We start from the raw sequence: 57,208 nt of genomic DNA, 5'->3' as shown, positions 1-57,208 counted from the left end.
CTTAAAGGTGAATATTATGATATGTGAATTGTATTTCAGTGAAGAGGAATGTGACAGGAATGCATGTGAAGCATTTAGGGCAGTGCCGGGCTATGACACACACTCACTTAACAAGACAATTGCTATCATCGTCACCACAAAGAATGACCTCTAGTCGGGGAGCGGCCTGTGGTCACCCAGCACTGCCCTCCCTCCCTACTCCCGTCGTGTCCCCAAATCTGCAGTCTGATTCCACCACCTTGATCGTGGAGATGAAAACGCAAAGGTGGCAGCAACAAAGATGCCCTCTGAATTTTAGGGGAAATACTGGGCCAAGTTGTTCTGACTCACAGACGGAGAAAAAAGTCCAGGGGACAGGGCCCTCGCTCCATGGCTTCTGAGGTGGCAATAGTTACATATGCATGTTATTTTCCTCTCCCATTTTGTAAAACTTTTTAATTGATGAACCAACATTAACACATCATTATCACCTAAAGTCTATAGTTTACATTAGGATTCACTCTTGGTGGTGTACATGCGATGATTTTGGACAAATGTATAATGACATGTATCCATCATCATAGTATCATGCAGAAGAGTTTCACTGCCCTAAAAATCTTCTGTTTCACCTTCTCATCCCTCCCTCTCCCCCAGCCTCTGGCAAACACTGATCTTGTTACTGTCTCCATAGTTTTGTCTTTTCCAGAACGTCATATAGTTAGAATCATACAGTATGTGGCCTTTTCACATTGGCTTCTTTCACTAGTAATATGCATTTAAGATTCTCTTGTGTCTTTTCATGGTTTGATAGCTCATTTTGTTTTCGTACTAATAATATTCCGTTGTCTGGATGTACCATACTTTATCTATTCACCTACCGAAGGACATCTTGGTAGCTTCCAAGTTTTGGCAGTTTTGAATAAAGCTGCTGTAAACATCCATGGGCAGGTTTTTGTGTGGACGTAAATTTTCACCTCCTTTGAATAAATATATCGTGGAGTATGATTGCTGGATCGAATGGTGAGAGTATTTTTAGTTTTTTAAAAAGACCGCCAACTGTCGTCTTCCAGAGTGGCTGTACCATTTTGCATTCCCATCAACAATGAATGAGCATCCTTTTTGCTCCGCATCGTCACCAGCATTTGGTATTGTCAGTGTTCTGGATTTTGATTGTTCTAGTAGGTGTTTAGTGGTATCTCTTTGGTGTTTTAATTTGCATTTCCCTGATGACATATGATGTGGAACATCTTTTCATATGCTTATTTGTTATCTATAATATCTTCTTTGGTGTAACGTCAGTTAAGATCTTTGGCCCATTTTTTAATTGTCTTGTTTTTTTTCTTATTGTTGAGTTTTTGTATATTTTGGATAACAGTCCTTTATCAGACGTGTCTTTCGCAAATATTTTCTCCCAGTCCGTGGCTTGTCTTTTCATTCTCATGGTAGTGTCTTTTGCAGAACAGAAGTTTTAACTTTAATGAAGTCCAGTCCATTGATTCTTTCTTTCATGGACTGTGCCTCTAATGTTGTATCTCAAAAGTCATCACCACATGCAAGGTCATCTAGATTTTATACTGTCTTCTAGGAGTTTTATAGTTTTGTGTTTTATATTTAAATCTGTGCTCCATTTTGAATTAATTTTTGTGAAAGGTATCATGTCTGTGTCTATGTTCATTTTCTGCTTGTAGATGTCCAGTCGTTCCGGCATCATTTGTTGAAAAGACTGCCTTTGCTCCATTGCATTGCCTTTGCTTCTTTGTCACCTATCAGTTGACTATATTTATGCGGGTCTATTTTTGGACTTTCTATCATGTTCTTTTATTTGTTTATTTTTTTGGCAATAACAGGCTTTTCTTTTTATTACTGTACCTTTATAATAAGTCTTGAAGTCAGGTAACATCAGTCTTCCAACTTTGCTCTTCTTCAAGTACTTAATTTTAATGTAGCCCAATTTTTAAATATTTTTCTTTATTATCAGAACATTTTGTGTTTTATTTAAGAAATATTTCCCTATGCTAGGTCATGAAAATATTCTTCTATTATAAGGGGTCAGCAAAGATTTTCTGAATGCGGCCGATAGTAAGTATTTTAGATTTTGAAGGCCAGTAGGTATGTGGCAACTACTCAACTCTGTCATTTTAGTAAAAAAGAAGCTGCAGGCAATAGTAAATTAATGGATATGACCGTGTGCCAGTAAAGTTTTATTAACAAAAATAAAGGTAGATCACATTGGGCCCACAAGCTATAGTTACCTACTAAATGATTTATAATTACTTTGAGCCTTAAATATATACTCTACCCAGAGTTGACTTTCTGTGTTATATGAGGTAGTGGTCAACTTTACTGTTCTTTTTTTAATGCAGTGGTTTTCAACAGGGGTGATTTTTTTCACCCAGAGGACATCTGACAATGTCTGGAGATATTTTTGATTGTCTGAAGAGCAGGTGTGTGTTGGGAGGGTGGGAGCTACTACTGGCATCTAGTGAGATGGCAGGGATGTCAGGTTACAACATGACCTAAATGCACAGAATAGTCCTCCATATAAAAAAGAATTCTCAATCAGTAGTCTTAAAAACAAACACAAAGAACAATGAACAAAATTATTACACCCCTTCCATTAAAAAACAAAACAAAACTCTGAAATCAACTCAGACCATGTGTCAACAGCATAATCCACTCCCAGCTCCATCTTCATAGTTCACACTTGGAATCCCCCCCAACTCCTCCTCCGTCGCTCACACTTGGAAGATATGGAACTCTCCATCTGTCACAGCCTCCTCTGCAGCCCAGCCCCACCTGGATAATGGTGAGGATGCCAACCTGGCTGGCACAGCTGGGGAATGTATTGCAGCATTTGGCTCTGTACTTGCTATAAGCTTTTTCTTGGCAGTAGTTAGAAAAACGTCTGGCACCCAAGTGAAAGTCTAAGGAAACCACACCAGGAAACAGATGTGTGCCGAGCTCTCTCTGAACAGAGGATGAACCTTAGGTGGTCAGAAAGCCCCTAAGATGCTGGCCTCTGTTGTGTGTCTATGAGGGTTCCAGAGTGTCCAGTCCCCGAGCTCAGTGTGTGTCCTCCCTGCTCTTGGCTGTCCTGGCCTTCTTGAGAGAATTTGGGATGCCTGGAGGAGACATTCAGACGGCCAGGGGAGCATTCCACAAGAACATTCCAGAGCCTCCTCCACAGTGAACGGAAATCAGAGAGCACCGTAGGGAATGCTGCAGTGACAGGGTTGAAAAACAGACCAGGCCCCCACAGTGGCTTTGGGCTCCCGAAGCTGTGTGAGGCCGGGAGGTGGACAGCATGACAGCACTGTGCTTCCCACGCTTCTCAGAGCTGTGCTTAGCCGGCTCTGCGGAGCCTTCGGGGTTGAGGTGAGACCTCCTGTTTATTGAGAAGAAGGCGTCCCTGCCTGTATCCCCCTGGTCAACACCAGCGTCCCCAGGAACTGGACTTTCATGCCCCAGATGGATGGCCTGAAGCTATGTTCTATAGCTCCCAGCCCTGGCCTGACAAGCTCAGCCTAACTGGGCTGCCCGCCTGTCCTGGAGCCAGCACAAGGGACCTTGGTTTGGGGTCCGCTTACAGTGTGAGCCAGTGCACATGTCCACCTCAGTCACCGACCGAGAGTGGGGAAACCCACAGAGCTGTAGGAAGAGTTTGGGTGAGGACCGTCCTTCCACATGTGACCTTGGCTGGAGAAGGATATTTCACAAGGACACAGCTGGTTGGAGTGGCTCAGGGACTGCCTGACATGCACCCTCTGAGCGTCCCTTATTTCTCATGCACCAATGTGGAAAATTACCTGAAGAACCTCTTGGACTAGTTTTCTGAAGTCCTGAGTCAACAGAACTTCCATCCAGATGTTGCCAAAGGTTCAGGAAAAATGGCAGAAAGGACGCAGCCGGGACGGCCTGATCGAGCTGCGCCGTGCCCCCCCATGGAGTTCTGGGTGGAGGGGGTACCCTGACACACATGGGGGTGTGGGGCAGGCTGGGGAGCAAAAAGGGGGTTCAGGATTTTAGTGGGAGCCCCCAGAACACTGGTAAGTGCACCAAGGACCCCTGGTGACGCTCAGTAGAACTGACCCCGGCCGCTCTGGCCAGCCCTGCCTGGACCTGGGGGGCCCGAGCACTCCCACCTTCTTGTGTCCTCACCAAGGCACTTTTGTACCTTCACGCCTCAGGCTGGTCTTCCTTGAGGTGAAGTTGGCCTGAGGTGGGGGTGGGAGGGTCCCCTCTTGATGGGTGTCCGTGATTGCCAACTCTTCCAAGAGTTGTGGGGACCCCCACCCCTTTAGGGTGGGCCAGCCATTGGGTAAAGAGGAATGAGTGTCTCCTCGAACCTGGGTGCATTCAGAGTCCTTCCACCTTGGCACTGCAACCAGGCAGGGGCCTCCGGTGCAGACCTCGGGGTCATTCCCTCTTTTGCAGAGATCTAGAGGGGAGTTTCTCCTCCCTCAGTGGTGACACGGCCCACTTTGCTTTCTGTGTGCTCATTATTTAGCTGTGGGTGGATTCTTCAGGCTCTGATCCTCCTTTCCAAACCCTGCTTATCTCTGGTTCAAGTTGTGACTTATAAACTCATGTTCAGCAGCCAGGAGGACGTGAAGATACTAAAATCCAGACTGCCTGATTTCTGTACTTGGCTGATACAGCTTTTAGGGATTAACGCCATAAGGGTAAAATGACAGGGTTATAGAAAACTTTGCAGCCGTCTGAGGAACAAGATCTGAAAGTAAACACAACCCAAACTTGCCTGACTGCTTCAGAACATACACTGGGGTTTTGTATTTAAAAATTTAAAAAATTCAGTCATGAGTACAATTCTCACCAGATGCTGGAAACTTCTCTGGGACCCTCTGCTTGAATGCCTGCCATGATGACACCACTGGCTGTGGGACACGCGCCCCCTCCATGGCGGTCACGTCAGGCACAGAATGAACGTGCCCCACCGTAGCTTCCAACCACAGGCCTCTGTGACCTCCGCTGTGTCAGTAGCTCCTGGCATTCCACATGCATTTTCATACAGCTGGTGTTGTCGCTGACCCTCACCCTCCTGCGGTCAGCACGTGATGAGTGTCTACTCCACCTCCCACTTATAGACCAGGAGCTGAGGCCCAGTGGGAGGTGTAAGTGGAACCAGGATTCCTGATTCCAGCACACTTGACACCAGACCAAGTGCCATTTCAGCGCTGTTCACGGCTTCTCAGAGGAAGCACGAGGCTGAGAGGTGAAGGGCCTTGTTCAGAGAGGAACGAGCAGGTGCTGACCTTGTGCTGTTTCATTTACCCTCCGCTGTCCTGCTCAGGCGGGCGCCCAGGGGCCGGCCTGTCTCTTCCTCAGCGAAGTGGGCTCGTCTCTCTCCGAGGGTGGCCAGCTCTGCCCAGGGTCGGCATTAGAGTCTCCCTCGGCCTCAGACCCACAGCATCAGTTCTTTTTTCTATCCTTTTACCCCGAGCTGCTGAGCACTAAAGGTGCAAGGAACAGAAACCGCCAACACAGAGTTAAAAAGTTTTCTGTAAATATTTTATTTTTCCATATTTTTAGGTCAGAAAGAAGCATTTGGTAATAAAAATAACAGAGAATTATTTTCCTGGGTCTGCTCTGGCATATGCCGGCCTCCCACCTCCACCCTCAGGTCAACTCCTTGGAGCCCAGCTTCACGCTTTGCGGGGTCGGGGGTGTGCTTCCGGGTCATTAACATTAGTCCTCTCAACTATTTACACATATATTACAAGGCAAAGAAAGGTCTCAAAGGAAACTCAGCTCACGAGGATTCAGTGTTTTGGGGAACTGCTCACGCAGGGCAGGCTGGGGTGACTGACGCCTTCTTTTCCTTGTTTTGAAAAGAAAGCGTGAGGAGTGCTTTGTGGCTTCTCGTCCGGCAGCAGTGGTCAGTCTAGGGGCTAGCCTGCTCGACCGGAGGACAGGAGTGCGATGTGATATCACTGTGCTTGTAGGAGGCTTCGTCCAGGTCCAAGGCCTTCTGGTTGACCTCAAGCGTCATGCAGCCACGGTAGAAGGCCGTGACTGGTGCTGAGGTCACCGGCACATCTGGGAGATGTGAAGAAAGAACAAACACCGTCTTAGGAGGCTTGACTCCCCACACTCTGTGTCTCCCGCCTCAGCACTCACTGGCACCGTGGGGCCTTCTCCATCCCTGGGCTTTCTTCTCAGGGGCACCATTTCCTTTCCTTCCAGAACATCGCCATCCTGGCTCGACTACATGCCCGCAGGCAGGCACAGAACATCTGCCAGTCAGGCTTTGGCAAGACACTCCCCCCTCTACTCCCCCAGGAAGTACATACAGATAGTCGAATCAGTTAAATAAAGATTGTCTTCTTCTTGGCCTAAATGAATCATTCATGCTGCAGGGCTTTGCCAGTCCTCTCTTACCCTCTTCAAAGCTTTATTTATTAAAACAAAATGGAGTTTGTGTCTGGTAGCCAAGACAGAAATCCTGCTATCTGCAGCAAGTGAAAACCTGCACTGAGCAATGGGAGCAAATGGGGACTGGCTTACATAAGCACCTGGCTCTTGTCTGCCTTTTTACCACATTGCCCTGATCACTCGGCTCATGGCCACAGGCAACATGGCAAGCGTACTTCCCCACTGATCAGACAAGAGTCCCCCCTACAGTGTGTAGGAGGCAGCGTATGCTGGTCCTTCCTGGACACAGGAGAGGCTGGTGATTACTCTGTCTGCTGCCATAGCAGCTGGCCATCCAGACTCGGGGAAGGTAGGCCTGGGGCACTGGGGCACCTGGCTCCAGCATAGCTCTTGGTTGGCTGGGCGGTCCCCACAGGCCTTGGCCGGAGCCACTGTCTGATGCGTGCTCAGGTAGGTGCTCCTGGAGGACGCAGTGGAGGTGGGGCAGGTTCAGGCCAATGCTTGTCCCAGTAATCGTGCTCTCAGCCTCAACAGATAAGTCACTAAGCTGGTGTTGATGAACGTGAAGGCATCACAATGCCAGACAATAAACCTACCTGTATTTTCTCTTCCTTTAAAATAAAGAGTCCATCTCAATACAGAAACACCCAGGTTCAGTTTGAATTAAGCAAGTTGGGGATGGTCAGAACTGCCGGTGCCCCCACCCTCGAGCGTGCAGCCCACAGGGAACCCTACCTGGCAGCCCCCCGACGAAAGTGAGCACAGAGCCCTGCAGGTGTCTCCCGAGCGCAGCCAGCCTCTCCTGCAGCTCCGCAAAGCTCACTTCGCTCTGGCCCTTGGTGCCGTCGACTGCCAGGGTGGCTCCACTCTTCTTCACGGAGATGGTCACCACGTGCTCCTGGCCGTCACAGACCTTGATCTCCATCAGGGCCAGGGCGGTGTTCTCCATGGCCAAGATGACCAGCTGCAGGAGAAAAGCACACCTAAGCATGCAGGGGTGGGGGTGGCGCAGCCCCGAAACTTAGACCTTTGCGTGTCCTGTCCTGGGCTAGGGGGCTGCCAGTCTCCCCAGGCCCCGAGACCTCCTTGGGGGTGAGGGTGTCCTGTAGGTTGGGAGGTGTCATGGGGCTCAGGAGGCCTGGGTTCTGTGTTCCTCAGCTTGCTAATGTGAGACTCAGTTTCTACATGTGCAAATCGAAGGCGCTATCAAGAGGCCTCTGGGGCCCCTTGCAACGTGACAGAGGATGAACAGATAAAGCAACAACACCATCCCAGGCCAGGAGCCAGGAGGGGAAACCACACATTCCAGTAATCCAGACAAATGTGCACTGGCTTAAGCAGAAATTGACTAGAAGCCATTAGTGTGTCTGTGACCAGGAACAAAGGACATGTTCCACTTCTCCCATGTGAAACTGCCACATGAAGCCACTGACACAGAACAGCAAGGACGGGCAGCAAACACAAACATCCCAGCAGGTCGCAGGCCTTGCAGCCTGGGGTGCTCTCACTGGGCAGAACACGCCTCTGACAACACAAGCCAGAAACACACTCTGATGCCAGAACAGAAAAACTTTAAAGCACAGGCAGCCTTGCCCTCTCCTTCTTGCCTGGGTGGTCACCATAGCTTTTTTATAGCAAAAGCTGGGGACTTGTGTAAAAGCAGTCCTAGACAGTGTGTGGACCCGTGCCTTGGTGGCAGTGAGTGACTCTGAGTGGAAACAAAATCTGTTATTGCCTAGTCTTGGTTGGCAAAAGAGCTTGATCGCTTTTGAGGGCAGGCTTACCTGGTGAGTGTGTACCCCTCTGGGTCAGCCATGTTTTCCCACTTTGGACAGAGGAGAGAGAATACAACCTATTTCCAGGGCCTCTTAGCTGTTCTCTGAGAAAACAGTAAGCCCAAGACCAGAGATAGCTGACTGAGTGTCAGCAAACAGTAGGGTGTGGTGGAGACTGTGTTAAAGTGACGGTTGTCTAGGGGGCAGTTGTACTCAGAGCTCTGCCGCTGTTACCCAGGGAATCATGCTATCAGAGGGTCCAGGCTGTGTTTGCACATGACTTTTCAAGAGAAAATGGAAATCTGAATTTGTTAGTGAAATCATATGACTTAAATATGAGCAACTGATTCAAATTGTTCTAAACCGTTTAGCTGGCCAAGAGTATAGGTGAGAAAGTCACCCCATCACATAATTGGCTCACGTATCCCTGGCCTCCCCAGCCCATGACAACTTTGATGTATAATTGTGTCAAGTGACTCTCAGGTCGACAATGTCCCCAAGCCAAGTGTGAGAAGGTGGGATAGAACTTCCAGAGGTTGGGAATGGGTGACCCCAGAAGAGTGGTTGGGGCCCTGAGGGTACACAGCCCCAGGTGTCGCTGAATGCCGGAGCAGTCCCTCCACCCTTGCGGCAGGATAGCAAGTAGTACCTGCTTTTTGAGCTTCTTGGTGGAGTGATAGTCAACCAGGGCCACGGAGAGGGCGACGGTGTGGTTGTTACCCACCAGTGCGAACAACACTCCTGTGTCGGTGGCAGGGCGTATCTGAGCTACGACCTCTATTTCCCAGGTTGTTTCAGTCCCGATGTCTGGAGATGTTCGTGCTGCAATGAAGGCGGCGCATCAGGAGGCGATGCAAGCGAGAGAAGGGTAGGACTGAGCGGAGCGCGCTCGCAACAGTTCCCAGCCCCGCCCTGCGTGGCGGAGATGCGGCTCAGCTGCAGGAGCAGGTAGGAAGCTGCACGGCAACCCAACGCTGGCCTTTTAAGAAGGCAACACTGTCTGAGCCCATAGCTGGGAAGTGACAGAACAACTCGGGCACGTGATTCAGGCTCTGCCCACAGTCAAAAGGTGCTAGGGCCACCCAAGGGTGGCTGCTTCCTTCCTGGCCATGCCAGCACCCTGATCTGAACGCCTCGTCGAGTGACCACCAGACCAGCCATTCAGACCTGTTGGGACTGCAGGTGCAGGTGTGCCGTGTAGGCTGAGGGTGTCCACCTGCCCCTCACTTCCTTTCTTGCAGGACTTGGCTCTTCCTGCAGGATGTGTTGGAGTGTCACAGCCCTGTCTCACTGTATTACACTTGCGGCTTTCAAGGCAGTTCTACAAGGTTGGAAATACTTTTTGGAGCATTTAAAATGCAATATAAAGAGAAGCTGCCACAAGCGTCATTCCAAAAGACCATGCCCAATTTTATATTGAGTTGTAATTTTTTTACTATTCTAGTGCCTTAGTGGAGTGACTTTTTATTTAGATGCATTTGATATGCCACATCATATATAGTGCACCTAAATGAAATATGTATATAATATCTATATATATCCTACACAAACAGTTCCAATGAACACATTTTGGCAGAAAGGGTTGGATTCTTGTTCTCTGAGGGCAAATACCACTCCGTGTTTCCTTCCTATGTTTGATTCATCTGCTGCTGAAGGTACCGGAAGAAAGCCTCCATCCTCTTGGTTTTTTAAGTGTTTCTATCTCACAAGAACTTCGAGTCCCGAGGAAGGAGCTGTGTTTAGGCGGAGTAACACTGAAACAACGTCTGCACACACTCGAGCTTGGGCCGGGCTTAGCATCAAAGGTGCTGCCTCTTCCCCACTGGACTGTGAGCTTCTCGAGTTATCTGTGGGTCCCCATCTTTAAGTGGGGTCTATTATGGTCCGTTCTCAATAACTGTTCATTGAATTGAATGTACATAGAATTGGAAAAAAGAAACCCCAAATATATATATACAGCATTTTCACCTGTTACTGTTTTCCATTTCTTTGTGAAGGAAGAGAAAAGAGGGTTCTCTGGTAAGTTTCCCTCCAGTGGGATTGGCACATGGCTGGTTGTCAGAGCCTATGTGAAGGCACCAGCACCTCAGCTCTCCTTGGGAAGTTTTCTCAGGCACAGGATGGGATTTACTACGCACCTGTTCCCACCCAGGGCTTCTCAGACCTGGAGACCTAGTGAGTCCAAACCAATTTTGAATTGTGGCAGAGTAAAAGAGTACAGAACCTGTAATTTCACAGTGAGTCTTTTTCTATATTATAAAGTAAACATTAATGGTATAGTTCAAGACTTATTAAAAAAATGCATAGTTCTAAATACCATTTGGACTTTGCTGTCATAGAACTTACAGATCAAAACCATAACAAAAAATGGTAAGCTGACTGTGATATGTACAGTAATGGGAGCATTTGCAGTCATTGGAGATTATACCTGTGATGGCTTTGCTATACCATGAAAAATGTTTTTATAATATTAAGTGAAAAATGCATTAAATGTTTTATAGCATATAATTTTATATTACACATTATAATGGTGTTCCAGTATGTACAAAGATGCAGACTAAATGAATAATGTGCGTATTGTATTAGGAGGTACAATTAGGAGTGAATGGTTCTTTTCTCAAAAATACCTTTAATGGCATGGTAATGCTTCAGACAATTAAAGCAAAGATACAAAGGAGGATGGTGATACAGGTCCTGAGAGGATGGCCTGTCTTGCTAAGGAGGCAGGAGCAGTTCTCATCAACTCCGAGCTGGATGGACCCTCTTTGAATGTAGAGGTTCCACTGGGTGCTGGAGGGGACAAGTGGAGGTGAGGTCTGAAGGAGGGAGTGTGCTGCCTGCCTTCCTGGGCTGACGAGCAGGGGAAAACTGAATGTGGGCATTTAACCATAAACGGCTCAGAATTTTAGGAACAGAGAGGGGCTGGGGGCGCCCTAGTGGGACTCTCGCAGTGTGAGAATGAGGAGAGGAAGGGCAGAGCCAGAAATGGCTCCAGGAGAAATGGCCATTGCAGCAACACCGGGAGCTTGGGCAGCAGCAGGCTACAGAAAAGGGAGCATGAGACGTGCCCACAGAGCCTACCTGGATCTGGGTGTTGGCCAGGAGCTAGAGAGGAAGCACCTGTAAAAGCTATCAGATAGACACGGTTCTGGACGTGGGCTCCAGGGGCTTTTGAACCTGTCTAGAGAGCTCGCACAATTCCGTCCATGTACATTTTCATGGGCCAGGATACATGGATCTCCTAATGTTCTCAAACTCAGAAGCCATTAAGGTCTAGGAACTCAGGCATAGTGACGACAATAAGGGTTCCAGCTGATGTGTGCTCAAGAAGCAAAGGTTAATTAAAAACCTATCTAAGGAAAAGATTAGAGAAAATCTCATGAGTCCAGAGTCAAACAACAGAATTGCTTAGCCATCCACCAATCCAAACTGTTCATGCCGACGTCCTTGAAACAGCGTTTCTATCCTTGGGCCATTGATAACATACACGATTTGGAATGGTAATGCATTTCATGTAAAATTTATGTTTAAGTGAATGCTCATTTATCAGTATGTTAGGATTATTTGTTTTTACTCTAAATTGTCACTAATTCGATAATGAAAAAAAAGATAGACGTATTGTATTTTGTTTCAAGAAGTTATATTAAGTGGAGAGGGCCTCTGGGCTGACCCTCTGCCTCCTGCAGCTCCACTCACTCCCTAGATGATTGTCACGGATGGATGAGGATTCCCAACTAACCTCAGGTCCAAGCCCTCAACATCCCCACACACAAACTCAGGTGTGCAAACAGTGTTCAGGGCCCCTGGCCCGCCCACACCTGCCTCCTGTCTAGTCTGCCCCATCTCCTGCCCTCTTTCTGCTATGTGTACATACCAGCTTCATGTCCCTTTTGCATTTATTTTCTTTCTCCAGGTATAAAGGAAAAGCTCCCTTGTTGCTATCAACACCGGCCCGATGAGCCTCGATTCTTTGGAGACTATCGGCCTTCCTGGCAGTGTTGCTGGGCTGGGCCGCCTGTTTCTATTAATCCGAGATGGCCCTTTCTCCTTCTCTGGTTCTTCTCTTTCTTTTAAAACCTGAGTTCACTGGAGTGCTCGAGGCAGTCACACTGCGATTTTTAAATACTGCTTTCTTTTTCTCCTCATGAGCCACTGGTGATGGCAATGTCGAGTACATTTTTGAGAGCTTCTCCATCCACTTGGACAAACCTAAGTTTTTCTTGTCTCAGAATCTTCTGCAGAGCATTCTCTTGATCCTTCACATCCTACCCAGCCTCCCCATCTAAGCCTCCACAGCACCAGCAGGGCGGCCATAGTCTCTCCATCTGTCATCTCTTCCTCACTGGCTAACTGGAAACAGACCAGGAACATCTTCCCCACCCCCCGAGAGGTGGGGCATGTGCCCTGACCCCACTGCATCCTGCCCCAGGGCCCGTGGTGGGCACCAGTTTATCCCTGACACAGTCGTCCTAGGTAAAAAGCTGCTTTTGTTTTTCCTATTTTTTGGTGTGTATTGGCTTAGAGTATAGCCACAGCCATTCCAACACAGGAGCCAAGACTTACCATAGTCGAGGCTGTAGAAAGCAAACCCATTCCCGGGGTAGAAGGACCCTTTCTCTGTCACAGAGAAGCACTGCATTTTCGTGTTCACTTTCACTGTTTCTTGGATGGCGGTGTTTTCACCGTTCAACCAGTTCCAGCTCCTCATACAGCCATCCAGACGGGGGTTTATCTGGAAAGACAGAAATTCCAGTGGCTTCCTAGGAGCCACATAGGCTCCCAGATACCATGACAAGAGGGCGCGTGGCTGATGCTATCCTTGTCAAATGAATGGGGCACCCTCTTGGCACAGGCATGTGAAAATCTACCGCAAAATGGACAAATCCTACTCGTGGAGGTTATTTCTTTCACAAAACGGCTCTGCCCTTGACAAATGATTCACTGCGGGCTACTTTTGCATGTAGCAAATGCAGTCTCTCCTCTTCCCATGCAGGGTAAGAAGAACACATGTTGTGTAGTGAACCCCACCTGCTCTGTCTACATCGTGTGTCCCGGCTCATAAAACAGAGTGAGGAGCACCGACCATCCACCTACTGAAAGAATGTGGCACGAGGTGACATTTATACAGCAGTTGTGCCTGGTATCTTTACCTGGCACCCAAAAAGCACCTATGGAAATGTAAGTGCAGGGGCTGGGAATATTAATTCCAGCCCATCTATCCATTTGCTACATGGTTTTGAGCAAATCGGGGCACCTCAGCTTTCATCTGTAAAATGAGGTGTAAGGGGTATAAACGGTAACTGCGAGACCGAAGACCAGAATGGAGGTCTGATACCAGAGGTTGTGTGTAGGGTGCCCCTCCTCTACCCCCTGGAGAAAAGACAATACTAATCCCACCCACCCTTCGGACATCGACATGCTCATGACTCGTTTCTCATGTTGGGTGTGGAAATCGTAATCACAATGCCAAGGGTTCTGGCCACTAACATCAGCATGCTGGGAGACGGAGAAACACAAATGGGGGCGCAAAGGCACGTGGCATAGGGAAGGGCGAGAAAGGGCAGGACTGTGAAAAAGGACCAGTACTGACCTCCCCATTAGGTCTTTTCCCCTATGGAAATCCTGGCAGGGTTAACAACCCAAATGTTCTTGGGAATTGTCCAAAAAAGTTGATTGCTTAAAGAATAATTTCATTTTGTTTTATCTCCACTGCAAAATAGACATTTTTATTATCAATTCAGATGAAAACTCAAATGAGTCTCATTGAAAGGGATGGTGAGATTAATGATATAGCTGCTCCCTGCTGCTTGTTAACTTTAAAGAAAACTTTACCTTTCTCTGGGTCCCTCGCCAAACCTGGTTAGTGCTAAACACATGGCAGCTCGTGGTTAAAACTTGTCCTCAGACTGATCCCAGGCTCTGACCCCAGGGACGAATGACAGCACTTACAGGCTGAACGAGTTCTTTCTCCTTGAAGGGAATGCCTCCCACGGTAAGGTTCAGGTGGTACAGTCCTCTGTCTAGCTGAAACAGATCCCCTGCCACTGCAATCTTCATAACAGCATCCTTGTTCACCTTGATGACCAGATTCCGCTCCAGCTCCTCAATGGCGATCTGAGGAAAACCAGCACTGTGAGAGGTGGAAGTGTACCTTCTCAGGGGGGGCACCCAACCTAGGGGGGACCACCTTCATCACCACCCAGGACCGACAGACACCAAAACTCAGGGAGACCATGTTCCTATCACCACTGAGAGCCAAGAGACAACCCAATCACAGGGGGAACACGTTCATTACCACCTAGGACAGAGAGCACCCAATCTCAAGTCTGTGTTCATCACCTATACCTTCTCCCTGCCTCCGTGGACCATGCAAACCTCCATGCAGCTGGTGGTGTGGCTTAGGCCCTGATAGTTTCCCTCCCAGCACTGCCCCCGCCAGTTGTCTCCCTACAAGGAAACCCGCTTGGAACTACTTTTCTCATCTGCTGTCTCAGGGCCCTGCACTAAGCTTCAGCCAGGGAGTGGGAATCGTGCCCGACATCACCGCCCCACTGGATCAGCCCCGACGTCACCGCCCCACTGGGTCAGCCCCGACGTCACCGCCCCACTGGGTCAGCCCCGACGTCACCGCCCCACTGGGTCAGCCCCGACGTCACCGCCCCACTGGGTCAGCCCCGACGTCACTGCCACCCTACTAAGGTCAGCCTTGGCTCTGCTGCTCCCCTATTTTGGCACTTTCTATCCTCAGCTGTACACCACTGAAGGCAGGAAAACACATTTTATTTCCAAATTTCCAACAGTTAATTCAGTGCTTGGCATACACTGAATGTTGAATGAAGTCCATTCTAACACTTTCCATTCTCTCCTACTTTTTATGGAGAAAAATTTTAAAATCTATCATTCTATATACTGTGTATCTTCCTAATCCTCCAGAAGTCTATAAATTTCCTTTTTGGCTAACGTGGAGAAACATTTAGGTACTTGGGTCTGAATCTGGTCAAAAGAACATGATGTCTGTGTGTGGGGTGCCACTGGGGGTAGGGGACTGGTTAGAAACTGCAGAATGAAGAGAAACTACTTCTGAGCCGACCCTGATCCTCAATGACCAGTTCCTGTCTCAGGGTTGGGTGGCAGCTCTGTAGATCAGGTGGTCCTGCTTCCTCCAGCTTCCTCATCTCAAGGCACCGTCCCCAGCCCCATCCAGGACCCCTCATGCCCCACAACAGCAGGACACTGAGCTCCCTCGTGTAGAACACCTGCTTCCTCAATCACCGAGGCTGCTTCCTTCCAGATTTATTGTTTTATCTGTAGTTTTGCTGATGGCACCCTTCTCACTGCTTTGGAGATATTTGTGCTCTAAGAGGTTAGGAAAGAAGGAACTAAACATTACTTGACGGGATAGAAATATTAGCAAATGTCTACAGTGTTTTTATTTACAGAAACTGGAGTGACATTTTCTATTTTATCTTCACTTCTAAAGGAAAAGAGAATGCTTATCCCATTTCTCTTTCAAGTGTTTACTTCTAAAAGCTCACTTCCATATATGGAGTCTCTGAATTGTTGGAGGAAGCCTGTTGTATCACAGGCTGCTTTGTTCCAGGCATTGAGATGCAGGACAGGGCTGTGTGTGCCAAATCCAACAGCAGGCCAGCTGCCCCCAGGTGCAGGACTCTGTAAAGAGGCACCGAGTGTGAGTGCGCTAGGATTTCAGCAGGAAGAAGCGGATCCCAGAAGCCAGAGCCCGGGGCAATGTCAATTGTCACACCTGCCCCTGCCCTATGCTGACAGGCAGGCTCCTGGAGCTTGGTCAGGTCACATGGAGATAAGAGGAGGAGCCCGGACCTCAATCCAGGATTCTCAGCTGCAGCACTGTGGACAGCCCGAACCCGAGGGTTTTTGTAGTAGGACATCCTGTGAGCTAGAGTATCTAGCAGCCCCTGGCCTTGACCCAGTGCCAGGTGGCCCCATAACCCAAACTGTCTCTAGACTCAGCTAGGTGTCCCTTGGTAGGATCACTTCTGCTGAGAATCATGGCTCTGATTGCACGATGAGATAATGCTCTATCAAAGGGTAAGCTTCCTGGGGAGACCTGTTCTGCCATGTGCAGTACCCACTAACGTTGAGTGTGTGAGTGGGCCCTCAGCCCAAAACACTCCAGGCTGGCCCAAGAGAGGCAATGGTGACCACTCTCACCGTCTGCCACATGCCGTGGTTGATGACAGGCCCACTGCTGGTGACGCGGCCGACACCATGGTAACGGAGCTGCAGCTCCAGTCGGCCGGCCCGCAGGCCCAGGACAATCCAGGTGCTGTCTTGATGGCCTCCAGCAAAGAAGAGAATGCCTTCGGGGTCAAAGGTCCTGAAGTCAAACTCCGCCACCAGTCTGAGCGCCAGCACCAAGAAACAAATTAGTTATGAAAAGTTGGCAACTCACAGCCTCCTTCACTGTGAGAGCCCAAACTGGCCTTAGAAAGAGCAGCAGGTAAGCAGGCCAGGGTCACGTGGCGAACATAGGCGAAGCCCCCCACAGGGACCCAGAATCAGAGTTCCTATGGGAGGCATCCCATTGGCACTGACTCGGAGCCCAGCACTGAAAGTCCATTGTGGCTGCGTCTGTGTCAAAACCGAGCTGATGGCCAGGATGGCCATGACTGTTCTGGGTGCTGGCCTGGGACACGGGGACGCGGAGCTGTCAGACAGCCCGTTTACCTGGGTCCCTCCCAAGTAGGTTCTGCTTTGTGTAAGCCACCTTCTCACCTCGTGGGCTGCAGCCTTTTGAAGCGCAGTCTGATCACCGGTGTCCCTCTGAACATGCGACCCAGGTACAAGGACTTCATGCTTTTAGCCACATTGAAAGGCACACAGGGCAAAATGTCCTGTCAGAATGGGAGCGAGGAGCATCAGGCAGGGGTGCAACCTGGCTCAGCCCCTCTCCCAGTCACACAGGGCCTGTCAGGACTCCGGACGTGCCCTGTGTCCTCCCACAGCCCCCACCCAGCTGGGCTCCGGCTCACACACAGGCGGTGCGTGGATGTCAGGGCTGGGCTCTTGCTGAAATCCCCAGAGCGTCTGGGACAACTTGACCCGCTGTGTGGGGCCTTCCAGATGCATCTGGTCTCAGATCTCTCCAGAAGCCTCGGGCTCCTGTGCTCACAGTTAATATCCCACAACACTTTGGTATGCCACTGCCCTGTCCTTCTGATAATTTCCTTCTTACTTTTATTTTTTAATTATGAAATATTTCAAACATACAGAAAAGTATAGAGAATAATAAAAAACCAACTACGAAATATTGTACTATAAATAAAATATGGAGGCCTTGGAGGTTGCTTTTTCTAGAAAGTTCCCTACTCTACGATGAAGCTTCTCCACTGCCCAGAGGGATTACAGCGGTGTGAGCCCCAGAGGGGTGGTCAGGGGCCGGCCAGAGTGGGCCTACTGCTCCCACCCCCGGTAAGGAGGCACTGACCGACACACCTGCCTCAGAACCTGGGCAAGTGTGATGGAGTGAGGAAATGTTCATTCATGTGTGAATGAGTCAGTCACACTGTGGGTTCGCACCGCCTGGTCACCTGCGGAGTAGGGAATTGCTGTAGTGGTTTCATAAATACAACCAAACACCTGGAATGGAACAAGCCCGTCTCTTATCCCACATTTCCTCACGTCACCCAGGGATACCAGGCCTTTCAGCAAAAGCATTTCTCCCATCAAACCTCCCCACCAGCTGCTGAAGGACCATAAACAGAGCCCACTTGGGCAGCCCAGTCCAATCCAGGGGCAGGGCTGCAGCATCCTGGCTGCGGGCGGGGTGCTACCTCACAGGTGTTCATGTCCTGGGACAGCTTGAGGCCACCGCGTCCATTGCAGTGGCAAGTGTAGGTTCCTGGGGCGTTGACGCAGGCCTGCTCACAGCGCCCCTCCGCACACTCGTCCACATCTGCCGGCCACAAGGGAAACAGCCTCAACCTCGCTTTGTGTAAATGCACGTGCTTTCTTTCTGATCACACGTGTGGTACGTCCCATATGAAAACGAATGCTAAACTGTGTGCTCAGGAGGCATCCAGCCCTGAGACCCCTACTCCTAGAGCGCCCACCCCAGCTTCCACGGCCGTGCTTGGCGCCCAGGCCCAGCCCATCCCAGACATCTGCGCTTCCTCTGCTCTTTCCTGAGGGAAGGCGTTAGTGTACCAGGTGAGGAGGATGTTAGGACAAGCTACACCCGGCGCACACTACCTCACAGCATGCAAAACGCATCTGTGCAACGCTTGGCCTGAGGTTCTGGTGCAGATCTATGCCATCGACAGGTGTCCCTGGGGTATTTTGGGAGGTTGAAGGATGCCCTTGGAGGGAATTAGAAGAGGGTGCAGGGGCCGGGACCACCCCATCTTCTCCCTTATGAAGCAGGCAGCCACAGAGCAGCAGGCAGAAAGTTGATGAAAGAGTACATTTTTCTGTGTTCCCTGAGGACATGGCTGGGACTCAGCAGAAGTAAGATCTCGCAGGCCTGTCCCCAAATACAACAAGTAGAACAGACCGGAGAGAAGCCCAAGTCTGCCACAGGAGCACTGGGGCACTTTCTTATCTGATCTTTTCTCTGTGTCTATAGCAAGTTGGAGAAGGTGCCCAGTTGCACCCAAAACCACATGTGTGTTATGCACACATGATATGTGTTGCACATGCACTGGTATGCACATGTGTACATAAGAGTACACATATTTACGTGTATCTGAGATGCCTGCATCAACTGGGGATGGGTACCTTGACAGGCTTTCTCCTGTGAATTGAACTCGTAGCCCTCGTCACACAGGCAGGAGTAGGAGCCTGGCAGGTTCCTGCAGCGTGCCTCTCCACAGGCATCTGCGTCAGCACATTCATCTACATCTGCAAGAAAAACCGGCGGACAGGCCACGGCTATATTCCATGTCGATGGGAAGGATGTAGCTGGCCTAGGTCTACTAGCAGTGAGCCAGACATTTGCTACTGCCCTGGCTGGCAGGCTGAGAACAGGCCCTTGAGATACATTCCTGGTCCCAGGCTCCCCTGGTCCTGCCCCTGTCCTCTTCCCCTCCACTCTCCCCGCTTCCCCTCCCCTCCAGTCTCCCTCCTTCCTTCCATCCACTGGACTTTGCAGCTGCAGCTCCCAGAGTGGGTTGGGGGTAGGGGGCATTTCTGATCAGGGTCCCGATTGAGAAGGTTGATTTCAGAGACTGTACAGGGCACTGTTTGGCCAGGGGTGAGCACAGAATTGTTTAATTCAAATAACTGCAGTCCAAGAAGGTGAAAAAGTAACCCCCAGGGGCCTTTTGAACTGCAGTCCCACCCTGCATCCCTGGAGCCCCTTGCTGCCCGCTGCCCTATAGGCTTTCCTCCGGGTGCCCTGGCCTCCTCGCCACCACCACAGACAGCCTGCATCCTACTCACACCGGGCTCTGCCCACCTGAAATCAAACGCCCGGTAATGACACATTATCAAGGCTCTGTCCTGATGTTTCCATCCACTCTGCCACTTTGGCAACCAATAAGCAAAACAAACCCTGCAGTTAAAAAACTCATTTCCTACAAAAGAAAAACAAATGGGACTACATCAAATTAAAAAGTTTTTGTACTGGAAAGGAAACCATCGACAAAACAAAAAGACAACCGACTGAATGGGAGAAGATATTTGCTTATGATGTATTTGATAAGAGGTTAATATCCAAAATATATAAAGATCTCATACAACTCAACAACAGAAAAGCAAACAATCCAATTAAAAAATGGGCAGAAGACCCGAACACATTACTCCAAAGTGGAAATCCAGATGGCCAATTGACATATATGAAAGATGCCCAAGGTCACTAATCATCAGAGAAATGCAAATTAAAATCACAATGAGATATCACCTCTCACCTGTCAGAATGGCTATCTGTCATCGATAAATCAAAGAACAACAAGTGTTGGCGAGGATGTGAAGAAAAGGGAACCCTCATACACTGTTGGTGGGGTTGCAAATTGGTACAGCCACTATGGAAAACAGTCTGGAGGTTTCTCGAAAAATGAAAAATGGATTTACCTTTTGACCCAGCAATTGCACTTCTGGGTATTTATCCAAAGAAAACCAAAACAATAATCCGTAAAGATCTATGCACCCCTATGTTCATGGCAGCACAATTTACAATAGCTAAGATATGGAAGCAATCTAAATACCTATCAACAGATGATTGGATAAAGAAGTTATAGTTCATATATACGATGAAATATTACTCAGTCATTAAAAAAAAAAAATCCTACCATTTGCAATGACATGGATGGACCTAGAGGTTATTATGCTGAGTGAAATAAGTCAGACAGAGAAAGATAAATACCATACGATTTCACTTATATGTGTAATCTAAGGAACAGAAAGAACAAACTAATCGAAAACAGACTCACAAATATAGAGGACAATCTGATGACGGCCAGAGGGGATGGGGGTTGGGGGGTTGGGAGAATGGGGTGAAGGGTTAAAGAAGTACAAATTAGTAGTTCGTAGATGGTCACAGGGATGGGCAGCATGGCATAGTGAATGCAGTTAGCATTAATGTAATGGCTAGGTGGAGAGCCAGAGGAGAGAAAGAGCAATTCGGGGGATCGTTTTATAAACTATATAAATGTCTAACCAAGGTACTTCATACTTGAAACTAATAAAATTTAAGATAAATGAATAAATAAATAAATAAACAAACAAACAAACTACATTATAAAAAAAAGTAATGCAACATGATACTATAAAAAACAATATAAAAAATACTCTAGAAAGTAAAAGTCACCTTTAATCCCATCATTCAAAGATAGACACTATTAAATGATTGGATAGCTGGTATGTATTGTGAGAGATTGTTTTCTCCCTGACAGTCAAACATTTTTTTAATAACATGTTAGATATATTTGCTTTGTAATCTTCCTTGCCACTTTAACAATATAAATATACATCGTTCTATGCCAATCAGGATTGATTTCTTTTTTACAGCTGTATAACTAATTATTTTTAATACTTTAAAGAATCCTAACATATTTTTACTTTGACAATTATGTGTTTTGTGGTTTATGTGTTTAATGCTGATATCCGACTTGTTTTTAAAAAGAGAAACTCCTTTTAGACACTAATTAAAATAAATAACCCCACCATTGATATCTACAAATTTCTACATAAGCAAAGACTATGCACAATAAAAACAAAATAAAACAATTTAAAAAAAAACTATTTTCTTCAGCAAAAGAAGGAATATCTAAAAAGTGCAATTGTTACTTCAACTACCAATCAGTTCCTCAGATGGCAACATAAAACTACATACCTCAAAGCTTTGCAACTACTCATAATTTCATTACAAGGGCAGTTAACCAACAAACACAGGCTTTCAAATATGAAAACTGTGACATTGTGACCCATGGTAGGAATGAGCCAACACAAACAGCACGTGTTCCCCAAGAGGAAGTGTGTAAAACTGCAGAGTTCTTTATCAGTATTGATCTGTCAATACTGATTCTGCTTCTGAAACCATATTTTATTTCAGGAGCCAGGTTGGCCAACCCCATGTCCTGGAGCTTAGGAATCTGGCTTCTCCTCAGCAAGGGTGGCGAGCCAGACTGGCACCAGCCACACCAGGGACACCTGGCAGAGCCCTGGGGAGTGGGGAGGAGACTATGCTCTCCTGGCGGGGCACCACACTCACACTTAGGACTGCAGTGGCCGCCCTGCACAAATAATGGCTCGTCAGGGCAAACTCTAACCATAGCTGACGAGATCCTGCCACAACTGGAGGGAAAGCTCCAGGGCCACCCTGCAGGCTTTGCCAGCCTGGCTGACTCCAGGAAAACTTCTGATCTGGGCAGATGATCGGCTTCTGAATGTTACTGAGTTGGCAGCCAAGAGAGTCCCTAGTGACCTGTTCTCATAGGCCAGGCATTGCTGCTGGGCAGAGTGGGCACAGCTGGCCTCTGCTGGCCACTCTGTGATGCCTTAGACAAAGGACCTCAAGCTCTAGCTCCCCAAGAGCCCCTGAAGGGCCTGCTAGACCTGGCTGGCCTGCCCCCAGCCCTCTGACTCAGGTGGCAGGGAGGACCTGAGAGGCTGCATTTCTCACAAGTCCCAGAGTTGTGGCCCGGAACATACTTGGGGACTGGGACTCACAGCAGCACCAGGGAATGGCCTGGGACTGGGGCTTTCTCTCCCGATGGGAGTCTGTCCTTGCCACATCCCGGCGGACCCAGCACTGGGCCGTCCTTTCCCAACAAGAAACAGTGGATGGAACCCTGAATCCCACTGTGTCCGTCGTGATCCCAAGTCATCTCACTTCCTTCTTCCACAGCAGCCATATTGCCACAGAGCCTTCTGCAATGTGGCAAGTGGAGCTGGGGGCCCATATTGTGCCCCGAATCCCCTCCTTGGGGCCTCCACAACACTAGCCATTTTGGTTCCCTCCTCCTTCATTCTTAACTGTCCAGACACTTTCCTATTGAAGATGCTGCCATCCAACTCTGACCCACAGAGTGCAGTAACACCGGAAAGCCAAATACGGGCAGGTAGGCAGATGGTGTTGTCACCGGGCACACAAACCCCTGGCCAAACCCCAATGTGTGCACTTCGGCCATGGGGTCCACCAGCCCTGAAACAAGCGCCAACACCCCCCTCTCATGGGGCCCTCATCTGCTTCTCCCTCTAGGAGAGGGGCCAGCCTGGCCCACCTGCCTGGCCACGCAGCCTGCGGCTGCCCGCCTCATCAAGGAAAGATGGGGAAGAGTCCTGAGCCCTAAGCTCATTAACCCAGTGACTCTTTCCTCATGCTGCCCAGGGAAAGTGTTTGAGGCAGAGGTGCAGGGACTCCTGCTTCAATATTCCCAGCATCTCAGGGTCTGGCCAGGAAGGACATGATGGAAAAGTCCAGTCTCTTTCATGGTTCTCATTCTCTAAATCCTCCTGTGCCTGGGTCTGGAGTTCCAAAGGTCCCAAAAGAAATAGCAATGGCCAAGAGAAGGGAGGTGTGTGAGGGCCAGTATCTGCAGGCACACCCTGAAACCTGGCAGCGAGGGCGGGGCTCTTGCCATCACACTAATTATTAATCAGTCATGCCATCAGAGTGTCTTGAGGTACCCTGACTCCGGCTGGTGCAGAACCCCAACCCACTCTCTTGCACGCTATTCTGGCAACAGGATGCAGAGGTTCTCTAGGACCACTGTGTCCTCTTCAAGCTTCACAGACTTGGTGGGAGGTTGAAAGTAGACTAGTAATTTGATCAGTTAGGGTCTTTCCAGGAGTGTTTTTTTAAAAGGAGGGCTTCCCTCTGCAGTGCACAGCAGCATTACCTGGGAGTGTCCAAAGAGCCCAGTAAAGGGTCCCATCCTGGAACCTGACAATGAGTCTGGGAAGCCCAAGAACTCCCCCGTGGCTGCAGGTGCACCAGATGCAAACCCTGAGCTGATGAGCTCCTGGTTTGCAGAGAAAAACAGGGAGGGACAGGGTCTTCAGGTAATAGTGAGACCACCGAGTGCTGTGTTAAATACTTCTGCCCAACAATGGAAATGTCCTTGGCTGTTCTTAAAGATGAAGATGCTACCTGCAAAGTGCAAGACCTTTCCTCAGGCTGTGACAGAGCTAGGTCTGAACTTGGCACCTGGCCAACAGCCCTGATATAGGACAGCTGGTCTTAAGTCAAGGCAGGCAGACAGAAAGGAAAGTGGGTTACTCTGTGTACTCTGGTGGGAAGTGTTGTATAGATGCAAGACTATCTCCTGGGTTGTCAGGGATGGGGCCCACTGATGTGGATGACAGTGGAAACTGTTTTCCAAATGGGAAAAATCATCTTTGTCCTGATTCATAGCTTCACCCCATGGTGCCAGACCGGCCTCAGATCCTCACACCTGACACTGCTTCTCCTTGAGCACCGTCTGTCTCATTTTGTGGGTGAGCTGCTGGTGGCAGCACTAAAAAAACATGCCCAGACTCTCAGGGATGCAGCAGCCAGACAAATGTTAGCATGTCTGGGTTGAATAGTGGGGAAGAAGAAGGCACCCCCTAAAAAGTGTGGTGCTGCTCCTGTGCAGCCCATGGTGGCTTTGACTAGGCAATGCCTGGGGAGGGGCAGAGAGGATAGGGACACAGCTTGTAGTATCCTTCCGAGGTGTGCTCAGGGTGCTAGGCTGTGGGGAGCCCCAGACTGGACTGTCTGGAAGCAGAAGAGAAAGTGGGGGCTCAGCTGCCTCCTGCTTTATTCAGCGAGTAAGCTTTTCCCAGAGGGATGCTGGCGACTGGGCAGGGAGGGGGCCTTAGGAAAATGAGTTGGGTGGGTGTGGAGAGGTCAGACCCCTGAAACCAGAGCCTTCACCCTCTGCCACCTGCCCATGGCCCCTGAGATGTGCATGGCTCTGAGTTGCACAGAAAAGCCTGCAGACTCTGGGGCACTAGAAGGAGGCCCAGCAGCCACACCCCCTCCCAGGGCAGGAGCTCCATCTCCTCAGCCGAGCCAGCCTTCTCCACAGACACGGTGAATCACCCTGTGTCGAGGTGGTGCTGGGGCAGCTCCCTGTGGCTACTGACATGCCCGGGCATGTGCTCTTTCTGCAAAACACCCCTCCTCCCTTTTTCCCTCCCATCCGGAACCAAAGGAGCCAGCCAATGCCAGCAGAGCAAATGTGACTGCCAACTTGGGCAATTCGACAACTGCAAAAGTAAAAGTGGGGAGGAGCACGGAGGAGGGCAACAGGGAGACGAGGAGAGAGACCTGGGAAAGCCTATGGGTCCTGCATCCAGGGCCTCACCTTGGCAGGTCCTGCCATCTGTGGAGAGTGAGTAGCCGCTGTAGCAGGCACAGTGGAAGCTGCCCGGCTTGTTGTAGCATATTTGGTTGCACCCCCCGTTCTGCTGGCTGCATTCGTTGACATCTGGGCACACACAGGACACAGAAGGACAGGGGAGAGTCCAGAGGTGACACACGACCCACGCGGAAATTAGTTCTGTTGCATCCACTCTCAGGTCATAGATGGGAGGGTATAAGGAGACCCTGCTGTGCTGTGGGTGGTGACAGTCCACAGTGCCCGCTCTGTGGCCATCCAAGTGTGCATGGAAGGAGGGCAGAAGTGAAAGTGCCCGAGGACAGATATGGTGGGGAAACCACAAGGCCCGAACCCAGCCTGGCCAAGCCCCACACAGGCTGAGCTGAGCCCTCGCAGACCCTCGTGGGCAGGGCCTCTAGTTCAGCTTAGCTGCCCCAAGAAGGAACATCAGGAGGTCCTGAGGTGAGACAGGGCTCTCCATCACATTTAAGGGGTCCGAGGGTCCTAACCGAGTCTTGGGGGATTTTTCTTGCAGCTTCTTTGCTGACACTGCACGACTGCAAAGTCGAGGGATGTTGGAGAGGAAATTACTCTTGTCCTTTTCAATCAATAGGGGTTGATGTCAACAGGGGCAGCCGCTTAGCTCCCATGTGGCGTTCCTACTGCCCTACAGTGGTTCTTTCCTTTGTTCTAGTCCCGCTCTCAGAGAGGAATCACCCTGCTCCTCCCTAGTTCTCCCCAGGATCTGACTAGATGGCTTCTGACTGGACAGTGCCCCTGTCCCAGGAAGCAAAAGCAGGGCCTCTTGCACAGTCTAAATGTTCTTGCTCTTGTGAGGACTTGAGGGGCTGGGGTGCCCTGTCCACTCATCTTCTCCCTTTTGGCCCAGGAGCTGAGCAGAGGCTGGCTATTGAGGGCCCTGTCATGCTTCCCCACTCCTGTCTCAGGCAGAGTGGGCCAGCATGGCTGTGTCCCCAAGTGGGGCAGGGAGGGGGTTGTGGCAGGGAGAGGCAAAAGGGAGAAGGAAGACACAGCCACTCCAGCCTGGGGGTCCCCTTGGGCAGCCCTGCAGGGGGGTCCCAATACCCACACCCTCAACTCTGTCCCATAATTGCACAGGCCTTACCTTTGTCACAGAGCCGTCCCCCCCAGCCAGCTTTGCACTGGCAGTAGAAGTTGCCCATGAGGTCTTGGCAGACTTGGGTCCCCTCCTTATTGCAGGGGTTTGGAGAGCATTGGTCAGGCAGGTCTGAGATGAAAGAAAGAAAAAATCATCCTGAACTGCTCCCAGTCAGCTAGGTGAGACCGGTCAGCTAGGAGGGACTGGTCACTGCGGGCAGGAGCACAGCCTCTCGCTGGGACCCTGGGAACACTGGCCCTTGGCAGGAGCATCTGCTGAGGCAGACCCAGGGCATCAGTGTCCCCTCTACTGGCCTGGGCTGGCCGCACAGAACCCTTGCCTCTGGGCAGGAGCAGGATCACAAAACGGGCTAGCCAGGTCCCTAGCCAGTTTCAAGAAACCCAGGTCAGCTTGGAGGGAGAAGCCACATACCCAACAGGCCAGGGGGTTGGGGTCTTGGGCCTCAGGGAGCAGGAGAGGAGAGGAGTGGGCTGGCTCAGCCCCATGAGCTCACACCTCCCAGGGAGCAGGTCAACAGACCCCTAGCTGACCCAAGGGCCTTCCAGACAGATAAGGAACACTCGTCCATCCCCAGGGGGCATTCCCACCCTCTCAGGCCAGGCCCCTTGCCCACTCAAACCCTGAGCTCATCAACCTTCACCAACATTCTCTCCACTGGGCTTGGCTGCTGCGGGAACACTGTCCCCTTTTTTTCCCAGAAATCTGCCTGCACAGGACAGAGGATTGCCCCCAGCCCCAGGCAGCACTGGCCACTCCCAAAGCTTCCCACAGTGTCTCAGGGTGGCCACGCCCAGGCCAGATTTGTTCTGACCCACTCGGTGGGAAGCCATCTGTCTGAGCTGAGCATGTCAATCACTGGCACAATTTCTCCCTGTTTTAAGGCCTGTAGTTAAGAGACTATCCCAGTGGAGTGCCTTCCAAGGGCTCTCCATGTGACGAGGAGAAGCCTCCATGAAACGGAGCCCAGAACATCACCATCACGGCTAGACTTCAAGCAGCTGAGTGCAGAGCAGCTGAAAGTTATGATTGCACCCAGAGCTCCAAGAATCCTTCCAGGGGGCCCCTGGCTGAGCCATGGTGGGCCTGGCAGGGAGGCACAGGCCATTCCGTCCACTTCTCTGCCATCGCCGCTCAATCTGAAACACTGTGTGGGTTTTCAGAACACTGTGGAGAGGCTGGACTCCAACAGGCTGAGAAAGGCTAGTGTCTGCAGACACACACAATGGCTGAGAAATTTCTGTGATGCTGGAGAAATGCTGAGCTGGCCAGGCTCAGACAGGCTCTTCCTCTCATGAGCCCACAGACATTAAACATCTCCCGGTGACTCTCTGTCATTTTCCTTTTTCTATTGTCCTCCCATCCAGAGTGGACATGCCTTATCCAGCCTCTGAACAGCATGGGGGTCCATGGCTGAGGTCCAAACTGAGGGCTAGGGCTGATTTGTTCACAGTCAGAGGTTGAGGGCATTTGGTGAATTCGCTGGTGCCTACAGTGAGTAGATTTTACCTGAAGGCAAAACTCAGCTTCTCTTTGTTTTGTTTTTAGTTAAGGGCAGCTAGGAACATTTTCCCAAAAGCTATGAAGACTGTAATCACTCAGTCCAACTGGCCATCATAAATCCCCAGGCCAGGGCAGGTGAGTGGCCAGGTAGCAGAGGGGCACCAAGGACATGCTACTTGGCCCTGGCTCAGACCAGCTACACAGACATTCTCTCTAACACCAGCATCCACTGTGATTCACACCATGTAACCAGTATTGTTTCCAAGGACCGTGTATCCACCTATAGCACTTGAATCAGGTATTATCACTCTTTTGATTTACAAAGTGAATAGCGCATCTTAGATAATGTGACAGGTGGGTAGCATTGGAGAGGCTTGTCCAACTCCTTGATAACAAAGGTTCTCCAGCTTTACCTCTCTGCCCCTGCTCCATGCAGATCTGAAGTCATCATTCATTCCACTGCCTGGTCTCTAGGAACAGGGCCACCGATTGCTGAGAGCACCAGGTCAGAGTCAGTCTTGGTATTACCACTGAGTTATTCCGTATTTCTTAAAATGACTGATGTTTCTAGCCTGACTCCAAGTTTGGGCACAGCATTTTCTCCACAGGGCTTGTTCTTGCCACCACAATTAATTCCTGGTAGAGCTGTTTTCCTGCTGCCAGCACAGGAAATAAATGATCTCTGCAACTCCTCCAGCTCACCAGAGTTCTCCGGTCACCCCTTGTTGCTGGCACAGACTCAACACTCAACTGCGTTTTGCGTAACCTCGGCCATCCACGTGGTCTGGGCTCCCCACTCCTCCAGGCATCTGCATAATCAAGTCTGAAGAACTGGAACCTGAGTCTCTCATCGTGTTTTTCTTGTGACCTCTCCATGGCACACTTCAAAGTGGGCTTGTTTTGCATGATTACAGCCAACATAACATTTGCGAGTATAGACTGAACACAGGGTTACCCTAGTAATTTTGAGACACTGCACAGTTGTGGCATGGACTATAAATGCCTTCTACTGGTAAGCAGGTAGCAACTGGGTCCAGCGATCAGAGGAATTTGGTCACGAAACGGTGTGTCACCCCTGGCTGCCTCAAGACAGCAGGTCAGCCTTGAGTCCCCATGTTGCTGCTCTGGCCACCTCTCCATGCTGCCACACTCGCTGTAACTAGGGTTACACTCTGGGGACAGAAGGGCTGGGGAGGGTGAGGTCAAGCCCGGTGCCAGGGCTGGAGAGAGGAAGGGAAGGATCTGCTTTCCTGATCTCGTCTCGGCAGGAAGGGGCTCCAAGGGAAGGAAGGTCGGGGATGCTGTGGGTGGGTGATATGTGCTGGGCGTGGCCGGTACGCAAGCCGAGATGGAATGGCTCGTTCACCTGACACCTCCCGCGACACTCGAAACAAGGTGCATACGGGCTCCCGTGGGAGGGAAGTCAGGGAGGTAGTGAGCATCTCCACTTGACATATTTGGTTAAAGATTTAAAGTTATTTCAGAAGTACACACATGCACATATGGCATAAAGCACTGGTTAACTTCGTCTGGAATTTGCCTAGAATGCCTAAACTCCTCTTAAAACACTCAAGATCCCTGGGGCTGAGGGGCCAACGCCAACTTCTACTGGGATTGTTGAAAAGATTCCCATACAACACCCTTCCCTGAAAGAACTCCATCCACTGCTACTCTTATTTACTTCTCTGTTGGAAAGTTTATCTCTAGGACAAAAAGAAGGAGGAATAAGGATTTGAGTGCCTGAGGTATCCAGCCAACTCTTGGAAATTAAGACAAACCTTTGCAGGCCCAAGGACACCCACTTAACTGGCCAGCCTGTGAAGGGTTTCCGGCTAAACTGTGCCTCCGGAGGGAAGAAGCCATTTAAGAGATAAGGGGTTTATCTTGGCCTTGAGATGGCACGTTGAAGGAAAGGGAGGAAGGAACTTGTTTTTTGCTGTGGGCTGGAATGTGAAACATCTGCTGACAGCCAACAGAATGCCTTTCTCAGGTGCATTTTGCTCCCCCTTCTCAAAATGTGAAGTAAATGACAAGTTATAACCTGGAAAACACACTCCAATGCCGGGCCCACTGTTCTGACCAAAGAAGAAGGGCCAAGGGTCTCTCCCTCACAAGGAGAATTGGGCCTGGGGCTCATCAAACACAGCCTGGCCAAATCCAAGCTGCACAAACTGATCCCGGGCCCTCCTCGTGGCGGTGCTCTGGCAAGAAGAGGGTGCTTGGGAACGAGGAAGGTTGTCAGTGAGAAAGCGCTGCCCGCCGCCCCTCCTCCCCCCACCCCCCCAGGCCTGGGGTTTGTTGAGGCTGAACACTTTGGCAACTAAAAGATGATCTCTTTGAGACCGTTGCTTTAATTTTAACAATAATTAATAACCAAAGCGCTCAGTTCTGATAAGCCGCCCGTGATCACCAAATAAGACTGTTTTTAGGAAGAAACAGACGAAAATAGTGGAAAGTTGCCTGAATTGACCCCCATGTGCACTGAGGCCTAGAAAGCGTATCTTAGAGGACCGTGTTATTTCAGAGTGACAGCGTTACAGGTCCATCTCCCCAGCAGTCTTTATAGGGTATCTCTGTAAGGATAGCAGAGCTCAAGCTTCAGAGACTTCCGTCAGCCCAGGCATCATTTGAGGTGCACAGACAGTGTCCCGGTTAAGTGCCCGAGGAGGATGCACTTGACCCACAGGGAGGGGAGGAGTGGGAAGCTTGCCCAGGATCACAGCGGGTCCTTGGCTGGACAGAGAGACCAGGCATGGGAGGCAACTTTCGAATCACTAGAAAGTGCATTTAATACATCTGGCGCAAGCAGCTGCATTAAATTTATCCTTTAAACATCAGCTTAGGAAACAACCCTGGAATTCTCCCTCCTTCCTCATCTCTTAAGCTGCCCGCCACACAGGAAGAGAGAAAGTCTCGATCCTATTAAGAAACTGTCTTTGCTAGTCAAACAATTTAAGTCACTTTAATGCCACGAAATCTCCCACATAGTAACAACATAATCTCAGAAAAAGGATAGTTTAAAATCCAGGAACTAATACAATCCGATAGATTGGAATACATACTTAAAAAAGAAGAAACCGGTTTAGCAAATTGACAACAAAAAAATTGCTAACTAAAAACAAAAAGCCAAAATGATACAAAGCTGAAACTGCTGTTATGCTTCCTTGTCTGCCTAAAGCCCCAATGAGGTCATGATTAACCCGAGAGGCTGAGGTCACAGGTTGACCCCTGGGGAGTCTGAAGACATTGGTTGATCCTGAGGGCAGGGGTTTGTTCCAGGTGTCCCTCGATGCATGGGCATGGGTTCTGGCTCTTTTGAGTTAACAGGTGTCTTTGTCCAAATAACAGGGCCCAGTCTGCTGTTCATCCACTACTGTGAGGCTGCCCAGGGGAGACAGGGGAGCTCCTGCCACACAGCAATGCTACTCCCCACTTCTCGCATTAAACTGATTATTTCTTCTGCTCATCTGGGCCAGGGCTGGCGTCTAGGATTGGGGGCAAGTCAGGTGAAGCCTGGGGCCGGCATATGGATGGAAGGGTGACCAGACACAGCAGCCCCACCGAGCCCTGGCCAGCCAGGGGCTGTGAGCAGTTCTGAGTCCGGCAAGCCTTCTAGGCTACCCCTGAAATGGTAGGTCTGATGCCAAGTGTGGGAAGAGTCCTACTATGGGGTGTGCTCTGAGCTTTAGTTTTCATTACCTGTTGAACAGGTGAGGTAAAAAAACCAACACCATGGGCTTGGTGGTGACCGATTGGCTTGTACTTTGAAGCACTCGGACCACCATCAGGCCCGGAGTCAGGCTCAGCTGAAGTGGTTATACAGTGTTATACATGGGTTACAATTCATGCAACAATTATGCCCTTGCAAAAGTTTAAATTTCATATCGTTTGCATTTCTTGCTATTCAAAACCAAAACATACTTGCATAAAAAAGAAAGTTCGGTGACAAAGGAGCGGACCTCAGGCAGGTGCTACAGCTCCTAAAGATAATGGAAATATTCAAGACACCCCCGAAAACCACAACGAAGCTTAAAGTTACCCAAACGCAAAGGGCTTTGAGGAAGACAGGAAGGAGACATACTTACTTTGAACGCATTTAACAAAATCTGGGTGTTTTGTGTATGGAGATCCATATTTACTAATGCACTCTGCAAGAGAGAAATGGATGGTGTGTCATTCTTCAATCACGGGAGACGGAACAGACTTTAGAACTAGCAGTACGGTCTCTTAGACACCTTTGGAGAAGTAGATTATTCCTATTTGCTGGGATGCTACGGTCCTCCAGCAATAACACAGTTTAGCTTTTGTTAATACACTTTAACAAAACATTTTAACACTGATCAACAGGAAAGTGTCTCCACCAAAATGGCAGATTCTATAGCCAAAGAGTGTTACACACACAACCTGCAGCGTCTCCGGTGGGTTCCTTCTGTTATTCTACAGAAGAAGCATTTGTAATATTCGGTAAGCTTTTTGACCGTTTAAACTTAAACTCCCATTTCAAGTTGACCCCTGTTTGTAAACAATGCCCTTAATTTGAAAGTCAATCTGCTTTGGAGAAAGCTCCCTCTATGCTGTCTGACATGCTAGATGGACAAAGAGTGATAATAGATGTTCCACACGGACATGGAAGTTTGGGGGGAGGCTTGGTATTTTCAGCACATGCATCCCAGGAGAATCTGCAAGTTGAACTTGTGCAGAATGGGTGCTGAGCTACTTCATCTAGTCCTTCCATAGGTCCCAACTGTTTCTCATGCCCAGGAGGACATCGACACCAGCAAAAGACAGTCCCAGGAAGGTGGGCTCATGGGATGACTGGTCATCTTTTGCCTCAGAAAACAAACCTCAGGAGTGAGGCCTGAGACCGGAAGTGGACAGATTCCCAGCATTTGAGGACCAATTACTTGTTGCCAGATATGGAGCCAGAGAAGAGGGTCTAAGAGGATATAAAGTCAGAGGAAATTTTGCTTACATGTACTTTACAAAATTATAAAAAGAGAGACTCTGGAATACATTTCTCTTGTTGTAAGTGAAATGCATTCAAAAGAAATTTTTAAATGGTATTAATTAAAGGAGCTCTTCTCAAGAGAATCCAGGGCCTCTTTTAGGTCGTCTGGGAGGTCAATGCCATTGTCCTGATAAGACTCAGCTGTCATTTGCCTTTTTCTTCTCATTCTCTCCTGAGTGTACAGTAGACTTTTCCAGAGGCCACCCTATACACAATGACATCACTGCTCAATGGCCAAGAGAGTGTTTGCTTGTACATTCCTATTGTTCAAATGAAACAAAAACATTTTTTAATGTTCTCAGTTTTGACTAATAGTATGATAAAGATTAATAAATGCAGCCCACATGAATGAAAGTTCTTTGGCACCCTCAATGATTTCAGAAGTATAGAGTCCTGAGATCCAAAAGCCTGAGAATTACTAAAGAAATCATATTTCCAAATAATGAGCTAAGCCTAGACTCAGAGAAGAGGTCTGCAAATAATGGCATTGGATTGAGGTTAACATGGATCATTCTTGATAAAAAAAAAAAAAAAAAAAAAAAAAAACCACAAACAAGTGTTTTGACCTGTGTACTCTGGATAGTTTCAAACTCACTGTGTGGTTAAGCAACCTTCCCTCCAGGAACAACTTGGTAATGAAGTTTTGACCAATTGCTTCTCTGACATATAACATATATCTCCCAGCTATGCTTTTATGACAACTAAAGGAAGCAGTGATTTAAACTTACCTAAATATCTTGGATAAAAATATTCCTGCAGAAAAAGAAAAAGGGTAACAGTTTACTGGCACAATACGAGGCTTCCTACACAGCACAATCAGCAGTTGGTTAATCAAACCTCTCCTTTCTTCCCCAACAGATAAGAACAGAGTCTCGGGGGGAGCAGGTGTTTGAGGACAGTGGAGAATTTATCAACAACTGGCAGGGTGATAACCACTCAGAAAGCCACTTCCTGCCTTGAAGATCGTGGCATGAGGAAAGGAAGCAAGAAGAGACAGTCCAGGTGGCTTCTGCAGGATGATGTTTGCAAAGCCAACAACACACTTTCCATAACCAGTAACAGAGATGTCATTTATAGTGACTTAGAAAGTGTCATTCAAAGTATCTTGTAGAAGGATGAGAAATACTGCAAGTAAAATCAAGTCTTAATCCTTTGTTGATGTCGGAGTCCTCACAGAAAAGTGGAGACCTTTGTGTGACTATCAGCACATAGGCACTGATTTGCATTTACTGTATTTGTAAAACAAAGTGGTTCTGGCTGAGGTTTGGAGAGTATAAGCAAGGAGTCCTTTTATTCATGAATGTAAATTAAGAGGTCTGCACTATACACAAAACTATCAAATAGAACTACCTGCCCCATCTCGGCCAGCAACAGGGACCAGCTGGGAAACCCTTCAGAATCATTTTGCCCCAGCCACAGACTCCAGGCCACGGCCTGGTTAAAGTAGCTCCCACCAGTGTCCACTTTGATCTCCCCCTTAGGGCCAGTCATGGAGCAGTTTGGCCCTAATTACTCCCCTTAATGGAAAAAAGTGAGTAAGCGATGGCAGCCACTAGATGTTGGGTGTCAACTGCATGATGGTGCTGTTCTGTACTTTTACATTATTTTGTTTGGTTCTCACAACCACCTCCAAGGAAGGTCTTTTTAATTAACCCATTATCATTGATGAGGAAACTGAAGCTCAACATGGGTGGTGGAATTTGACTGAGGGCATGAAACTGATAAGGACTCCCCTTGGCATACTCCATCCCAAAAGAGCGTGGATGGCTGGTAATGGTCAGAGCCAGTTTGGTGTTTCGGCTTGTGTGACAGTTGCTAAGGTGACATTCAGTGCAAATGCCACCAAGACGCCAGGTTTGGAAGTCAGAGTTATAAAGTCAGGGAGGGGGACCACCCCCCATCCCTGTTGTGAGCATTCAGAGGTCTCTGACATGCTGGTTTCATTTCTTTCTCTTGCTTTAGGTCATGGATTGGCCAATTCTGAGCACAGGAAAGACAGGCAAGGCCAGGTGCACTCTGATGAAACTTCCCCGAGCAGAGGGTGGAGGACGGTTTGCTTTCTCCTTCACTGAATGCAAGCAAATAGTGATATCTTTCTGGGTTTAGAGGGAGAACAAAACCACGGGGCTTCGTCACAAAGGGAAGGGCTTTGGTTCTGAAATAAAATATTTAGAATGGATGCAAAAGGTTTCCACTCAGATTTAGGAAACCAAGAATTAGACTAAGAAAGGACTGAAGACAATGAAAAACTATGCGGAAAGTACCCAATTATACATAACGTTACATTCCACAATTTTCTAGAAAGACATATTACATTTTTCAAAATCATGACTAGTTTACAGTTATGTATATTATAGTTTAATAACGAGTTCTACTGTTGCGAAAAAGCAATATTAATGGGAAAACTATGCTCACCTCCCTTCAGTTACCACACTCATAAGAATATGGTTTCTGAAACTACAGAGTCATAACCTGGTGATGATTTTTCTTAATTTGTGTGTTTAATTTATTTTGGGGTACAGGAAAGCCTGTGCTAATTTGCCTGGAGGAGAGATGGTAACCCTGAATAAAAGCAAAGCTAAGATGAATACACCTAAAAATGCTACACACACTCCCAAGAGAGATATTTCTAATTGTCTTTCAAAGTTCTGACCAAAGAGGCAGGCCTGTGGAAATCACCCTGAATAAAGGCGCCAAACACAGGACACAGAGCCAGTCCCATCTGCATCACAAGTTGGTCAGCTCATGTATCTCAGCCTGAGGCCCAGAGAGCCAGGGCGACTCTCATGAGCAGCACCCCACGGGGATCCAGAGAGCAGAGGCCAGAGTACAGATGGCCAGATTCAGAACCAGGGATCAGTCACATATGTGCTTACCGTCTGTCTTCTCTACCCCATGAAGAGCAAGACCTGGGTTATGGGGTTGTGTGAGGGCCAGGAGCAGGGGACAGGCAGACTAGCAGGAGGCAGGGACCACCTGGGCTGGAAATGGAGCCATTCGCACCCTGGCGATCATGTTTTTCTCAGGGATTTGCCTCTATTTTACTTAAACAGCTAAAGATAGAAGGAAGCGAGCAAAACCTCAGGCCACTAAACTGTGATCTGAAGCTCCATGAGGGGAAAGACCCAGCCTGGTGCTGACCAACCCCAGAAGGCTTTCAGGAGACATCACTGAACTGGATGGATAATGGATGGATGAATGAATGGATACCTAAAAGAGTAAATGAATGGATGGAAGAATGAGTGAATGGACAGATGAATGAATGTATGAATGGATGGTAGATGAATGAATGAGCAGGCAAACATAGGGTCCTACAATTTTTACTGAGTTGGACAAAGCACTGGATTTTTAAAAATTCAAGTATAGTTGCCATATAATATTACATTAGTTTCAAGTGCACAGTATAATGATTCAACATTTATATATCATACAATGTGATACCACACTAAGCCTAATAATCATCTGTCACCAAAAGCACCAGATTCTTAATTTTATTTATAACATAGATAAGCACCTGGGGAAAATAACTAAATCAATTCTCTCAGCATGTCTCTTTCAAAATATGAAAGTATTGATAATGATGGTTCTTCAAGCTTACAAACTGCCAACGCATTTTTAAAACGTGGATCTTACGGTTAACTGACATTTACCTAACTTTTCTTCTGCTGTTCTCTCCAAGGGCCCTACCCTTCCAGATGGTGACAGACACAGTACATGTAAGACTCAACAATTAAGCTGTCATCATTACTAGTAGAGACTGCCATGAGAGAAGCATCCTTCATGCAAAGTACACACCACATCCGTGGGAGAACGCCTGGCTCCGGAGGCTCAGGGCACTGGTCTTGGCCAGGAGTCCTCTGCTAGGGAACAACCCGACGTAAGCGGAGTTCGGCTCAGCAACGACAACAAATCCAGCCTCCTCCTCGGATGCCACCCTACTGCACTCCTATTCCAACACAAGATGCCTCTGCCCAAAGTGCCTCCAACGAGCTGAGTCCAAGGAAGAGCTTGGTTTACTTGGGTCTAAAATTAGGCCTGGCAATTTGTTCAGAAATGACGAAAGTGTTTTCCAATGAACTGACCTCCTCTGTCTGCTCCCTAATTATTCTGACACCCGGACGGTCGCCTCACTAATACGGAGAAAGCAGGAAAGGAGTACAAAGCTGGTGAAATCGTTGAGAATTCCTGTTTGTGTATAGAACTTTCCACCAGCCTCTGCCCTGCACTGACCACCAGGACCTGTCTGCCTGGTGCAGGGGTCTGTGCCCTCACAACACTCCCCGCACCATGGCAAAGGTCAAGAGCAGCAGGGAGCTACCCATTCTCCCCACCAGCAGAGTCACCAAGGACTGTCGACCCAGCCACCTACCGGCACCCCCAATGCAGGGTGGTAAGTTCTAAAATCCAGCTCCAGAAGCAGCTGGTGACTCTGAGCAAGCCTCCTCACAGGCAGCCTGCCCAGCCCGCAGTTCCAGAACCCCTTCCATAGGCCCCCCTGTGGGATCTTTCCCTGGGTCTCTTCTGAGGCTTGGGGAGGGTCTCTCCATCAAACTCAAGGTTCTGAGGACAGATTCCAAAAAATGGTCAAAAATCACATGAGCCCAATCTGTGGAAATATACCTTATCAAGACAGAAGTATCACCTGGGCTCAGTATAGAACTGATGACAGTCGCCCTCACATAGTTTATAAACAAGGACCACATGCAGCTGGGAGGGTTCTAGAACTTGGGGCTGCTCAATACCTTTAGGTACAAATCTAACTCTTTCAGCTCCTCAGAGGTGGCAATGTCCCTGAAGGATGAAGTGAAACAATGGGATGAAAGACAGCTTTCACCCTGATGCTGCCATCTACCTTTACACAACTGCCCTCGATTCCTGCCTTTTGATGCATAAATGGATTCAAGGAATGCTCACTCCCAGCACTGCTGAGACTCCACTGTGTTAATCAACATGGAATCTGCTTTGCAAGCACATCAGTGTCATTTGGCATAATTAGTTTTGGCATGGAATATCTAAGACTGCTATCTAGATTTTCACAGTGTAACAGGACTCGTACCTTACATTATAATAAATGGCGGTTATTTTTCAAACGGTAAACTAAGAATTTATGATGTCCTTTAACAAATAAATGCCCAAAATTTTGTTTCCAAACATCTTTATACTATTAGACAAAGTAGGCTGAGACTTGGGTATCACAGTAACTTTGCGTTTTGACAGGATGCATACATAAGGTCTTTTCAATGGGAAACAGTCAAAAGAATTCACTAATCCCTTGACCATAAGAGTGTCTTGCTAGCACACTTGACTTCTATGAGAAAAGCTTGTCTGAGTCATGTCAGCTTGAATGGCCATTACTGAGGCTTTTGCTTTCTAAGAGCTTGATGAACTCACAGCCACAGTCTTGCTGTTTTCAAAACAGCCCTCGAAGGCATTTCTTCATACCAATGGACAAGCGGATGCTTCCTCGATCCTGGCCATGGACCCCTAAGGGTTCTTAATCCCTGAGGCTGGCTTTACTCAGCTCTGCGCATGTTTCTCTAGCATGGCTCATACAAATCCTTCTTTCCTTCCTCCCAAATTCATTTCCTAATATTCTCCAAATCGGGTGCTGGCTTAAGCACTCCACGAGACAGAAGAAACATGAACGCCACTGCCCTCGCAGGACACCTTCCCAGGACAGGAATCACTGGGGTCCCCCAGCCCATGTCACAGATCAGGGAACCCTGGGGCCAGCCCACAAGGGGGCATGCCCCAGAGACACTGAGCAAGGCCACTGTGTTTCTCCTCATTCCTTGGACATTGAAGTGCATGTCTGTTGTTGGAGCTCTTGCTGACCAAAACCCTGGGTGTTATCACTGAGTCACAGAGATGAGAGCTGGAAGCAGCCCCTGTCACCGACTCCAGGGGCCAGCAGCAGCTGTGTGCACTCTGTGCATTTAAAAGCTGCAGACACCCCCTCCTTCCCCTGGCCATCCCCTTGTACCCAACACATACAGTGTGACAGGAACAGGGGCCTGAACCAGTGGGGCCCTCGGGAAGTGGCTATAGACCACCAGAAAGCCAAGGTTTCCAGGTCCTTTTCATAACCAGTTTTAGGACAAAACGTAAACATGTCTAGCCAACCTAAGTTGATATGTGCTCTTCCAGATGCTCAGGGCCCTGGGATGAGCAGCAGTGGCTCTCGGGGGCATGGCGACATTGGTCCTCTTGCTCTATGCCAATGACCATGTTCCCTGCAGTCTGTACCTGTCCACAGCATCATCCCTCTGCACTGCGCATATCTGCTTTTCACCTGCTATGGGCGCTCAAGAGCACCTCGACTGCAAGGAGGCAGAGCGAAGTCCTCAAGCTCCTCTACAGCAACAGCTGGGCCTAGAGACAGGGTGGAAGCCCTCCCCTCATCACCAGCTGCAGGCTGACAGGTGACTGCGTGGGCCCAGCTGTGGGAAGCAGAGGGGAGGGCTGGTCCCTCCACCAAGTACTGCATTAAAAAGTACTCACAGGTTGTGTAGGAGCAGTTGAAAAGACCCGTGTGAGACATGTGTTATGAAAAACCTCTCTGACATGGCTAATTATAGTATCTATCACCAAGCATGAACATATTCATGGGAATTAACCTCAGAAAATAGATTTGCTCCCAAATACCTCTCCCCCATGGCAGAGATTTGTAGTTGCCATCTGATGTCCCCAATTTTCCTTTTATCCTGAGTAACAGAAGTTTGGGTTTATTTAGAGCTGTAATACACCCAGCTACAAGACTGCATTCCTAGCCTCCCTTGCAAGCAGGGGTGGCCATGTGACTTTTAACCAACAAGATACGAGCAGAATGTGAAACTGAGCAAAGAGAGTTAAGAGGAGAGGGACTTTGCTTCTTTATCCTCTTTGCTAGAATGCACATGTGATGGCTGGTGCTCCATCTTATTTGGTGTGTGAGGAAACCTTAAAGACAAAGGCCACACATCAGTACAGCAGAACACAAATAAGTAATGTGAGTCCCCAGGCACGATAGAGCAGCCCTCGTCAAACTGCCTTTTATGTGAGAAAGAAATAAACTTCTATCTCCTTCTTTCCATTTTTCAAATTTATACGGTCAAAAGTATAAGGCAAGTTGAATTTGGCAAATTAGTGCAAATAGAACTAAAATGATCTGCAAAGTAAAATCATAAATTTACCAAGCATCAGGATTTCATGAATCCATAAGAATGTTTTGGGAAACCATCCATTGCATAGGCACTGATAAGTAAAGGTTTAGGCCATTAAAAGAAGAGAAAGGCCAAAAATGTCATAGAGTGACTGTTTCAAGAGAATAACCTGATTACATAAGGATTAAGAAAGGCCTGTGGGAATATGAATGAAGCCATCACACATTTTTTGTAAAAAAAAAAAATCTATAGTAAGAATTTATAGTAAGAAGAATGCTGGCTTTCTAAAAATCATTATTGTTTTTGGAAAAATTATGCCCTGCTCTTCCCCAAATTCTTACTTCAATCTGTATTTGTTCTAAAAATTTAGTGCCTAATTACATTTATAATCTAAATTTTATAAAGCATGAGATGGACTAAATCTGGTTTTACAATCGACCGTGTTATTTCTCAAGATTCATTTCTATACTTGCCGTGTAATATGGTCTTGTTTTTAAGTGGAGTCACTTTCAATGACCTCTCTTCCTGTACATGTGCTCTCCTGGCAAAGGCCTCAAAGGGATGTGAGGCTCTCACTGTCTCACTTTCCACAGCACTGGATGATCATCAACAGCTTTGCTCAGCAAACTCCTTGGTTCTCAAGGCCAAAAGCAGCGACGTCACTCACTAAGTGAGGAAGATATGCTCACAGGTAGGAGTAAAAATCAACTAAGCGCTCACTAGAGATGGGCTTAGTGGTGGGCCCTGCCTGTTAGACCAACTAGGTTCTAACTGGGGAAATGAGAGTTACATCGGTGAACCAACAGAACTTTAATTAAACTATAGCTAAGCTATCCTTACATGTGAAAAAGGAAGGCAGAGAGAGAACCAGAAATGGCAGCATAAAAAGAATTGCTGACCCTGCTGACTATGAAGGTGGAAGAAGGGCTGAGAGCCAGGGCATATGGTGCCTCTAGAAGCTGAAAAGGAGGGAATGGATTCTCCCCTGGATTCTCCAGAAGGAAGCAGCCTGGTAGACACCTTGATTTTAGCCCTTGGAGACTCATTTCGGACTTCGGACCTTCAGAACTGTAAGCTTGTGCTGATTTGTTATGGAAGCAGTCGGGAAACAACTGCACCTTCCTTCGCTTATGTCATCCTCATGGAGTCACATAAAGCAGATGCTCCCGTCTCCAACTGACAAGTGGCAGCTGAGACCTGGAGAGCTCCAGCAGTTGCCCTGGCTGCACAGCAGCCAGCCTGAGATTCAAATGCTGTCCATCTGCCAGAATCAAAGACCACGTCCCCAACATCCGCGAGCAGGGTGCTGGTGAGTAGAATTCATTCAACAATGAGCTTGGCTGGAGCAAAGGAACGGAGTGAGAAATCCAGTCTGTTCTGGGCAAGGAAGAAGCCTTTATGATCTCAGGTTCTGGGAGAGGGCACGATGCCTCGACAGGCCTGGCTGGGAGGTCTGGGCTTGATCCCAAAGCTTGCAGGGGAGAGACTATGCTCAATCACTTGGCAGCAGAAATAGAGACAGACAGAGGCCAGTTAGGGAACTGTACAGATGAGATGGAATGTCAACCTGTACAAGGATGGTGGTGGGCCATCATGGAAGTGATAACTACGAGAGAGGCCACAGGAAGAGGCCTTAAGACAAAGCCGCTGGTTACGAGCAGTGATGCAAGGGGATGGAGGAGCAGTGAGGACTTTAGACTTTCGCTCAAGGTCTGCGAGGTTGAACAGCAACACAGACCAAAATGGGGAAGGAGGAAAGAAGTCAGTATGAGGGAGGAAGAGAGAGACGAGGAAAGGAGAAGAGGAGAATGGGGTGGGAAACATCTTTGGCGGCCACCCATAGCCTGCAGGCTTACCGGTGGTGAGTGGAGCCAGCCCCCCATGACCACCTGCCCTCCTCTTTCACACCCTGGATGGCACAGGGCTGGGCTGCAAGAGAACTCGGTCACTTTAAGGAAACTGAACAGGTACCAGTGAAGAAGACACACCCACATCACAAATGCAAGGTTACACTTCTCTTTTTATACTTCTTCTGGAAAAACAAAATAATGTATTTTCTCATTATATAAAACAGCAAAATAAAATACTAAATAGAGAACAAAATTAACGATTTAGCAGTTAAAACAGCATGGAATCTGGGACAGCCGTTTGGGCAAAGGTACTTTTCTCCAGGCATCACCATCTAATGGGTGATATAGATACTTCCTTTGGACCCACACTCACCTTTGGAAAATTTCAATCACCTCAGCGTTTATATGTTAAACTTGGAGTTTAGGGACCTGAGTTCCCATCTGAGTCCTCCCACTAAAGAGCGAACTCGAGCAAGTCCCTGGATTCCTGGGACTTAGTTTCACGAGAGTGCCTAGAGCACGATGAGGCCTGAGACTCGCCACAGATATTATTGCAAAATTCTTGTTTGTTTCTGGCTCATGAAAGGGAAGTTTAAGTGCGTTTTGGTGTCTCTCTGGATCCATACTAAATCATACTGTGCAAGTGATTACTACGCATCCAGCCAAGGATAAGTGTGATATATATAAAGAATAACTCGAGAACGTGTCTGAAGACTGGCTGCGGCAAGCACACAGTGCAGACTCAGGCAACAAATTCCGACATCACGAACAGTGGATTTGCCTTTGAAGTTGAAAAGTTGCTACCCAATGAGGCATGTGGGAAGCACAAACACACATTCGTTTATGGGCCCCCTAACAACTGCTGATGGGAACCTCCTAAGACGTTCTTCCATTTCATTCTGAAGCATCGCGCTAAAGAAATGTGTGCCCACAGCAGAGGGTCCCAGGGAGGCTGCACTTGCAGCCACCAGTCGCACCAGCCATCCTGGGCAGACGGTCCCAGCCTGGCTTCAGTGGGGCCCCTGTGTGGCTGAGTGTGCGGCCACAGCAATGACCAGTGCAAGGCTGACCCCGGGAGCTGGCTGAGCCCAGCTGTGATTCTCAAGGAGTGCAAGGCTTCAAGAGGAGGTTCTCACAAAACTAGGTCTAGATGTCAGGTTTTGGGGATAGGTGTGGAAAAAAATGTATTTTATTATCATGGCACTAACACTAGAAAGAAACAAATTTCACCTACAATTTGAAAAAAAAAAAAGTCCAACAAAATAAGTATGATAATAACGAGTATGAGAGTAACATAGTACTATCTATCTTGAATACTATATTTTTAATCAATGCAATCAATCAAAGCAGATCAGTCCTTTCGTCAGAGGGAAATAAAGAACTGATGCCATTCTCAACTTTTTCCATTTCCAACTCTGCTTTAAAAATCAATTTAAAGCTTTTAATGAACTACTCTGTCAAGGTCAAAATTTACGAGCACATGCACCAAGTTTACAATGAAATCACTGGACTATAATAACCATTGAAGAGGCACAGAGTATTTCCAACATCAAATACCAACCCTCAAACCGCAACTACTCTGTGCATTACAGAAACAGCTCCCAATTTTGACCTTAGGAAAACAAGGAAAATGAAGCATGAAGAAATTCGGACATCTGCCAGTGGTACTGCAGCCTAATAACCTGGGAAGTGCTTGGAATGTCCTGGCCCCAGCCACTCGGAATCTCAAGAAACAGGCCGTTAAGTATCAACTTCTTAAAAGGGTGTTTTGTTCCTAAATAACAAAGGCAGACGTTCAGTGTTTTTCAAAATGTCTTTAATTGGTTTTCTGCAGATGTTAAGCGCACTGGCGAGGATGAGGTGTACTTTATGGAGCCTGGCCTGTTATTACGCTGGAGAGCCTGGCTCTAAGTCCCTGCAGGCTCCTGGGATTAAAAAAAAAACATACAGGTAGGTGCGGGGGCAATAAAAGGCGACAGGGTAAGGTGAGCCAGACAGGGTTTGTCTCTTGCTCAAGGCCCACTCCTGGGGGAGTGGCAGCCTGGGCTCTGGGAACCTTCGGGTGCTGGCCTTGGCCTAACCAGCTGTCTGCAGGCCTCTGAGCTGTGCAGGAGCCAACTCCGGAGAAAGCTCAACCGGTCGAACAACAGTTCAGGGACCCAGCCCTGTGACAAGCTTCCTCAGGTCTCCAGTGGCAAAAGCCCAAGTGAGAAAGGTCCCAGGAGGGAGGCCTTGGCCCATCGTGGTCAGTGGGAACAGAGCTACTTCCCCTGAGATCAGGATGTTTCCCTAGAGATTGAACCCCAAGAAAGGAACAGGGGCTGAGCCTGCACAGGGCAAGGGACCTGGGCTCGCTTCTCAATGGATCCCAAATTCACAGACAGAAGAGTATGTGCAAGTGTGTCTGTGCATGTGTGAGTGTGTGACTGTGTGTGTCTCCGTGTGTCCATGTGTCTATGTGGGCATACTGTCTGTTACTGCGCCTTTGCGTGTGTCCATATGCGTGTTATGTGTCCGAGTCTGTGTGTATATGTGGATGTGTGAGTGTGTGACTGTGTCTACGTGAGTGTCTGGGTGTGTATAGGTGTATATGTGTGTGTATTGGGGGGCTGCTGTCAGGCAGAGTGGGGGTTACGGGGCAAAGGGGTGCTGGCGGGCAGCAGCTGTCCTAAAGGTCACAGCCAAAGTGTCAACACCCAAGGGACCTGCACTGCAGAGGCAAGTCACTGGGGGTGACAAGGTCCCCCTCCTCCTCCTCCTTCACCCTGTTGCTGGGTCCCACTTCTGCTCTCATGAGACCCCTTAGGTCACCCCAAAAGGCAAGACTTGAGGGAAGGGCTTTCACCTCTGTAGGGGGTGCCCCTCTCCAAGCTGTCCCCAAAGAATCCAGGATCGCAGGAAGACAGGTGTCCTTGGAGAGCAGATGCAGTTCAAGGCATGGCCAGCAGTGGGGCTCTGAAACTCACTGTATCCCCAAACCCTCCGAGGTAGAGAACCCATCACCACCACTGGGTCCTCCCTCTTGGCCTGTGAGAGCTGGTGGGATGGGGAGTGAGGATGGAAGAGAGAGAGATGGGGGTGGAGACAAAGGGAGACAGAGACAGAGACAGACAGAAAGAGACAATGAGAGAGAAAAGTGAGAGAGAGAAAGACAGAGAGACAGAGAGATATGGGGGTGTGAGGGGCGAATACAAATGCACTTCAGCATAGGCCAGTGGTCATACTTTCTGTGAAGTCCTCAGGGTGCACCACTAGCCAGTTGCAAATATTGTAAATATTGTTGTTTGTATCTCAGATTAAACCAGGTAGTGGGGTCAAAACCTATAGCCTAGAATTTTGTTCCTACCAACAAGCGTAGCTCAGCTGCAGGGTCAGGCACCAGGTGCTGCCAAGTGGTGACATATACCTGGGCAGCAGTGGGGGTGGGGTCCTTTTATCCAGAATCCTTCTGGAAGCAAAAGATGATAACTGAGATGATGTCTTTAAGGTATTTCGAACCCACCCGCCTTAAAGATTTTAAGTAGAAAGGTCATCCTGCTGAACTAGCTTCAGTGAGCTTTCAAAAGAACTCAGGAGAACCCCTGCAAGACAGCTGGGGGATTGCCTACTCAGGGTCCTGGAAGGAGGAAAAGCAAGGAAGAGGGAAATGCCAGGAAGGAAGAATAACGCCATAAAAGGAAACAAGATAAGGAGGGAATGTAATCACCCCATGGGCCCTGGAGAGAAGGGGCAGGCATTAATAGTGGCAACAATGGGTGGCTTGGGACACTTTCCTAGGGCCCAAAAGTATGTGGGTGGGAGACCATCCGCCACTAGGAAGGAAGGTGGCCAGGATGCTTGAAAGTCATGAAGGCACCTTTCTAGCACAGGTATGTGATAACCCCAGGAATCAGGAAGAGCCACAGTGGGAACGGCTACCTGCTGAAAGGAGAAGAGCTTTGAAGGTCAGGCGCCTTCCCTACCCCCTCAAAAGAAGACAACCCAGTTTGGAAAGATCAGAAAGGAAGACCTAGAGTACACCCAACACACAGCATGTGCTCAATAAGCACAAACCTTCAAATTCCAAATTCTAGGAAGGGAGTTTGCAGCGCAAAGAGCTGGCTCCAGGTGCCCAAGTTCCCACTCTAGCTCTCCCAGCCCCGACCTGGGGCTTCCTCTACCAGGGTGCCCCCAGAGCCCCAGGAATGGGAATGGGATAGGTAGTGCTGCCTTCTCTGGAAACAGCAGTGTTGTAAACTCCACCAAAGGCAGAGCCAAAGCTGGGCAGCTGTGTGACTACAACTGGGCTAGACACGTTGAGGATAGGCTAGCTGCTTCCAGTATCCTAACCCGGTAGATAGCAAGGTGGGCCATGAAGGTGGCCCTGGCCTATGAGGACTGGCACCCCATGAGAGGATCAGGTGATCATAGTCCAAGAAATGCCAAACTCTGGTGCAGCCTTTCACATCAGTACACTGTGGCCCTCGAGGTCTTGTGACAGTCACATGGCCAGGTCCTGGGGACTTCTTGTACTAAGCAAGGTCAGTGCTCATCATCCTGGATCACTCCATCAACCTCAATCAAAAAAATGTAAAATGAGCTACATTTGAAGGCAAAGAAGAAATATTTCCTAGTGAGAGCCACAAACTTTTTGGAGCAGAGGAACTCATTGGGTATTTCATAGGACCTCCTCTTTCAAAAGTGCTGTTTTTACTAAGATATGTTTGCAATGAATTGTGTTTGAAGAGTCTCCCCACCTCCAGGGAACATGGATCTCCCCAGAGAGAGGAGATGGATGGAGCGGAAAACACAGACACATCAAAGTGGACAACTGATCTACTGGAGCAGCTGGGATTCGAATCAGCCCCATAACCCTTAACCCTGACTCCTGACCCCTAACCCTAAAGTGGCTCCTCCCAGCATTCCACACCACCTCTCAAGGAAAAGGAAAACACATCAAAGGCCAAATCCAGACAACAGAGCACACAGTCTATACAACAGTCTACACAAGATACAGGGTTCAAGTTAAAATGAAGGACTGGCATTCTAACTCATTGGGAAGGAAAACACAAGACTAACCAGTCCAACTTGGAAAGCTGATAAATAACGGAAAAAATAATTACTATTTGGGGGTGAGGTTGGGCAGTAGGACAGAGTTCTGGAAAGTTATAGAAGGCTTTGATATGAAAAGGAGTTTTACAAACCCCTGATGGGGCCAGACTGTGAGAGAGAACGCCCCCCACCCACAGCACTAAAGCAACTCAGCTGTGCCTCGGAAGGGAGGGAAGCCAAGACCTCACAGGGAATTGCCAAGTCCCTGCACAGACACACGCTAAAAGTAGAGTGGTTGCATTAAAGTTATGAGGTTGTGAACACTTTTCTCTTTTTCTTGTCCTCACTCCATACATTTGCAAATAAAGTTAAAATTACAACATAAAAGCAATTAAAATCAGAGAGGGGATTAAGATTCTGGGAAGAGTGGCACTGTGGTTAATGTGTAGTATGTCCAGACAGCAAGGGAAAGCCAGGTCAGGGTTTTTATGTCCTGGACAAGCAGGAGCTGGGGCAGAAGAGGGGCTGGTTGGGTGGGTGGCAGCCTTGTTGCTCTCAATTCTTGTCACTCGCAAGCCCCATCCCACACTTTCTGCACAAGCAAACGTCCAGGTTAGGGCATGAAGATGGAGAACACTGCACCTGTCACACAATCCCACAGCTGGGCAGTGACCTCGAGTGGCCAAGCACTCAGCCTTGCAGCTAGGACCTTCAGAAATCCTCTGCAGGGGCATGATTCATTGGGCCACCAGGATTCATCATTAAAGAAACGGGAAAACAGCGGAGCCAGAAAAGGCTGACAAACTGCTCCTGATGACAGGATTGAAACCGTGTTATTGATACTGAGGGCAGTAACACTGGAGAAAATAACCCTATCATAGCTCAGCTACAGGAACGATTAACCTCGCCAGAGAGAACTATACAAAAGAGGTCAATCATTTTAAAGCTTGTTTTCAGAAAGGGGACCTAGAAGAGATTGTCAAGTCAGCCTATCAGAAATATAAATCCAAAAGAAGCCTGCCTCCATCACACAGAGCCATTCGTTTATTGCATGTGACATTTATTTTATCCCAGAAGATTCTTTAAAAGAAAAAAAATCTGGTAGAACCAACCTCATGGCATAAATTGACAGAATTTAAGTCCACCCCATTTCTATACCATCTACTTTCCGAAGTCATTTGTCCCAGAACAGATAAACACCTAAGGCTTCCATCAGGTCCCACAGGTCATAACCACCAAATGTTCTCACACAGCTCCTGCACAGACGCCAAGTCCACACCTGGGCTGCTCCCTGCAGTCAGTTGTCCTGAATTCCCCATTCACAGGGACATTATTAATAGAAATATGTCCTGAGTCAGCTCCACCAGGCTCCTGAAGTCACTAGCTGCTTCTAAGAGAGCACCTTGCTGGAAGGGGCTGGTGTGTGTGTGTGTGTGTGTGTGTGTGTGTGTGTGTCCTTTCCTCCTTTCCATGCTGAGGTCCCCATAACCCCATTCTCCTTCCTGTGCCACCCCTTCCATATATGTTCTAGCACTATTCCCGTAATCATATTTTGGGACCAGCTGCTGCCAAGTAATCTAGCCTTCACATCTTTCCATTCCTCTTTCAGGCAAACCCTCCATCCTTCTTCATGAGGATCAAGAAGCCTGGGCAGCCCCAGCTCTCACTTCCAATCCAGCTAAGACGGAGGGGAGGTAGGAAGTTGTTTGTTTGTGTTGTTGTTGTTTTTTAATCCTGGTATTTCTTTCACATTTTAAAAACAGCCTGTATTTCATTCTGGTGGAAATGTCATATATTGTATATTTCCTTTAAGGTGGCTGCCTTCAGAGGCCTGCTCACGAAGAGAACTGCGGGGTCTCAACGAGACCCCACTTAAACGTCTGCTGCCTCCGGCTAACAGGAGCACCTGGGGGTCACCTAGAGAACAGGGGCTGAAAAGGTGCAGAGGAGGCTTGAGAGTGGGGCAAGGTCCAGCTGCCCTACATCCCTGCCCTTTCACCATTCCTGAACACCATGTCTCCGTATTTAAGAGTTCTGGGTGTGACGCGGCACGGTCCCCCAATAAAGGACTCACCTCAGCCTCCGAGAAGGGAAGTCTGAGGTTCTAGAGGAGCCCGAGGGCTCCTCACCAGGGCGCGTACGGATGGATATCCCCAGAAACGCAGTGCTGCAGGGACAGCGCTCGAGATGACCTTGCTGCCCTAACACTACGCAAGGCGGTTCCGCCCAGCCGCGGAATCCCAAGAACCCCGGCGCACACCTCCCACCTCCCTACTCTCCCAGCACCGCACCCGCGCGCGCCTTCCCCGCGCTCACCGTTTCGGGGTCGTTCTCAAACACCTCCCGGGCCTCCTCCTTGCTGCACAGTTCCTCGATACACTCCCTCTCCAGGTGGCCCTGCTTGGCCTCCTCGAAGACCTGGTAGGCGCGGCGCTGCCTGGGCCGCAGGAACTGCGCTGCCTCGCGCGCCCGCAGCATCACGGCTACCCGGACGCGGGAGGGAGGGCGAAGCGGGGAGGAGCAGCGAGAGAGCGGGGAGAGAGCGGGGACGCGCTGTCAATTCCGGCCCCGCACACTCCGTTCTCTCAGCAGCGGGACCAAGGATGCAGTGGCGGGGCGCACGGGTCGAGGAGTACGGGGACCGATTGGGGTGCGGGCACTTGCGCTGCCCATGCCCCGGGGGATAGCGGGGTCTTTGCGGGGGAGGGTCTCTTGATCCCGCCGGCGCCGCGGCCCCCGCGTGGTACTCACTGTGAGCGGAGTCCGAGGCCAGAAGGAGCAACAGCAGCGCGGTGCCCAGGGTGGCCGCGGGCCCGTGCGGCGGCGGCATGGCGAGGCCGGGGGCCAGGGGCCAGGGACGAGGACCGGGGACGGGAGCCGGGCTTACGGCCGGAAGCGCGCGCGGTCAGAGCGCCCGGGAGGCCGTAGCGAGCCGCGGGCGCCGCGGGGCGGTGGCTCCGGTCATCCTGTGCAGGCGGTTCTGAAGGTCACATCCCGGCGGCGGCGGCGGCGGCGGCGGCGGCAGCGGCAGCACCACCTCGGGCTCGCGGCCGGTCTGGGCGGAGGCGGCGGCGCTGCCGGGGGTGGCCGGGGCGGGGCTCGCGGCCGGGGGCAGGACTGGCCTCGGGGCCGCGCCGGGCGGGCGGGGCCGCCAGCTCCCACCAGCCGCCGGGCTCGAGAGCTGGTTTTCACTGCGGAGATCAAAGATTGAAAAGGGAAACAGGTCATCGGGGCGTGGTGACTTTACACGCTGGCTTAGACTAGCGCGTCCTAGAGAAGGAGTTTCTCCCTAGTCGGCGATGGAGTGTGTTAATTCGTATAAGGCGAAAGGAAAGAAGAAATAACACCAGGTACTATAGTTTGATTATTTACCAGATTTAAACGTCTTTCCCGCCCCACCACCCCCAACACAAATCTACCACATCCTTTCTGGGTTCTTCATTCTTGGGCAGTTTTCTCAAGACTTAAAACCCACCAAAGAAAAGATAAACTGAGGTCAGACTGAATCCCAATAGGGGTCAAGGGATGACATTAAATTATTTCCTTTTGTAATTTCTGTTTTCCATAATGATTACATTGAAAACCCTGAGGTTTCCCAGTGGATATTTAAGCTGAAAGCAACATTGTGCTTGTTCGCGGAGACCAAGACTTTCTGTCTCTCCTCCCGGGATATTTCGCAAAGTCACAGGCAAAAAACACACAAACAAACAAAACCAAAACATAGCAGACCACTCGAGGGGGACGAAAGCAGGCACTGTGCCAGGAGGAGGGACCTGGATACTGACCTCTGGAGAATCCTGCTCTGGGAACCCCCAACCCCATCTCGCACTTCAAAATTATGATAAAAGGGACAGTGAGTCACCTCTACCTTAAATTGTTGGTCACTTTGCTAGGTCGGTTCAACACTGGGAGTCTGAACCTCAGTTCCTCCTCCCCTTCTGTAGTTGGAGAATGAAATGTCATTGCTGGTAGAATTCTTTGAGGTCTTCAGTTTGAAGGTGGGGTTAATGAACAATAATATGTTAAATTTGGGGAAATGAATGTTCATGAGGACCATCTTCAAAGAGAATCAACAATTTAATAGATAAGTCATCTGCATCTGTGTCTGAACTAGTTACAAGGCACTCCCTTGTCAGCCAGCAACTCAAATGCAGCCTAGTGATGAAAGCACCCAGCAAACACTATGGAGCTTATAAAGACTATTGTGTTCGGGAACATCTATCTATTATCTCTTAGGGTTCTAAACCAGCAGCCCATAAATAGATTTTAAGAAGTGAGCGAATTCCTAGAAATTGCAGTGATTTTCTCCATTATTTGTGTGTGTTAATAGAGTTTATGCACTTTTCAATTTGATCTGAGTAAGAATAGATATTCGGGCCTCTGGGAGGGTCTGCATGGGTGTGGACCCACTGTTTCAGGTGATCAGGCATCCATATGGCCCCACTGGGCAGAGCCTTTCAGGTCCCCTGATCTGTTAGCCTGGACCTCACTCCTCTTCCCCATGTTCTTCATTTACCCCTTCTACGGAGTTCATATCCTAATAATCACAACACCTCCCATTATATAGAGCCTTCGTTTAATATAAGTATTTACAGACACTTGCAAATTTTGATTTCGATTACTGTGGAAGGCAGAAAGCAAATATGGGGAGCAGTGGAGGATGTCTGACCTAAGCTAACTTTGAATTTTTCAACTAGTTACCAATGCAGAAAATTTGCTCTAAGGCAGAAATGGAAAATGGATAAGCAATAGTTTGGAAAATGTGTTCCAAAACCAAAAAGAGTCATCACACACTATATTATATGCCCTAAAATGGCATTGATGAAGTAGACAGTTCACTTCCATAAGGGGCAGGTTAGACTCAGGGCAATGGATGCTCTATATGGACAACCAGCCTGTGGTCAGGAGATGGAAAGCTGGTGGCTCCGTATTCCAAGGATAAACTGAGATGAGCCCCTTGAACAGTCTCTTATATAAAATGGCATAGAACAGTGCATATAGTCAGCCTTCTACATCTATGGATTTCCAACCATGGATCGAAAAAACTTGAATCTGCTGATATGAGACCCAGGGATATGAAGGGCTGACTGTATATTCATGTAAAAAATTTGTTTATAACTGGATCCACCTGCACAGTTCACCTGTGTTGTTCAAGGGTCAACTGCACTTGCAATTTTATCTTAAAAGACACTGTGCTGGGTGCTGACCAAACCAATCATATTTGGTTTTTGTTTGTTTGTTTTTTTAAAACAACTTTGCTGAGATATAATGGAAATACAATACACTCCACACATGTTTCAATATACCTATGAATCTGTATACACCTGTAAAACCACCATCACAATCAAGCTAAGAACATACCCATCGCTCAGAAACATTTCTCCATGCCCTTTGGTAATTCTTCTCTCCTGAACGTCTCTGCGCTATCCTTATCCCCATCCCTAGGCAAAACCACTAGCCGGCTTTCTGTCGCTATGGAATAATTTGCATTTTCTGGAATTTTACATAAAAGGAATTTTGTCTGGCTTCTTTCATAGAGCATATTTATTTTCAGATTCTTTTGCATTGTTGCCTATGTCAATAGTTTATTCCTTTTCATTGCTCAGTAGTATCTGTTATATGGATATGCCACAATTTGTTTATCGTTCACCTGTTGATGGACATTTGGCTTGTTTCCAGTTATTGGCTATTATTAATAAAGCAGTTATGAACATTTGTATATAAGTTATGGTATGCACACAACTTTTCATTTCTCTTGGGAAAGTATATAGGAACAGAATGATTGGACCATATGGTAAGTATTTGCTTATCTTTTTAAGAAACTGACAAACTTTTTCAAAGTGATTATCATTTTACATTCCTACCAGCAGTGTATGAGAGTTCCATTTGCTTCACATCCTCACCAACACTTGCTATGGTTAGTCTTTTTAATTTTAACCATTCTAGTAGGTACATAGGGGTATCTCATAGTGGCTTAAATTCGCATTTTTCTTATAACTAATGTTGTTTAATGTGCTAAATACTATCCAAATGTATTCTTTGATAAAGTGTCTGTTTAAATTTTCTTATCTTTTTTCTTTTACTTGAAATATTTGCTTTTCCAATTATTGAGTTATTTGTTGAGTTTTCAGAGTTCTTTAAATATTCTGGAAACAAGTACTTTATCAGATGTGTGATTTGCAAATATTTACTTTCAGTTTATGACTTGTCTTCCTCCTTTTAAAGAATGAAAACTCTGTTTTTCAAAGAGCAGAGTTCTTAATTCTGAAGTAAAATATATTATTATTTTTAATGAATTCTGCTTTTGGAATCATATGTGCCTAACCCAGGGTCACAAAGATTTTCTTCTAGAAGTTTTATAGATTTAAATTTTACATTTAGAATTGTTTCATTTTGAATGTGTTCCTAAATATTTTACATTTTTTCATCCTATTGTAAATGGTTTTAGTTTCAATTTCTGATTGTTTAAACGTTGATTTTTATATATTTATCTTCTATCTATACCTTTGCTTAACTAAATTATTAGTTTAAATACTTTTTTGGAAGATTCAATAAAATTTTTTACCTAGGCGATCATGCCATTTGTAAATATAGACATTTTACTTCCTTCTTTTAAATCTGGGTGCTTTTTACTTCCTTTCTTGCCTTATTGACTGTCTAGGAACCTCCACTACAGTGTTGACTAGAAATCGTGACAGTGGATATTCCTGTCTTATTCCTGATCCTAGGGAAATAATTTGATTTTTCACCATTAAGTATAATGTTAGCTGTAGGGTTTACATAGATGCTTTTTATCGATATAAGAAAGTTCTCTTCTTTCACTAATTTTATGTGAGGTTTACTTTTTAAATTAGGAATGGATATTGGGTTTTATCAAATGCTTTTTCTGCATCTATTGAGATAGTTATATGTTTTTTCTTTTTCCATTCATCAATATGTGAATTACTTTGATTGATTTTTAAATGTTAAATAAACCTTGCATCCCTGGGATCAACTCCACGTGGTCATTTTATAAATTATTGTTGGATCGATTTGCAAAATTTTTGTTAAGAATCTGTGCTTCCATGTTATGAGGGTATTTTCTTTTCTTGTATTATCTTTATCTGGTTTGATATCCAAGAAATGCTGGCCTCGCAGAATTCATTGGTAAATTTTTCTTCCATGTTTTGCAACCCATTGGTAGGTCTTGAAATCAATTTAGTATTTTGTTAACCAGCAGTTTTTTTAATGATGCAGAATAGAATAGAGGATATCAGAGTTCATTAGATACGAGTTCTTCACTTCCACTATATCTATTTTCTGAGTGTGCACCAGGCCATGATGTAAAATGTATTTATTACTGTGGGTTATAGTCAAAAAATTTGAAAAACACTACTTACCATAGTGAATAAAGGTGACTGGACCCCATGAAGGTGAAAATAAGTCTCTTTGTGGAAAAGTCCTCCAGGGCCCATCCTGAAGGTGACCCTCTTGTTTCTGTTTTCCAGGAACCTTTCCAGTTTTAATATCAGAAGTCCTGGTTTTCAGGACCCCTTGGCCCAGCGCAAACCAAGAGGTTGCTCCCCCTACTCTGCACTCTTGGGGTCCCTTAGTATCTTGTGACTTACAATGGGATTTAGTGTCAAATATAAGTAGTATTATGGAATGCTATAGGGATCTTCACATAGAAACATCTATTTCCAGGTAAGGCTGCCTACCACAGCCTGATTCCCCCTCCTTAGTCTGAAACACAGAGCCTCACTCTAGCCGGGGTCCTAGTCCTTGTCCTTGTCCTTGCAGAGCAGAAGGAGCGAGGAAAGGGTGGGCAAAGAGGGGACAGGGAGGCAGTGCATGGAGGAAAGAGAGGGACCTTTGAGCTAGATAGATACAGTTCACCCCCTCCACATAGTGTGAACTTCAGCAAGTCACTTTTCTTCTCCACCTTAAATTTCCTTATCTGCAGAATATCATGACCCTTCCAAATCTTGGGGTGTAGTGTGGCAATTAAATGAGAGGTTGAATAGGAACTTCTCGGCATGTCCAAATAAAAGCCGTGACTGTGATTCCCGGGTCCTGCTGCAGCTACACAGCTTCTACTCCTGACTCCCTGCTGGTCTTAGAGAGAAGAAAGGGGTGACAGTCTCACTGTTGAACGTGTCTGTTGTAGAGGGACTACTATTAACCAGGTACTAGTTTAATCCAAAAACATTCCCCTACTCAGGTCTAGCACGAGAGACCTGTTATAATGAATCACCCCGACAGGCGGGCTTGCAGCTAGACAGATGATGGTGCCATGCCCAGCAGAGAGTCAAGTGGGGTCACCTGGGCGTCCAGCCAGGTCCATGACTTACAGGTCTGGGGGGATCCCAAGAGCAGGGGTAACCAAGGTAGCATTGTAGAGAGTAAATATTTTGCCACAGTCCTCCTGATACACCTGCGTTTGGACAAAGCCCAAGACCCACGATTTTATTATGTAGGGATAACTGCAGTAAGACTTGCAGACTTTGGTAATGTGTTATTCAAGGCCAGTTTGGCTGCATATGCAGAAACCCAATGCAACTGTGCATATGCTGGAAATGGGAATGCATTGGTTCGGGTAACTGAGAAGTCCAGGTCTGCACTGACCTCAGGGTTTCGGCAATGCCAGAACTCTCTGCCTTTCACCTGCTGGGATTTCTCCTGCAGTTATATTTTTTGGGGGAGTGGCAGGGTTGGCACAAATGCTCTAGACTCGCAGTATCCTCCGATCCAGAGGAAACCCCCATGGTTCCACAAGGCTCCTGCTAGAATTCCAGGGATGAGTTGGTTGGCCTTGCATGGGCCATGCTCCCGCTCATGAGTTGTTAGAGCATACACAGCTCTAACTGGAAATGTGCTATGTGATCAACAGCCCTGTGTGTGGGGGGCAGGGCTCCAAAAAGGGAAAGTCGCTGGGCAGACAAAATGCAACAGATGCCCCTTATCTAGAAGAATAGCTGTTTTTACTGGAGGTGTAGATACATGTACTATGATACAAAAATTAACATTTTTACAGCTTCTGGAACAATAACTTTTTCAGAACATTTTTTCCCTTCTGGCTGATAAAAATATCTACTAGAAAAAATGTGTAGGTTGGCTGAAGAGTATATTTTAAAGTTCTGAAACCCTGACATTATTTTTTCTACACTTTGCTGACATGACCATCTAATGGAATCAAGGTTCACAGGAAACTTCTTCATCAGGTGCTGAACTGAGGTGTCTGATGCCAGCAGATGTCTCAGTGGAGGTAGGTAATGTTAGATTCCCCCATTCATTGCACCATATAACTACAGGTTGACTTTTAATTTTATTATTGTGACAAAGATATGTATTTTACAAAGCCAACTAGAAAATGTTCTTCTTTTTGTATTCAATTATCATCCCAAATAAATTTTGTTAACTAAGTAACTCTGAACAGACCTCAAGTGGATTTCAAACTGAAACAAAATAACTGTAAAATAGCTCTTAGAAGTCTCTCCTTTGACGAGTTCCTTATCCGTCTGGCTCTAAAAGGGCCCAGGAGGAGTCAACATGGAACTTGCTGGTTTGCTGGTTATTTGAAAGTAGCTGAGCGGAGGTCTTTGATGCTGACAAAACTCTGTGTGGCCAAATGAGGCCTTTCCCCCATCCCTCAGATGGGACGAAGCCAGTGTGGCCTGCGCACCTGCTTTCACTGACAAGGATTAATTAGAGGAAGGAGAAATCTCAGCAAAGGCCCCTTCAGCTGGGAGCAGGAGTCCTGGGATTACTCGCACTAGTTGAGCTGCCTCTGCACTCTCTCTTCCGGGTGAGAAATCAGTCAGATCCACACTGAAAACAGGTACATTTCTGAAGCTTGGCCTGGACACTCTGCAGCTTGGCCCACAACACCCAGACATTTGGGTCTTGTGACGTCAGGAAATCAGGCGCTGCTTTCAAGGACAGGAAGCCCCAAACTGCCCCCACCATCCTCAGTACGACTCTCATTTCCTTTTTTTGAGACTCTAAGATTGTGTTCCCAGATAGACAGCAGGAAAACACACGAGTTCCCTTAGAGCACCCTCCCCCTCCGTCCGTGGGATGTCTTTGCTGGAATCCTTCTCACTTGAAATATGAGGGGAGAGGACCGCACATGCTCCAGCAAAACACAAAGCTGGTGATTCTGGATGTATGACAACATGTGAGGGCTTCTGGGTAATGTTCTAAGGACCAAACACTCCTGCCCATTGCCCTGAGTCTAGAAAAGGAGAACTTGGGATGTCACAGAAAGAAGTCAAAAGTCATTCTGCAGTGATTTGCTGTGCTCGGCCAGCATCCCCACTCCCCAAAGGCCATAGCACAGGCCCTCGAAGTCTGGATTCACATTCTCCCATTAAGGAGACTCAACTGTCAAAGTTATGACTCCTGGCTCATAACCCGGATCCTTCCAGACTGGGCAAAAACAGGAAAAGCACACACACACACACACACACACACACACACACACACACACATGTGCATTCAGCACAGAGAGTGGGTTTTTCTTTTGAGCTTGTGTTTTCTGGACCTGCTGCTCACAACCTGTGATACTTCCCCCTCCCGCTGCTTTTCTGACCCCCTGCCCTCAGTCCAAATCTGGTTTCTCCT

At 48.0% G+C, this 57,208-nt stretch overlaps 1 protein-coding gene across 1 annotated transcript; it reads right to left on the bottom strand.

Moving 5' to 3' along the window:
* Positions 1–5,486: 5,486 nt before the first annotated feature.
* Positions 5,487–49,436, bottom strand: GAS6 (growth arrest specific 6). Its single transcript, XM_039878752.1, has 15 exons — positions 49,358–49,436; positions 48,923–49,089; positions 33,312–33,336; positions 31,661–31,723; positions 26,061–26,183; positions 24,920–25,042; positions 18,906–19,028; positions 17,963–18,084; positions 16,905–17,023; positions 16,341–16,530; positions 14,097–14,261; positions 12,711–12,879; positions 8,797–8,969; positions 7,108–7,336; positions 5,487–6,036 (listed from the first exon to the last, which is right to left on the bottom strand). Exons 1-15 carry the CDS (start codon positions 49,434–49,436, stop codon positions 5,882–5,884), a joined length of 2,025 nt encoding a protein of 674 aa, XP_039734686.1. The 3' UTR covers positions 5,487–5,881.
* Positions 49,437–57,208: the final 7,772 nt, after the last annotated feature.

Source organism: Pteropus medius, unplaced genomic scaffold, assembly GCF_902729225.1.
Source record: "Pteropus medius unplaced genomic scaffold, Ma_sr-lr_union100, whole genome shotgun sequence".
NCBI lineage: Eukaryota > Metazoa > Chordata > Mammalia > Chiroptera > Pteropodidae > Pteropus > Pteropus medius.
This window is presented reverse-complemented; position numbering and strand designations above follow the sequence as displayed.

What these genes read in the sequence shown, in the direction of transcription:
- GAS6 (XM_039878752.1), bottom strand. Translation starts at nt 49,436, where the DNA reads ATGCCGCCGCCGCACGGGCCCGCGGCCACCCTGGGCACCGCGCTGCTG. An exon ending in TTTCTACAGCCTCGACTATG is followed by an intron (nt 8,970 to 12,710) that starts GTAAGTCTTGGC and finishes CCTTCATTGCAG; the next exon opens with CACGAACATCTCCAGACATC. An exon ending in TTTCGTCGGGGGGCTGCCAG is followed by an intron (nt 6,037 to 7,107) that starts GTAGGGTTCCCT and finishes CACATCTCCCAG; the next exon opens with ATGTGCCGGTGACCTCAGCA.